Below are 71,068 nucleotides of genomic sequence, written 5' to 3'. Positions count from 1 at the left end.
ACTACAATCTGCCTAAATCTAAAATTATAAAACAAGAACAGACTCTGTCTAGAGAAACCACCTAAATAGCTAAGATAGGAAGACTTAGCTTAGGAAGGAGCCATCCGGAGACTCCGAGCACTGACGGAAAGAAGCTCCGTGAGCTCGAACTGCACGACGGGCTGGTCTCGGCGCAGCAGCAGTAGTGAACGGCGAATGGGTGTCAAGACGGCGACGATGGCTATGTGACGGGGGTAACGCCGGCTCGTCGTCGTTCCAGAGCTGACGGCTGGCGGTGGAGCTACACCGCTGCGATGCAGCAGAGAGAGAGAATGGGGAAGGAGGAGCGGATTTCCGGCGGCATGAGGAAGACGCCGACCGGAGCAATGACCGACGGGTGGCAAGGGAGAGGCGCCGCTGCTCTTCCTTTTGATCTCCCCTTTCAACTAGGGATTTGAAATGGAATTTGGGGATTTTTGTGAATTGGGAATTTGTGAAGAGAAAGAGGAGATGACCGATGGAAGCGAGAAGGAGTATATGTTTTGGGCCTAATCAATTAATTGTTTTTGGGCCTCTTAAATTAACAGTTTGGGTCAAAGAATTAAATAAATGAGTGGGCTATCATTTATCTTAACCCTTGGGCCACGTGAAGATTTAACTAAGTAAGAATCTAGCCCAAAATGAATTGATCAATTAATTAGGAATAAGCAATGGTTCGCTAAGTAATTTCTTAGACGATAAATTAATTTCCGGATTTATCGAACTTCATGAATAATGAATATATGGAGATTAAGGTGTTTTTGAGTAGCGAGAAATTTACCAAACCTTCCGAAGGATTAAATCTCCCGATTAAGTTAATGTTCATAGATCCTAGAGCTTTCTCTAGAGGAATTAAGAAAAAGGATAAAATGAGCACGCACTTAGGATGCATTCATGTTTAAGCTTAATTGACTTCTTAAAGTCTAATTAAAGTATTACTCTATTTTCTAAAGGGACGTCTTCGCACGTCGTTTAAGACCAAGTCAAGGAATTTTTCCGAACAAGACTTAAGCTATCGAGGTGGGCATTCTTTCAAAACATGAATTTAGTATGAAAATGTGAATCTTTACTCAAGTATGTTTGTCATGCCATGTTTTGTTTTATGATTACCTATCTGCTTGGCTCTGCCAAATTATGTTTAAATCGAATTCGGGTCCCAGTAGGGCCGAAAACCCTACTCGGACTATGTACACATGAGGGGACTGTGAGCTAACATAGGAGTTGGCCGGTCCAGTGACCGTCGTGGAATGTGGCCACATTCCCGGTTCACACAAAGTTCAGATATGGTATTTGAGTTATGTGATTGTGCAACCAAATTTTTATTAAAGGAAAGGATTTAGTGCCTAAGGCCTTTTAATAAAAAAACCCGTGATCACTCAACTGTAGCTTGACAAATAAAATAAAACTGTTTTTGGCAATGTGTCCACTGAGTATATCAAATACTCAACTCTGCATGTTTATTTTCAAATGTGCAGGTTGAACGTGGACGAGGAGGCGAAGGTGTTGGGAATGATCATTAAATATGTAGTTAGGTAGCCCAAAGTAGTATGTCTTCATACATACTACTTTGTCTTGAACTCTTCCGCTATAGTAGAACTATGTGCTAGGAATGTACTAATTCAGTCTTGACAATCTGACTTTCTTTTGACTATGTACCCATTCGCCTTTGAAACTACTTCCTCAAGTTGAATTGTTTCTTGTATGCTTAATTTATGATTGATGAGCTTATATTAGTCGCGGAATAGCTACGCTCACTAGCACTAGGGAGTTATGGTCGTGACAGTTTCTCATTAAAAGCGGAAAACACAGTGAATTCTTCAAATATACTCTCTCCGTCACCGATTAAGAGTCACACTTTTTCATTTCGGTTCGTCCCCAATTCAGAGTCATACTTCATTTTTACCATAAATAGTAAGTAGGTCACACATTCCACTAACTCAATTCACTCACCTTTTATTATAAAACCAATATAAAAAAATGGATCACACGTTCCACTAACTTTTTCAATCAATTATTTTTTACATTTCTTAAAACTCGTGTCCGGTCAAAGTGTGACTCTTAATCGGGGACGGAGGGAGTAACTAAGTGGTGAAGGGGCAATGCTTACCCAAAAAATATAGTATGACAGTTTGGTAAAGCCAGTATTAGCTGATAATATAGTCTTTTTAATTTCATATTTTTCACTATCAACTACAGCTGGCTGTTTCCGAATTCAAAATTCTAGTGCCTTGCTTTATTTAGAAATAACGATGATTAATGATTGTTTAATTGTTTTGCATTTATTTTTGAGATTGTAAAATTGTGATGACTTAATGTCCCAATTATTATTCAAAAGGGAAGTGTGTGATTAATTAAGTTTATATTTTGTCGTCGTGCCTCGTCTTAGTTGAAAGGAAAGTGTGTTATTAATTAAGTTGTTTTTGTCGTTGTGCCTACTCTTAGTTGAAAGGAAAGTGTGTTATTAATTGTTTTTTGTCGCCGTGCATATTCTTAGTTAAGATGGAAGTGTGTTACTAATTAAATTGTCTTTTGCCGTCGTACTTGCTCTTAATTGAATGTGAATCACATGGCATTGCATGGTAACTTAGCATATGCAAAAATAATAAGGGCTCGTTTTATAAGTAACGTGGGATATTGTCAAGATAGGGCCCGATGTAGATTCATGTCCTAGTTATGGAACAAAATGATTTTGCTTCCATGTGTTTTGATAAGCTAGTTAAATAATTCTATATCAGCCACTTATGTTTGATAGAAATTTTTTTTATCAAGATAATAATATAAATTTTCATATTTATCCTTCTAACTCATCCCCAACTGACTTTCACATTGTTGACGCCCACAGATTAAAGTCGGCCGTCTCGTTATAGAGCTTCTTGGCAATGGCGGTCTTGTCTGACCATCTCATTCCCCAAACTGATATAATTCAATCCTCCGTGTCTTTCCCTAGGTAATGAACAAGCTGCTCACCTCATCCTCCCTGCCAAGGAACCAATCTCCCATCTCCAAATTGGGGAAAGTCCACGTGGAAACCTCTTTCTAGCCGAGCTTTCCCCTCTCCATTTCGATTGATGATTATGCTTCTTTGTATGTTGTTTCCTCTCCAGATTCAATGTAATTTGTAAAATCTCGAAGCCTAATGGTGGAGTGAGCTGCAATCTGTCAAAATGCAGGAATATTTGCAAACGAACTGTGTTAGGCCTCTTCTCCTTTAAGAGACTGATTAGCTGCGTATCTTTCAATGGCGGATTCGGATCTGTAGATGAGATCTCTGATCTTTGAGATCCAATTGGATATTATTCTGCTTTTATGTCGACTTTTGTCAGCATTTTGGAGGAAACACTTCATCTCTTTGAGCTGCCTCTCGAGCTCCTTGACTTAATTGACCGCACCAGCTAAAGAAATTTCATAGTTGTTGGTTTGATTTCTTTGGAGAAGAGTTTGGGATGAAAGAAGGTTAACACACATGGGTAGAAGGATTGACAAGGGTATGAATGGTATAATTTTCTATTTCTAGGAACACAATACAGGTCGGGATTACAATCCCACAAAAATTGTAAGATACAAATCCATATATTTCCAGCCTATTTCAGCGGGTCTAGATAGGCCATATCAAAAAACAAGGGCCGGTGTGATGGGCTAAATAGGTTATCAAACACATGGAAATATGGAGATACATATCTATTTCTAGGCATTACTAATATATCAAACGGGCCATAAATGTGTAGACAATATAGGGATAGCATAAAATTAATTTAATTGATTGTACCAAATATACCCTTATCACATACGTATATTTCGATTATATAAGTTAAGTTCTGATAGGTGACGTGGGAAGAGATCCTCTGCTGTGGTACAAATCACAGCACTTAAGCACCAAGTGCTGTGCATAAAACGCCGAAGATAACAAATGAAACGCAACACTAATTCATTTTGTTCAAACACCACTACCTCCCTGGGCCCCACCTCACCGATCCATTCTCTCACACACAATATATAAGTAGTGGAGTAACGTATTTATAAAGCTGATTCCAACATATTTAGTCATTAATTAAAAAAAATTGCATTATTAATATTTGTAGCAAAATTTTAGTCATCAGTAATTAACAATGAATTTGCAATATAAATATTTATAGCAGAGAGTGAAATATTATATTTGAATATATTATATAAAATTGATTTAATGTTTTTGTCATAGATTACTAAAAATGAATTAGTGGTATTAATCATAGTTATAGTCTTATAGGAATGGGTGTAATCGTGAAAAAAAACTAAATATTATTGAATGTAATTGTGATAGAACTAAACACTATTGTAATATGTAAAATTATTTAATCATAAAGGAATCATTAGTATAAAGAAATTTTCTTCACCGGGAAAATCGATATTTGATATACATATTTAGTCCCAATAAAAATCAGCTTTATTGAAATCAACTTAAAAATATTATACTAGAAATATTGATAATGAAAATTATTTTTAATAATTAATCACATAAATATTAGATTAGCTTTATATATTACTACTAATATATTTTGTGGGAGAGAATGGATCGGTGAGGTGGGGCCCAGGGAGGTAGCGGTGTTTGAACAAAATGAATCAGTGCTGCGTTTCATTTGTTATCTTCGGCGTTTTATGCACAGCACTTGGTGCTGTGATTTGTATCACAGCAGAGGATCTGCTCCCTAGGTGACGTACGGATGTAGCCAATCATGTGCATCAATTACATAGATCCGATGATTAGAATTGGTGGGATGTTTCTAATTCTCTCGGATCAAAATCGGTCCTACACTAACTGTTCTGTCTGTATTTAACGGTCAACGCATCATCTTCTCCGTCAAAAGCCGGGTGGCTGAGAATGCAGCTGAGCAGCTGCGTCCCTCTCAGCGCATTCGTCAACGGCATATGCCCCTCCGGCGGCCCCTCCTCCATCTCCCACATAACCTCCGTCGGAAAGCTCCTGTAATTGTACTGCTCCACCTCCGAGCTCTCCAGCTTCTTCATCCACCCCACCTTGATGAAGAACGCCGTGCAATCCCCATTCAATTTCTTCCAGATCCTCCGCTGCACGCTGTAACCATACTTTCCGTCGATGTGCTGCCGCTGCAGCGCGTCGATTTCCCGGAGCGCCTCGGCGGGGATGAATTGGACCTTTGAGAAGAAAACATAGCCGCGAGAGCGACGATGAGGCGGCGCGTCTCCTCGTCGGCCTGCCGGAGGTCTTTTCTGGCGAGGTGCGGTTGAGTATTTTGACAGAGAAGATGATGGGTCAAAATCGGGTTTAATACCGTTGACCGTTAAATACAGACGAAACAGTTAGTGTAGGGCTGATTGTGATCCGAGTTGAAATGTTCAGGATGCAAAAATTCAAAAGATAAAGTCTATGACCAAAATCATAAAATGGGCATATGTTCAGGACCAATTTTGGCTGTTACTCTATTACAATGAGATAAGTTGGTGGAATGTGGAGTCTAGTTACTCGGTTACTCCCTCCGTCCCACAAAAGATGTCACACTTTCCATTTTAGTTTGTCCCACAAAAGATGTAACAGCTCGCCCTCCTAGGGTACAATAAATGCGGCGACTGCTACCAAAACTGACTTAAAAGAGTTTAACATAGGCTAGGGTTCCATTTAAAGAGGCTTGACCTAAGTATAAAACGGACTATCAGAGTCGAAAGTCAAAGGTTTAATCATGAGAAATAAATGAAGGACAAGTACTATAAAGTATGATCAAAACTGAAGGGTTCAATAAATCCCAATGATATCACAAGATGTCTCAAGATTCTAAAACGAAAGGAACAAGTGCAAAATATCCAAATAATACTAAAGTGTTTCAAAGAAAATTCAGCGGAAACGACCAAGAGAAAGTGCAGCTATGTATGGAGACACAACTACGCTTGAATTTCAAAACACCCATCTTAATTAGTTAATATGCTCAACACCCACCACCGCTCGTCGTCGTTCAACCTGCACATAAGGAAAACACATGCAGGGCTGAGTATTTTGAAATACTCAGTGAACTCGTTGCCAAAACATTTTATAAGTTATGTCACCCTTACCATAGTGAACTCGAGGTTTTACACTTTTCAAGATAAATATTCAACGAGTATCACAAAAATATTTCCATAGATTGGCCAATCAAACAACTCCCCAATTTCCTCATCACTTTCCACAATCTCATCATTTCCATACTGCGACGAAAGTGTGGCCACACTTTTCGCCCACGAGACCGGCCGACTAGCAAGGACGGCTCCCGATCCCACCGTGTACACAGCCTGGTAGGGTTTGCGGCCCGTACTCAGACCCGAATTCGTTTAAACATATCCATAGCCACTGTAGCCTAATGGAGCGTACTCACAAACTAGGCATCAGGCACACAATATCATCACAAAACAAACATAGGCATGGCATAACAGTTAAACCACCCTTATCTCTCCACTTTCATAAATTTGCAACATAAAAGAGTTTAGGAATAAAGCCCACCTCGACTGCTTAGATTTCAAGATTGTTCTTTCCTTTGTTATCCTGCTTCGCAACCGAGGTTTCACCTTTTAATCACATAGGCATATATCACAAATCAGATTCAACACAAACTCCTAACTCATGCATGTCTCAACGCTTTTCCCTTTTCCCATCGATTTATCTTAACATCATCAATCAAGGCCATGTTCATCACATAAGTTCCATTCGCATCTCAACTCTAGATCTAACATCAACATATGTCACACAAGAGTATTTTGCCAACATACACACAACACACACACGCACACACACTCGCCACACCCACACGCACACACGCCACACACATGCATACATATTTCCATATCCCCTTTATCCCACTTTCACTCAACAAGATACATGAGGGTTCAAGAATACCGATTAATCGGTTAGAAAGAAGAGGAATGTAGTAGAAAGAAGAAGATTAATATGAGAATACCTATTTGAGAATAACGAACGGTAGAAACGAAGTAAAGACTTGGTTCTTCAAAAATCTTGAGGCTCAAACTCTAATTCTTCTCAAAGGATGAAGGATTATTGGAGTAAAGTAGAAGAAAATTGAGAGAGAGTGGAGAGAGGGAGGGGGCGAAAATTGTGATGGCTAGGGTTAGGGGTTTCTCTTATTTATAGTGCTCAATAAGATCTTTAGGTAAATAATATAGAATATTTGGTAAGATTTGATTCTCCATAATTAATTAAAAACAAATATTGTGGAGTAGGGAGGAAGAAAAAGATCTAGGGTTCAAGCATGAGGATTTTCGAAATATATGGCTTTTAATTAGCCAAGATTTTGTTTTGTATATTTTACGGAGTAGAATAAAATATCACGGAGCAAAATAAAAATAAAAATCCTCCCCATTGGGAAAAGAAATAGGCGTGTATTTGCTCCTTTAAATAAGGAATGAATCTTTAATATTAACTAAAATAAGATATGACAAGATCTCCTTGAGGTATGGAAAGACTTGGTAGAATATTTAAATTCTAGTTATGGAAGGAAATCAATAAGGGATCAATTAAAAATAAAATAATTTTTCCTTCCCAAATATAGGTGATTTTCGAAAATCACCTTAAAATAATAGGGTTCGATTTTTCTTATTAGGAAATAGAGAATAATTGGGTTTTGGATTTAATTTGGATAAATATCCCAAGAATTAAATTAAATCCGGAAAAATGGGATTTTCTCCACTAAGGCTATGATTTTCGAAAATTCCAAGGAAAAGGTTATGGAATAGTATCCTAAAAATCTCACTCACCCTTAAACAATTAAATCATCACATAATTTCACCTTTAATTCAAATATTCGCATGCCACGTCATATAATCAACAAGTTTGACTTTTCAAACTTCCAACGCAACCCTAAACCCGACTCGGTCATAACTTCGTTCCTCAATTAATTCACGTCTCCTAAGTCATAAATTAGGAAATTAAATTTTCGGCTCTAAAATTAGGGTTCGAAAAAGTGGGGTGTTACAAAAGATGTCACATTTCCCTTTTTGGAAAAAGTTCTCTCTCACATGAATATAAAAATTATATTTTCTCTCTCCATTTAACAAATAAAATAAAACCTCCTAAAATCCTGTGCCGTCCCACAAGTGTGACATCTTTTGTGGGACGGAGGGAGTACTATTTGTGGTTAAATTGAAATAGGACTCTTATTGTGGGACGAAGGGAGTAATCATTTGCAAGCTGAATCTTTACTACAAACTAAATCTCGTCCATAAAATATAGGGAATGGACGTATAAGATGAGCTAATTATTGGTAATTGGCAATGTCGACAAACCCTATGAAAATGTCAACCGGGGGCACGTTGGGATACATATTTTACACGCTAATGCCAACATATTGTATATACACATGAATGTCAACAAACCCTACGAAAATATTAGTTGCATGTATATATACTGGTTGACATTATCATATGATTTGTTGACATTATATATTACAGGCGAATGTCAACAAATCCTATGAAAATGTCTACCGAGAGTATATATGTCGGGTTTGACATTTTCATAGGGTTTGTTTGTCACACCTCATCCTTTATGACGTATACGTTTATAACAAACAAATACAACTTAAAGTAAAGTAATTATATAACTAAAATAAGTCCACCAAAATACTGAAATTACCAAAACTAATATTTATCAGATACATATTTTAAAATATTTTGGTGTGTAATGGGACCCTCTCATCAGTGTATATGCTATACATTTTTCTATATGCAAATTGATGAGGATAAAAAGATTGTCAAAATGCGTTAACCGCCGACCCTAATAATACATAAAGTTTGTATAACTCATGCCCATCAAAACATCATTGATATTTTATTCTGGAAAATATTATTGGCTTATATGATGCACAAATCAGCATATATAAATTTCACCATTTATTTCATAGTATCACACAAATATCAAACATATTCTTTAAGGAATACATATAACCAGGACCGATAAACATCACTCCATATACATATACCTCTCTATTCAATTTATTATTCTATGACAAATCAAGTCTGATATCTGCCCAAAATTTTCAATATGCCAATATGATTTGACATAAAGATCCCATTTTGTTTGATCCGAAGGTTGCAACGTGTGATTTGTCAATCCAATAATTAAATCTCCAATGTTGAGAACTTATAGAGCACCCACAGTTTCCATTCTTAAACCATTCATTCGCTACCTTATTTATGGATTTCACATTACTTTACGTTATTTCTTAATCAAGAAATAACACTCAAAATCACTATTCCTTCACTTAATTATTATGTGTCTCACTTTTTATTTCTTTTCATTTTTTTTATTTGAACCAATTTAATTAAAATTAAACATGATTATAAAATCCTAAAAATGATATTTTATTGAAAATCGAAAAATACATAAATGAACTCGTCAAAGTCGAAGATATATGAAGTTAACCTATTGGCGAGTTGTCGGAATGCAGACATACACTTCTTCAATGTCGTAAGACTCGGTCGACCGAAAGCTTCTGGTCATTGTTGGAAGTATTCATCAATGAATCTTTCGGTGCATACAGAAACGGTGTCAGAAGGTGTCATCTCCCTACCGTGATCGCTCAACAATATTATCTTCAATGAATTTTTCAGCGGCTTCCTTCCCGATCACGATGGATGTATCGCCGAGTTCATGGTGCAGGAGGAGGGATCAGAGTATGGAACTCTCTAAAACGCTCCGCATACTCAATCGAATTATATAACTCGTTATCGGATGAATTGTTACCATCAGAACCATACTTGAATTGAAAGAAAAAAATAAGTATTTTGGATGAGTGAACGATAGAGTTTTTGAGTATGAAAATATTTGTGGATTAAATGAGATATTTATAGATGAGTTCAAACTCCGGAGCTTGAACTCAATAAGGCAAAAAGAAAATGTTATTTTATTCAGGAATTACAAATTAACCATTTTATTAATGCATTATAATCTTTCAAGTTTAACTCTGACCCGTCAAATTTTTTGAAACTCAATGTTGATTAACATAACTTACTAACCGTTACTATGATCAACTTAATTTGTTTACATATTAGTTAATTATTTCTTCTCTAAAAATCCTAAATCTCTCTCTCACCATAGCTAGGTTTCTCAAACCCCAAGCACATTCTCCGCCACGCCTTTCCTCGTGTCGCGCCCTTCTGTAGCCCTTCATCTCCTCTTGTGTCTCGTCGCGCCCTTCTGTACCCCTCCAATATGATAACACATACGCACAAGGGAACAAAATCAAATTTATTTTTTTAACAAGAATCGAAGTTACAGCTGCCTGTTTCTCTAATAGATCCTTAAAGATATACTTCTAATCTTATACCAAAATTATATTAGACTAATTTATTCAATAATACTATATCAGTTTGCGTGAATAATTTGTAAAAGGAATAAATTAATTACTAAAGGGATTTTTTTCAAGCAATTGGTAGTTGGTTGCCAACATCAATAGAAAAGATTGAATCCATTTGTTAGACAATGATTAATTACTCCATAATACTCATTAATTATTCATTACCAAATTAGAACCGGGCTGATAAACAACAACAACAACGAACTCAGAATTGAGAACCTTACTTCTACTTTCGACATAAACCTAATTGAAACAAACGGAAACTAAATGTTGATGTTGAGCAAAACATGCTGGTGTGGCCTCCTTCTCACTTGTTGGCATTTGAGGGGCTGCTGGTGGCCGCGGCAGAGGAGGAGGTGGTGGAGGTGGAGGTGGGCCTATTGAGATCATGAGGGATGGGGATTCCGGCTGCAGCGGCGGCGGCGAGTTGGCGGTTGAGTTCGTTGAGAAGAGCCTGATTCTCTTGGCTGTAAAACTCAGCCATCTTCTTCAACTTCTCATTTTGTTGCATGATTAGGAAGTTCTCCCTCGCCAATTTCGAGTTCAAGTCTTTCATTTTCTGTTCAAAGTCAGTGCACAACTAATTTTAATTAAAGAAAGAGACAAACATTCCTGAAAAAGTTTGATAACAATAAAAAAATAAAGAGCCAAATAATGTTAATTAAATATGTATAGAGAGGGCCTAAACCCTCTTGTTATAGCTATTCTAAAAAGACCACCTTTTGGAATTAAGGAGGGGAAGAGTGAAGAAGTTTTGTGTAAGTGTGTGAGAAATGAGTCACATCGGCTCCATATTTATAGTGTGAAAAAGTTGGAAGAAAGGAAAAATCTTGTCTTCTCACGTAGAAAGAGAGGGAGTGACAGAAAGGATGCACCTATAGAAAGAGGGTCTGCCACGATAATATTGTGAGTGTTTGCGTGGGTAAAGAGAGAGAATATTATTGTTGTTATTATAATGATTATTACCCTAAGAGTTGGAAATTAGGTGAAAATGTTATATATATTAAAATTTATATATGACCAAAGATTTCTCATTCAAATCAGAAAACACACACTGAATCCTCAAATATAACTTTGTGATGCAAGGTGGCAATGCTTACCCAAAAAATTAATGACGGTTTAGTAAATCCAGTATTAGCTTATAATATAGAGTCTTTTGAATTACATAGCTGTTTTCAAATTCAAAATTCTAGTACCTAGCTTTATTTAGAAATAACGATGATTAATGATTGCTTCGTAATTATTTTTGTAGTTGTGTAATTGTGACTTGAAAGTCCCAATGATTATTTTAAATGATTTAATTAGTGCCGAAAGAGCATCCAAAATTAGCTATAATAATTTACTCCATGTGTATATATGGAATAATTATTTTTGGTTTTATTAAAAAGTTTGAGTACTTATAATGATTCATTCTTAATGTGGCTAAGGGTGTATAGGATATTCCTAATTAAGTAGTACTCTAATTGGTATTGATGGAAAGAGAATCATGAAATGATGACAAAAACATCTCACTAGACATTAGGTGTGCGCTTACTATCTGCATTTAGCACCACCTCAATAAATATTTTGTGTCTGAAGGATATTTGACTAGTAAATATTTTCATGGTAATAAGATTTTCGTATAAAAATGAAAATGTTTACGAAACTCGTGAAGCTCATAAAAATAAATCTTATACTATAATTATGAACTAATTGGTTATCACGAAAATTTATTAACAATTAAATCTTTTAATCAAATTATGCTTAAATTATAAGTATAATCAACATGATTACTAATTTCATGATTAAACCAAATTATGAAAACTGAAATCAAGAAAAACAATTGAAGAAAAAATAAAAGTGGCACGAAACATGTTACAGAATATTGTTATTACTCACGTTAAATGTATTTGTAAATAAAACACCATATCAAATTTCATGACCAACGAATGAGAAATGTTAATACAAAGTACTATTTTTTCATCTATTATCTATCTTTTATGACCATGTGTTAAACTTTCAAAACGAGATTTTTATTGTTTGAAAATTTACTAATTAGACAGATATGAGAGTACATTATTTTTCTATTCATGTAAAATTTATTAATAAAATAAAATACTACTCTAGTTAAATTTTCGGTACTATACACGCCTAATAAGCTAAACACGAGATTGAATTGTTGTTAATATCTACATGAGATTCATTAATTAATAAAATGAACATGAGATTAAATTATCGCACTTATATATTCTCCATATATTTTTTTGTATTAAACTTGGGTGAGTTGTGGATATTGTGACTTATGTCTTGCGAAAAATATTACTACGGAGTAAGTACTATTTAATTGGACAACATCCCAAACACTCCTTCAACTTTATTGAAGATCGGTTAATTAAATGGTAGAATCAATTAAATAAATATCCGCAAACAAACAGAAAGTCAGACGTAAAGCGTGACAACATTCAAATAATTGTAAATTCATGCACTATTTTTTATTTCTTTTTTTGCTTCACGTGCATTTTCATTAAGCTTTTTGAAATTTAGGCAGTTAAAGCTCGTGTCTGGCACCTAATGATTAAGGATTTCGTGTTTGCTTAACTGTCTTTGGCACGACTATAGTGTGAAGCAAAATACTTTATCATTGAGTGGTGATTCGGCTAATTAGTTACCAAACATTTCCAAATTTAAATAAATTTTGTTAATATATTACTTGCTTTATCTCACTATAATTGAGATATTTTATTTTAAATATGAATTTTAAAAGATAGTGTTTAATGTGTTACATGAAAAAAGAAAAAATAATAAAGTTAGAAATAATAAAATAAGAATAATTAAAAGATTTGTTTTCATAAAGAAAATGAACTATAGGCCACACCAAAAAACAATACGACACGGAGGTAGTACGTGTTTTTAAGTAAATCAGAAATACAATGTATCCCCAAGCACACACTCGAGCAATTCAAACTCTTGTCTATAAATAGTGTGTTTATGGTTCAAATTTTATCGCTTCTACTCCCGCAATACAGGAAAAAGAAAATATTACTCCATTCGTCCAAAAAAAAATAGTCTTATCTGTGGACAATACGAATTTTAATGAGAAATCAATAAAGTGAGAGAGCATGATAAAAAGTAGGTAAAATAAGAGAGATATTGATATACACCAAACTAGAGAACTCAACAAAAGACTAGATTGTTATGAGAGAGAGTTCATTTAGTCTATATACCTCATACCAATTATTCTCACAACCGATGTGGAAAATTGAGTCTGTAACATTCGACCCTCCTTTATGGGTCAGCGTCCTCGTTGGTCATGGTTGGTTCTTTGATAGGTCATCACTCTGAGTTCTCGTCGTTGCCTTCCACTCCGAGCTGTTTGGGCTCTTAATGAAAGCACTAATTATACAGACTAGACCAAACATGAGAACTCAGCGCAAAGGACTAGTCTGTTAGGAGAGAGAGTCCACTATGTCTATATACCTCATACTAGTTGTTCTTACAATCGATGTGACACATTGAGTCCGTAACAGACATAGAGAAAAAATAAATAAAATATGGAAGATTGAGGAAAAAGTAGGTAAAATTTGAGAGAAAAAAATTTCATTTTTAGAAATTATACAATCTTTTGTGCACGTCCCAAAATGGTAAAATGAAACTATTTTTCATGGACGGGGAGAATATTTTATTTTTGAATACAAATTAACCATTTTATTAGTGGATTATAGTCTTTCAAGTTAAAACTCTGACCCGTCAAAAATTTGAAAGTCGATGTTGATTAATTTAACTTACTACCCCAGTTACTATCATCAACATTATTGGTATGCTTGTTACTACCTCCGTCCCCCAAAATTTGCTACACTTTGACCCGACACGGGTTTTAAGAAATATAATAGAAAGTGAGTTGAAAAAGTTGGTGGGACGTGGGTCCTACTTTTAAAGTATTAATTTTATAATAAAATGTGAGTAAGAATGAGTTAGTGGAATATGGGGTCCACCACCAAAAATGGTAAAAGTGAAGTGTATCAAATTTTCAGGGACGGAGCAAAATAGTAAACTATATCAAATTTTCAGGGATAGAGGTAGTAGTTGATTATTTCTTCTCTATAAAACCTAATTCTCTCACCATAGCTAGGTTTCTAAACACCGTAGCACGTTCTCCGCCACACAGCCCCGCCGCGTCGCGCCCTTCTGTCGCCTCTTGCGTGTCGTCGCGCCTATCTGTAGCCCTCCGATATGATAATACATACACACAAGGAAACAAAATCAATTTTTTTAACAAGAATTAAGTTACTGCTGCTTGCCTGATTATCTAACAACTAGATTCCTATATCAATACTTTTAATCTTATTCCATGTAATAAGTAGATTAATAAATTGGCATACTAATTAATCAGTTTATACCAAAGGTATATTAATCTATTTTATTCAACAATACCATATCAGTTTGCACGAATAATTTGCAAAAAATTACTCCGTAAATAAAGTAAATTACTAATTAAGTGGATTTATTTCAAGCAAGTGGGAGTTGATAGCCAACAACAATAGGAAAGATCGAGTCCATTTGAGAGACAATATATAATTATTAGTAATAAAACTAAATATTCATTTCCAATAATAATCCAATTGACAAACAACAACAACGACAGCAACAACATAACGAAACAACTTAGAGTTGAGACCCTATTATTCACTTTCGACAGAAATCTAATTGAGACAAAAGGAAACTAAATGTTGATGATGAGCAAAACATATAGGTGTGGCCTTCTTCTCAGTTGTTGGATTTGTTGTTGGACTTTGAGGAGCTGGTGGTGGAGATGGAGGTGGTGGGCCTATTGATGAGATCATGAGGGATGGGGATTCCGGCTGCAGCAGCGACAGCGAGGAGGTGGTTGAGCTCCTTGGAAAGAGCCTGATTCTCTTGGCTGTAAAACTCAGTCATCTTCTTCAACCTCTCATTTTGTTGCATGATTTGCAAGTTCTCCTTCTCCAATTTCGAGTTCAAGTCTTTCATTTTCTGTTCAAAGTGAGTGCACAACTAATGTTAATTAAAGAAAGAGAGAAACATTCCTGAAAAAAGTATGATAAGAATTTTTTAAAAAAAAGAGCCTAAGTAAAGTTAATTAAAGATAGAAAGGGCCTAAACCCTCTTGCTAATTATAGCTTTTCTAAAAAGATCACCTTTTGGAATTAAGGAGGGGAAGAGTGAAGAGCCTTTTTCTATTGAAAGGAAATTTTGTGTAATTGTGTGAGAAATGAGTCACATTGGCTCCATATATATAGTGTAAAATCTTCTCTTCTCACATAGAAAGAGATGGAGTGACATAAAGGATACACCCAAAAATAGAGAATGAGAGAGAGTGCCACGATAAGAATGCAAGGATGGGAAGTGAGTGTTTGCGTGGGGAAAGAGAGAGAATAATATTGTTGTTACCGTTTTTTTATTATTATAATGACTACTCTAAGAGTTGAAATTAGGTAATAGTATTATACACATTACTCCCTCCATCCATGAAATATTGTCCAAGTTTGACTCGGTACGGATTTTAAGAAATGTGAAGAAAAATGAGTTAAAAAAATTAGTGGAATGAGTGTTCCACTTTTATATATTAATTTTATAATAGAATGTGAGTATAAAGAGTTGGTGAAAAGTATTTATCAAAAATAGTAAAAAAGCAAAGTGAACAACTTTTTATGGACGGACTAAAAAGATAAATTTGGACAAAATTTCACGGATGGAGGGAGTGTATTATACATTTACATATGACCAAAGATTTCTCATTTATATTAGAAAAAACACAGTGAATCCTCAAATATAATTAAGTGGTACAAGGGGGCAATGCTTACCCAAAAAATTAATGACGGTTTGGTAAAGCTAGTATTAACTTATAATATTGAGTTTTTAATTCCATATTTTTTAGTATCAGCTATAGCTGGTGGTTTCCAAATTCAAAATTCTTGTACCTAGATTTATTTAGAAATGAATATTATTAATGATTATTTCGCATTTATTTTTGAGGTTGTATAATTATGATGACTTGAACGTCCCGACTACTATTTGAAAGGGAAGTGTGTATACTAATTAAGCTGTATTTTGTCGTCGTGCCTACTCTTAGTTGAAAGGATAGAGTGTTACTAATTAAGTTGTTTTTGTCGTCGTGCCTCTGCTTAGTTAAAAGGGAAGTGTGGTACTAATTAAGTTGTGTTTTGTCGCCGTATCTACTCTTAGTTAAAATGGAAGTGTATTACTAAATAAGTTGTATTATGTCGTCATACCTGCTCTTAAATAAGCATGACTGGTTTTACAGTTGGGTATGATACCATGTGATTCGCATTCGATTCCACGGGAACCCCTCAATACCAATGTCAACAAACCCTACGAAAATGTCAACCAAGGGCATATTGGGGAAATATATATTACACACGAATACCAACAAACCCTATGAAAGTCCGGGGCATATATACACGTGAATGCAACAAACCCTATAAAAATGTCAATCGTGCATGTACATATATACCTTGGTTGACATTATCATAGGATTTGTTGACATTATATATTACACGCTAATGTCAACAAATCCTATTAAAATATCAACCGTGTCTATATATATATCCGGGTTGATAACAAGTGAATGTCAATAAACCCTATTAAAATCTCCCCCGAGTGTATATATGTCGGGGTTGACATTTTCATAGATTTGTTGGCCTTATATATTACACGAGAATGCCAACAAATCCTATTAAAATGTCAATCGTGTGTATATATATGCCCCAGTTGAGATTTTCAAAGGTTTGTGATATTCACGTGTATATATGCCCCAATATACTCTCGGTTGACATACTCATAGGGTTTATTGACATTTGCAAGTAGCAATAATCAGCTCATCTTGCGGTGTGCCGCACTTTTACGGTATGCCTTAACACCGTTATGCAAAAAAAAAAATCTATTTTATACATAAAATATTTAAAAGTAGGATTTTTTGAGATTTTTTCTTGTTAATTCTATTTTATATATAAATATAAAAGTAGGAGTAATTTTTATATAACATTTCAACATATACCGATTTTTCGGTATACACCAAGGATTCGGTATACCGCGGTATAGGAAAATTGATACATATACCATATCGAAAGATTTCAGTACGTATAATACCGTACTAAACTGCGGTATATCAAAAATTTGGTATTTTTCATACTTTTTTGAGTACGATAAGTGCAGTATTTCGGTACTTTCCTGCACCACTATCCAAAAGTTACTCTTTTCTGCCCGGTGACATGTTTTAAATTTGATGAAATTACTAAATTTGACAAACTTTTAAACAACCGTTTGGGTGAAATATGAGAAATAGGATTATGCATCTGAAATTTGTACTCTATAACTTTCACGAAAGGGATTCTTTAACCAAAAAATACTTAGATAATCTTTTACCATTTATACTAAATTCAAATCCATTTTTGAGTATATGTCACATTAGAGCATCCACAATGGGGGCGGACGATAGTCCGCCTGATGCATCGGGCGGACTATCGTCCGCCACTGTAGCCATAAGGACGATGGCTAATCCATCGTCCGCGCCCTATAGATTGTCTGCGGACGATCAGCGTTCTACCATCCATCGTCCGCCCCACTTCCGGCGATGCGGACGATAGCACGCATTTTCCTTTTTTTTTTTTATTCTTCAAAATCTATAAATATACACCATTTTTACTTCCATTCACACTCTATTCCATCTCATTCTCTATTCTCTATTCTCTATCTCACTCTTCCATACACCACAATGGATCCCGGTGATTACCCAAGTCCGAATAGTCCGATGTTCGGCAGTAGTGCACGGTGGCCGGGTATAGATTCTGATGAATACCGACCCTTCGACTCCAACACCCAGTACGATCCCGATTTTAGCACGGATTCATGCGGGCTGTCAGACATGGAGCCCTCTCCCACCCGCTCACTCGCCCTACCCCGCCGCGCCGCCACTGCTGTCGCCGCCCCCTCCGCCGCTGCCGGCACCTCGGGCTCCGCCACAAAGAAGAAGCAGACCAGGCAAAGGGCCCAGAAGTTGCCCCTTGCGGAGAAGAATGAAGAGTTCGCCCCAGGGAGGACGAACTACAACCTGGATGAAACCGAAGTATTGACGCTGGGTTGGATTGATATTTCAATCGACCCGGTATATGCCAACAACCAGAGGCAATTCTCGTACTGGGAGCGCATCGCTGATAAATACAACGAGGCCAAGCCGCCGGCTGCCTACAAGCGCCATAGGGAGCAGCTCCGCAAGCACTGGAATCAGGTGAAGAAGCAGGTCAATTTGTTATCGGGCGGAGTACGAGAAGTGCCAGAGGGAGCAGGGCAACGGCGAGAGTATAGCAGATGTGCGCGATAAAGCGATTGCGCCGTACACTTCATTGTGCGGAGATTTCAAGCATTACAACTCCATGCTCCTCCTAAAGGACAGGCAGAAGTTCCAAGGAGGGATTCTGCCCCTATCGGCTGAGGCAAAGAGGGCGAAGAACACTGCCGCCGGTGATTATACGAGCAACGACAGCGGCTCACAGCCGATGGACCTCAACCGACCGAAGTTCGAGGATGAGACTTCCGGCACGCTGGTTTCCTCCTGGCGTCCCATTGGCATCAAGGCTGCCAAGAACAAGGGCAATGCGAAGGCGACATCCTCACAGGCCGCGACCCTGGCCCCTACCCCGACCCCAGCCTCGGCCCCGACTTCGGCTGTGGGACTTGCCTACGCGGAGTTGGTGGCGGCCGCCAACAAGAGGACGTTGTTGGTCATGCACAACGCCCTCAGGCAGACGGATGACCCGACTCAAGTCGAATACCTCAAGGAGATGATCGAGCATCTCTGTCGCAAGTTGGGAATGCTTTAGACTAGCCTCTTTATTATCTGTAGTGCAGTTTTTTTTTAATTTCCACTTTGTAACTTTTTTTATTATTAAGTAAATGTATGATTTCCCTATAATTGTGGTGCTTTTTTTTTATTTTGCTTGATATATTTGCAAACATAAATTAAATACGAAATAGAAGTATAAAAACTATAGGGCAGACTTTAGAGTGCCCCACTGCATGTGAAATGGTAGGAGGATAAAATGCTGACGTGGCGGAGCATAGGGCGGACTATAGGGCGCCCCATTGTGGATGCTCTTATAAATTAATTTTATTCCAATCATTTACATTAAATCTAAATTTCACACTATTTTCGAGCATCTGTAACACAAAATTATTGTAATAGCTACAATACACAAATATGTTGTTCCATGTAAAATACAAAAGTGTACTTGTGTTTAAGTATGATTGTAAAAGTTACACAAAAATTAATGAGATTTGGTAGTACTATATAGCTAGAGATGGCCTTACAACTAAAATTTTTCTGTGCATCCTTTTGGTGCTTTTAGCTTAATATAACATAGTACTACTTATTGTATGCCCAAAATAAAAATCTTAATACTATCTGTTTCGATCTTCAATTGCTATTACATACTCGGCCTAACATATAGTATTACCAATCTTCAACATATACATCTAAATAACAGAGTATTACCAATCTTCAACATATACATATAAATAACCGAGTATTTCCTATTATTAATTCCACCGTAGCTACACATGTAATGTTACTCCAAAAATTTAATCTCCAATGTTGACTACTTAAAGAGCATCCACGGTCCGATTTCTTAAATCATTCATTAGCTAATTATTTATGAATTTCACCCTACTTTTTAGTTTTTACCTTATTTTTTAACCAAGAAATAAGACTCAAAATCCATTTATTTCTTCACTTAATTATACATGGGTATCACTTTTTATTTCTTTTTCATTTTTTTATTTTGAACCAATTTAATTCAAATTAAACGTGTTATTAAAATCCTAAAAATGACATTTTATTGAAAATTGAAACTATATAAATGAACTCATCGAAGATATATGAAGTTAACCTAGTAGTGGCAAGTTGTCAGAGTGCAGACATGTATTTTTTTCAATGTGGTAAAACTCGGGCGATCGAGAACTTCTGGTCATTATTGGAAGTATTCGTCACAGACTGCCAATGTATTGGCGATGCGCCAAAATAACTCTAGGTGCTTCCGAAAACAGCATCGTAAGGTATCCTCTCCCCACCGCGGTCGCTCGTCAATATTATCTTCGACGAACCTTTCAGTGGCTTCCTCCCAATCGCGATGAATGTATCGTCGAGTTCTTGGTCCAAGAGGAGGGAAAACGTTGGCATGGTAATCTATAAAATGATCCATCGAAATCATGCTTAAATTGAAAGGAAATAAAAAAGGTACTAGTATTTTGGATGAGTGAAAAATAAAGCTTTTGAGTGTGAAAGTATTTGTTAATTGGATGGGATATTTATAGATGAGTATTTAATTAGTTGTAGTTAGAAATTAAGTATTGAGTTAGTGTAGGGATCAGACCAGTCTAGATTCACTAATTACCAAGACCTCTTTGTTCTTGTACAAGAGAGCTCAGCCAAACTCTCACCCACGCGGCTGATATACACTATTACAAGAGTGTAAGTGTACAAGTGATACAAGAATCAGAACCCTAACTATTACAGATCTCTCAACCGAAACCCTAGCTGGTTCATCCACTTAGCGAGTATCCTGCACACTCAAGAAACAGATCAGTAACTTCACACAAGATCCTCTCGGATCAGAAAACAAGAAGCTAACACAAGGGAAACAGAATAGATCACAGAAAATGGCTCAGAGCCCGCCACATAGCCCAGATCTATTCAACTAGAACCAAATCCAAGGTAGCACCAATGAATTGATTGGAGTCTACCCTCGCACCGTCAATACCTTCACCACACTACCCTTTCACACCGGATTAGGTCACTGAAACCCCTTAGATCAGAAATCCTAGTTCTCACACCACAAGCAACCGAAACAGTTGCCTTCCAAACCACTCAACACTTGAATATTCACACAAGAATGGTGAACAACCTCAAGGAATCAACCGGAGAAGCAATCGGAGATGTAGAGAGAAGTCAGAGAGTAGAGAGAGAGAGAAGTATCGAATGAATGAACAAAACAACCGGCTCACACATCACATAAACACACACATCTCACAAACCCTTAATCCAACGGTCTTCTTGTGAAGGAGACACGTGGCAGAAATCCAGTGGCCCCTCTTAAGTTATTGGGCTTCTGGGCTAAGTCCAGTAAGGATAACAGTCCAGACACAAAATAAATCAAGCCCAATGAATAATAGTCCACATTAATTCAACATACTCCACCTTGGACTCTTATTCTAGGAAACCAATCATGGGCTAAAGGCTAAGGAATTTTTCATCATTGCCCACAAGGTTAATTCCTGACACCAGAGAGCATAAAACTCATTAGTCAAAGAAATAACCAAAGCATTGCCTAACAAGATCACAAGAAGATCACCAATGGCTAATCAACTGGTCTTGTAGGTCTTTCATGCCCAGTGATCTCATAGAACCAAGGCTCACAGAGTCAACTAGGACTTACCCCCAGGACATGCACATGCTAGCCACAATCAAAATGCAAAATCCTAATGCAAGTGAGCAGTTTATCAACAGGTAAGCATTTAGTTCCCATATCAGCAGGGTTTTTGTCAGTGTGCACCTTTTGAAGAAAAATTTCACCTTTTTCAACAATATCTCTAATGTAATGAAATCTCACATCAATATGTTTTGTCCTATCATGAAAAATAGGGTTTTTACATAACTGAATAGCAGATTGCGAATCAGAAAACACAGTAGGAGAATCATTCACAAACTTAAGTTCAGAGAGAACTCCCTTTAACCAAACAACTTCTTTCATTGCCTCAGTGATAGCAATATATTCTGACTCAGTAGTAGACAAGGCCACTATATGCTGCAGCTGTGACTTCCAACTAACACATGACCTGCACACAGTGAACACATAGGAGGTAGTGGACTTCCTCTTATCCTTGTCATTAGCATAGTTGGAATCCACAAAGCCAGTTAGTAAAACACCATCATCACATTTAGAGTAACACAGCCCATACTTGGCTGTGTGCTTAAGATATCTCAGAAGCCACTTCAAAGCCTCCCAATGAACAGAACCAGGGTTTGCCATATATCTACTAAGGCAAGACACAGCATAGGCAATGTCAGGCCTGGTGCTAACCATCAAGTACATCACTGATCGAATAGCATTAGCATAAGGGACTTTCTTCATGGCATCAATATCAAATTGAGACTTAGGGCACAAATCTTTACTCAACATAAAATGAGCAGCAAGGGGAACAGAGGCAGGTTTAGCACCAAACATGTTAAATTTCTTCAACACTTTATACACATAAGGTTCCTGATGTAGAACAAGAGAACAAGTTTTCCTATCTCTCTCAATGCATATGCCAAGAATTTTCTGATAATCCCCTATATCTTTCATGTCAAAATTATCACTCAAAGAAGATTGCACATCCTTAATAGTTTTTAAACAAGGTCCCATGATTAGCATATCATCCACATATAGCAAAAGAAACACAGGAACATAATCAAGGTCTTTCATATACAAGCATGCATCAAAGGTACTTCTCACAAAACCTAACTTATGCATACAACTATTGAACTTGATGTTCCATTGCCTGGGAGATTGCTTCAAACCATACAAGGCCTTTTTTAACAAACAAACATGATTAGGAAACTTGGGATCAACAAAGGCTTCAGGCTGTTTCATGTAAATAGGTTTGTCTAAGTCACCATGCAAGAAGGCTGTCTTAACATCCATCTGTTTTAATTCCCAATTAAAATGAGCACATAAGGCAAGCATTAATCTCACAGTGGTAAATTTAACAACAGGGGCAAAAATCTTTGTGTAATCTACCCCCTCTTGTTGGGTAAAGTCTTTTGCCACTAGCCTAGCCTTGTACCTAAGGCCCTCCACCTCATTTTTCAATATATACAGCCACTTGCAATCTACCACATAAGCACCAGGAGGCAAAGGGACAAGAATCCAAGTATGATTAACAGACAGAGAATGCATTTCCTCTTTCATGGCTTTATGTCATTGTTCCCAGAATTTAGATTTAACAGCTTGTTTAACAGATTGGGGTTCTTCCCCATCAGATTCATACACATTGAAAACCAGATTAACAAGGGCAACAAGGCCCACATAGCCATCATATCTAACAGGCTTATTCACATTAGTTCTCCTAGATCTATCTCTAGCAAGCACATAATTTTGCAAGTCAGGCACATCAATGACATTCTGAATACCAGCAGGGCTATTAATCACATTCTGAACAGGAGCAGGGGAAACATTTCTAATGGGAGTAGCATGCCCATTAACACCAGTAACATTCACATTTTGGGGAGACAACTCATCAATCACATTCAGGTTTCCCTCATTGGGTGTGTCATCAGGAGTGTAAACAGGGTAATTGTTCCAAAAAGATTGTTCCACCTCACTTGGAGTATCACTAGGATGCTCCACACCAGTGAGAGATTCTGTGGACTCCACCTCCATAAGAGGCTCATGGTCCACAGTAGCTGGAGTTGGGTTATAAGGTAATTTCAAGCAAGGGAACTCAAGCTCATTAAACACAACATCCCTGCTAATTACTACTTTAAAGCCAGGTTGATCTCTTAACCAGATCCTATATCCTTTAACACCCTCAGGATACCCTAGAAAAACACCATTTCTGGATCTAGGTTCAAGTTTATCAGTTTTTGTATGCACAAAAGCAGAACACACAAACACTCTTAGATGAGAAATATTAAAAGTTTTTTCAGAAAAAACATATTCAGGACACTGCCCCACAAGAGGAACAGAGGGAGACCTATTAATCAGATAAGTAGCAGTCAACAAACATTCACCCCAAAATTTCTTGGATAAACCACATTTAGCAAGCATGCATCTCATTTTTTCAAGCAAAGTTCTGTTCATTCTTTCAGCAACTCCATTTTGCTGAGGAGTATAAGGAACTGTTTTATGTCTCTTAATACCAAAAGCATAACATAATTCATCAACATGCTTATTGCAGAACTCCAAACCATTATCTGTTCTGATAGCCTTAAGTTTCTTTCCAGTCTGAGTTTCAATCAAAGTTTTCCAAGAAACAATTTTAGTAAAAACCTCATCTTTGTGTCTCATAAGAAAACACCACACTTTTCTTGAAAAATCATCAATTATAGACAAGAAATACACAGCACCAGAATGAGTAGACACAGAAGCAGGTCCCCACACATCCATATGCACATATTCAAGAATATCCTTACTAACTTTAGCAGGAGCAGGAGTAGGGAAAGAAACTTTGTGCTGCCCAGAAGCCCAATCACTTAAGAGGGGCCGTTGGATTTCTGCCTCGTGTCTCCTTCACCCGGATTGCGTCTCCTGACCGTTGGATTAAGGGTTTGTGAGATGTGTGTGTTTATGTGATGTGTGAGCCGGTTGTTTTGTTCATTCATTCGATACTTCTCTCTCTCTCTACTCTCTGACTTCTCTCTACATCTCCGATTGCTTCTCCGGTTGATTCCTTGAGGTTGTTCACCATTCTTGTGTGAATATTCAAGTGTTAGTGGTTTAGAAGGCAACTGCTTCGGTTGCTTGTGGTGTGAGAACTAGGGTTTCTGATCTAAGGGGTTTCAGTGACCTAATTCGGTGTGAAAGGGTGGTGTGGTGAAGGTATTGACTGTGCGAGGGTAGACTCCAGTCAATTCATTGGTGCTCCCTTGGATTTGGTTCTAGTTGAATAGATCTGGGCTATGTGGCGGGCTCTGAGCCATTTTCTGTGATCTATTCTGTTTCCCTTGTGTTAGCTTCTTGTTTTCTGATCCGAGAGGATATTGTGTGAAGTTACTGATCTGTTTCTTGAGTGTGCAGGATACTCGCTAAGTGGATGAACCAGCTAGGGTTTCGGTTGAGAGATCTGTAATAGTTAGGGTTCTGATTCTTGTATCACTTGTACACTTACACTCTTGTAATAGTGTATATCAGCCGCGTGGGTGAGAGTTTGGCTGAGCTCTCTTGTACAAGAACAAAGAGGTCTTTGTAATTAGTGAATCTGGACTGGCCTGATCGGGGTTCGGTGGTTATGCTTGCAAGTTCTCCGATGTGACGAGCTCGACCAAGACCTGTGGTGACCTGGTGACTTGTAACATGGGGTAGACATGTGGTCTGTGGTCTGGTGGTCTTGGTTTGAGGGGAGGATTGAAAGGGAGCAAACCATATCCCACATCGGAGAATGAACAAGACTTGCAAGTGTATAAATGAGCTACCCCTACTCCATTAGTATGAGGCCTTTTGGGGAGTACCCCAAGAGCAAAACCGTGAGGGCTTTGCCCAAAGCGGACAATATCATACTAATGTGGAGTTCGGGTGTGCGCCACCGAGACCTAATAGTTAGCAATATAACACTCCCCAGAGGTCAAACTCCTATATATAAGTAGCTTGTTTAAGGTTCAAATTTCGTTGATTCAATTCCCTCAATAAAAGTAAAAAGAAAATGTTATTTTCTTTAAAAACTCAATCTTGAATAACATAAATTGCTTCCCCAGTTACTATCATCAACATAGCTAGGTTTCTCAAACCCCTAGCACATTCTCTGCCACGCCTTTCCTCGCGTCGCGCCCTTCTGTATCTCTCCGTCACCTCTTTTGTGTAGTCACGCCTTTCGGTAGCCCTCCAGTATGATAACACATACGCACAAGGGAACAAAATCACATTCATTTTTTTTAACAAGTATATATTGAAGTTACAGCTGCTTCTGCTTGTTCACTAAATACTCCTAATCTTACCAAACATAAAATTGGCATAATCATTTTATGCCAAAAGTATATCAGACCAATTTATTCAATAATACTATATCAGTTTGCGTGAATAATTTGTAAAAAGAATAAATTAATTACTAAAGGGATTTTTTTCAAGCAATTGTTAGTTGGTTACCAGCATCAATATATAGGAAAGATCGAATCCATTTGAGAGACAATAATAATTTAGTCAATATTCAATACCAAACAGCAGCAGCAGCAACAACAGCAGCAAAAGAGAAAAGACTGATAAACAACAACAAACGAACTTAGAATTGGGACCCTTACATCTACTTTCAAAGAAACCTAATTGAGACAAACGGATACTAAATGTTGATGATGAGCAAAACATGCTGGTGTGGCCTTCTTCTCACTTGTTGGATTTTTTGTTGGCCTTTGAAGAGCTGGTATTGGCGGCGGCGGAGGTGGAGGTGGTGGGCCTATTCATGAGATCATGAGGGATGGGGATTCCGGCGGCAGCAGCGACGGCGAGTTGGTGGTTGAGAAGAACCTGATTCTCTTGGCTGAAAAACTCAGCCAACATCTTCAACTTCTCATTTTCCTGCATGATTAGGAAGTTCTCCATCTCCAATTTCGAGTTCAAGTCTTTCATTTTCTGTTCAAAGTGAGTGCACATTTAATGTTAATTAAAGAAAGAGAGAAACATTCTTGAAAAAGTTTGATAAGAATTAAAGAATAAAAAAGAGCAAAATAACGTTAATTAAAGATACAAAGGGCCTAAACCCTCTTGGTAATTATAGATCACCTTTTGGAATTAAGGAGGGGAAGAGTGATCAAGAGCCTTTTTCTATTGAAAGGAAGGTTTGTGTAAGTGTGTGAGAAATGAGTCACATCGGCTCCATATATATAGTGCAAAAAAGTTGGTAGAGGGGAAAAATCTTCTCTTCTCACGTAGAAAGAGAGGGAGTGACCGAGAGGATACACCTATTACCTATAGAAAGAGGGCGTGCCACGTTAATTATACATGAGTGTATGCGTGGGTAAAGAGAGAGAATATTATTGATGTTACCATTTTTCTATTATTATGATGATTACCCTAAGAGTTGGAAATTAGGTGAAAGTGTTATAAATATTAAAAATTTATATATGACCAAAAATTTCTCATTTAAATCAGAAATCACACAGTGAATCTTCAAATATAACTTGGTGATGCAAGGTGGCAATGCTTACCCAAAAATTAATGACAGTTTTGTAAAACCAGTATTAGCTATCAGTTTCAGCTGGCTATTTCCAAATTTGAAAATCTGGTGCCTATCTTTATTTAGAAATAACAATGATTAATGATTGTTTCGCAAATATTTTTGTAGTTGTGTAATTGTGGTGACTTAAAAGTCCACGTGATTATTTTAAAGGGAAGTATGTTAGTACTAATTGTATTGTGTTTTGCGGTTGTGTTTATTCTTAACTGAAAGGGAAATGTGTTACTGGTTAAATTGTATTTTGTCGTCGTGCCTACTCTTAATAGAAAGGGAAGTGCGTTACTAACTAAGCTGTATTTTGTCGCCGTGTCTATTCGTACTTTAAAGGGAGTGTGTTGCTAATTAAATTGTATTTTGTCGCCGTTCCTAGTACTCTTAATAGAAAGGGAAGTGTGTTGCTGATTAAATTGTGTTTTGTCGTCTTGCTTACTCTTAATTCATAGGGAAATTTGTTACTAATTAAGTTGTGTTTTGATGTCGTGCCTACTCTATTGAATATGAATTTTCATTGGAGATTTTTTGTGAATTTATAATATAATCTTATGTTGTATTAATATATTTCCATTAAAAATGCTATATTTTTCATTTATATCTATTCAAAAAGTATATTTCCAAGTGAAAGAAGTAAATTAACAGTATCTCTAATTATTTACACTAAATTCAAATTCATCAGTGTAAATATTAAATTAAATAATGATTTTACTATAACCATTTACACTAAACTCAAACTTACCTATTTTTACTCACAAAAATTGAAAAAAAAAAAAAGATTTGGGTTTTGTTTTAATGTAAATCTAAAAATAACTATATACTCCATCTGCTATGTCCACAAAAAATAGTCTAATTTTGTATTTTGAAATGTCCACAAACAAATAGTATAATTTTGTCATTTTGAGATGTCCACAAAAAATAGTCTCATTTCTTAAAATAGAAAGTTTCTCTCTCATATTTTACCTACTTTTTCTCATCTCTCCTATATTTTAAACATTTATTCTTCACATCTCTCTTACTTTATATATTTTTTTTCTTTTTTACTCTTACCTTACCAATTTCTCATTAAAACACCACAAATGAAATTATTTTTTTATTGACAGTGGGAGTACTACATTTTACTACTCAAAAGCTAGAAATGAAATTGATTGTGAAGTATCATTGGATCTAATTGTTTATTTCATTTTGGATTTTATTGTATCATTAGAGATGGTTTAAATATACATTCTTAAGAGGAGTACTAGTGAATTCCAAAATTAGAAGGTAAACTGCAAAAGATATACAACTCATTCTTTAATAGAAAGGGTATTTAAGATGGTTTTTTAATTTTGAAGATATATATTTTTCTCTTCTATACATAAAAGTCAATGGTTTAAATATACATTCTTAGGAGGAGTACTAGTGAATTCCAAAATTAGAAGGTAAACTGCAAAAGATATACAACTCATTCTTTAATAGAAAGGGTATTTAAGAAGGTTTTTTAATTTTGAAGATATATATTTTTCTCTTCTATACATAAAAGTTAAATGTGATAGTAATCTTTTAATATATGTTTTCAATTTATCTTCTTTTTTTTAAATTTACTAGTTTTAAGAATGTATATTTACCTTTTAAAAAAAATGAAATATATTTTTTCCAAATACACCTATTTCCGTTATAGATACTCTAATAATAAATATTCGAATTACACGTCTACTCTTATAAATTGGCGAAACATCCCAACTAAGGGCATACAAATTACTATGAGTGGATGCCCTACGAAATTACTACATATATATACATATGTAACACCCCACTTTTTCGAACCCTAATCTTGCATTAAATGTTTTTAATGCTATGAAGTATGTGGATTAAATGATGAGTGATTTATTGCATGATTTTTTGTGACCTAATTGCGATATGGAGTTGAGTTTGAGTTGAATAGTCAAACTTGTTGATTATATGACGTGGCTATTGAATAGTCAATATTGTGGAAAATATGGCGTGGCCGTTGAAAGGTCAATGTGTTGTGAAGATGGAGTGGAATTAAAAATGGTGGATTTTGTGACGTAATTATGTGAATATTTTGATGCGGGGCGAAATAATATTGTGGTGAATTATTCCTAAGTGATGAGTGAGATTAAATAGGAGCATCATTGTTTAATTGAAATTTTCGACCACTTCTATTTATTGGAGATGAATTCTATTTTTCTTGGATTTAATTATTGCTTGGGATAATTATCCAAATTAAATCCAAAGTCCGATTATTCCTTATTTTCTCCATAGAATTTTCGACCCCTATGCTTATTCCAAGGAGATTTTCGAAAATCTCCTATTTATGGGAGAATGAATTATTTTATTGTATTATTTGATCCCTTATTTATTCTCTTCCATGAATAAATATAAATATTCTAGCATATCTTATCATATCTAAGGAGATCTTGTCATATCCTATTTCAATTAGGAAATTAATTAAATTCCTTATGGGAGAGGAATAAAAATCGCCACTTTTCCTATTTAATTGGGGAGAATATTATTTTTATTCTGCTCCGTAATATATTATTCTACTCCGTGAAAAATACTCAAATTAAATCATAGGCTAATTAAATAGCCTAAGATTTCGAAATCCCCTTATTTCTCCCATAAATCACGCCACCTTTCCCACCAAATCTTCTTAAATCTTTAATTTATTTAATTAAAGATATTATTTCTTGAACACTATAAATAAGAGACAAAACCCTAACCCTAAATCAAAAAAAAAAAAACGTCTCTCTCTCTCCCTCACACCGTTTTCCACTCTCCCACTCTCTCTCAATTTTTCTTCTACTTTTCTCCAATATTTCTTCATCTTTTGAGAAGAATTGAAGTTGAAACTCAAGAATCTTTGAAGAATCATGGCTATTACTTTGTTTCTACCGTTCGTTCTATCAAGAAAAGGTATTTTTATATTAATCTTTCTTCGTCTAACCGATTAATCGGTGTTCTTGAACCCTCATGCATATAGATTGAGCGAAAGGGGAAACAATTGATGAATATGGGATGCATGTGTGTGTGGATCGTGTGTGTGTGTGTGTGTTCGTGCCTCGGTGTGCGTGCATGTGTGTTGTGTGTGTGCGTGTGATGTGTGTTGTAAAACACTCATGCGTGACATGTTTTGACGTCAGATCGGGAGTTGTGGTGCGAATAGAAAGTGATATGATAATCATGCCTTGATTTTTGAGTGATAGTATAAAACGAATCGAGGGGAAAAAAGGGAAACGTTGGGAACATGCATGAATTTGAGTAGATGATTGAGACTTACTTGTGTTACGCATAAATTAAAGGTGATAACTCGCGCTCTCGGTGTGATAGCAAGAGGAAGAACGTACTTGAGATTTAAGGAGTCGAGGTGAGCTTTATTCACTAAACTCTTTTATTACCAAAATAATGATTATGGTGTTATAAGGGTGGTTTAAAACGTTATGTCATGTCTATGATTGTTTTGATGATATTGTGTGCTTGATGCCTAGTTTGTGAGTCCGCTCCATTAGGCTATAGGGCTATATAAACGAATTCGGGTCTGAGTAGGGCCGCAAACCCTATCAGGCTAGTGTACACTGTTGGGATCGGGAACCGTCCTTGCTAGTCGGCCGGTCTCGTGGGCGAATAGTGTGGCCACACTTTCGTCGCACTATGGAATTGTTGATTGTTGAGAAAATGGAAGGAATTATTTGACTGGCCAGTCTATGAAATTATTTTTGTGATACTCGATGATATTCTTTTATAACTGTAAACTCGAGTTCACTATGGTAAAGATGACATATCTATTAAAATGTTTTGGCATGAGTTCACTGAGTATATAAAGTACTCAGCCCTGCATGTGTGTTCCCTATGTGCAGGTTGAGCGACGACGAGCGGTTGGCGGTGTTGAGCAAATAAATTGAATGATAATATGATCGTCTTGAAACATTGAGTTGGGTTGTGTCTTCATACATGACTTCACTTTTCTCTTGGTTGCTTCCGCTGAAACATGAAACTTAGTATCGTTTGTTTGAGTTTGAACTTATTCCTTTTGGTTTAGAATATTGAGACATAATGCGTTTTTGAATTATACTAAACCCTAGTCTTTTGAGCATAATTTACGATATCTATTCATCATTGATTTTCTTGATTAAGCCGTTGACTTATTGCTTTAATAGTTCATTAAATACCTTAGTCAAATCCCTTTAAATGAAACCCTAGCCTATGTTTTTGTTGCTTTTAAGTCCGCCTAGGTAGCGATCGTCGTATTTATTATACCCTAGAATGGCGGGTTGTTACAATATATATCTCCAGTTATACATATACAATAGAAACTAGTAGTATAAAAATTTAGGTACAATTTTTATTTTTTTTAAATAAATAGTACTCCCTCCGTCCTTAAAAAGTATAAATTATTTCCTTTTTAATCCGTCCCTGAAAAGTATGAACATTCTACTTTGGAAAACTCTTCTCTCTCTAATGAAGTGAGACTCATTTCTCACTAACAATACTTTAAAAATTTGTTCTATCTATCTCTCTTTTACTTTACCAGTTATGCAACTCGTGTCAAACCAATTATTCATACTTTTCACGATTTAGGCAAACAAGACAAGCAACCACCTTCCACAATTGAGACCAAGTAGCTGAGTGTTATGGATGAGGAGTCCAGTGATTCAAATTTTCTATTTCAAATAGTAATATTTATCTTCTGTTTCTATATTGACTATGTTTGATTAAGATTTTGTCCACAAATAGCGTAAAGTATCTTATACTAGTAAGATTTGTAGGAGCCATCACAATGTTGGCCGTAGATTTCTAATGCAGCGGAATGGTCCTAATCATTTAAGAGATTTATACTATATATGGTATGTATAATGGATGCATGTTAATGGCGATGAAGCGCAGTTCATGATGAAGCGGATGCATGGTTAATGGCGATGAAGCACAGTTCATGATGAAGCGCAGCCCATTTGGTAAGATGCTTCCCCTTTAACCAAAATAAGTCTGGTGTTCAAGTCATATATTTCTATCCAATGACATGTTTTTAAACTGCTAAAATTATTAAATTGGACAAACTTTTAGATAACAAAGTTTGGGTGAAAATTATGGGAAATAGGATTATCAGATTATGCATCTGAATTTCTATGGGACGGTGGGAATAGTAGTAGTAAGATTTGCAGGAGCCATCACAATGTTGGCAGTAGATTTCTAATGCAGCGGAATGGTCCTAATCATTTAAGAGATTTATACTATATATGGTATGTATAATGGATGTATGGTTAATGGCTATAAAGGGCAGCTCATTTGATAAGATGCTTCCCTCTGACCAAAATAAGTCTTCAAGTCATATTTCTATCCAATGACATGTTTTTAACCTGCTAAAATTATTAAATTGGACAAACTTTTAGGCAACAAAGTTTGGGTGAAAATTTTGGGTAGGATTATCAGATTATGCATCCGAATTTCTATTTAATTTTGAAGAAAAGCGACTCCCTGGCCAGAATATATATTATGTCTAATAAAAAAAATGAATAAATTTAGTTAACAGATATTTACATCTAAGATTTTTCTATGCATCCTTAGGGGCTTTTAGCTTAATATACGTACTTCAACTTATATTAAGCCCAAAATAAAAATCTTAACACTATCTGTTTGGATCTTCAATTGCCATCATAAAAATCTTAACACTGTCTGTTTGCATCATCTCGCGATACGCTTACTTGTTATTTAATTAGAGATTACGACTTTATATTTATTCTAAATAGATGTAGCATATAACGTAATAAGCATACTCATAACAAGTTTAGGCACGAAAATGATATTTCACTAATGAGAAACACGAGCTTGCCTCTCATTTTTCATGTAAATCAAAGTCAGGCTCAAAAAGGACCAGCTACAACATAAATACGAATACAAAGGAATATACATGGAGACACGCATCAGAGTCGGAATATTCATTCTTAATTCATTATAAGCGCCAAACCAGATGCGTAATCTCCTCGTAGATCTGATGGGAAAACTCAATCTAGAATCACATACACTGAGGTTTAGTTGACGATGGATTATTTATTACTCAGACAATCTTGAGATAGCCACCGGAGGATACAAGTTAAGTTAGCGCACCTGCTGTTTCCATTTGTTTTTCGACTTAGTTTCTGCTTCTTCGAGAGTTTGCAAGCCCCATGTTGTTGCAACGGACAGAAAAGCAAGGTGTTGTTGTAAGCCAGAATCACCAACACCTTAACTACAAAGCTAGACTTCAACAATACTAATTTCAGTATCAGCAACATCAACAGGTTCTGGTTCATCTGTTACTAATGCGTACACCACTGCTGTTCTCGAAGGTGCATAGACTAAGAATGAACGGGGTCGGTCATCATGCCACCCTTCCTGTTAAGATTATTAGTAATAAAAAATGATATTAGTATGATAGAAAGGGTATCAAACCTAATATTGATAGCACAAAGAGAATAAATTATACTTCCACTCGTTGAAGAGTTCGAACACCAGTGACAACTTAAGGCATTAACTTACAAATGTAAAATACTCTGCACTGTGGCTGATTCTGTTGAAGCCTCCAAATAGTGAATGATCTGAGTCCAAGACAACCTGAAATATATAGCCATGCTTTTAAAATTGGTTCGTCAAGGGCTAAACAACAACTGGATCAACAAATCAATAAGAACAAAAAACAATAGTATTACAACACAAAATCAATTGTTTTCACAATGTACCTTGTATTTTCCTGGCTTCAAGCAGCCAACCCGGTAGTCTGAATAACTATTACTCCAATGGAAATTAAAGACGAAGACTAAGTCACCCTTCTCAAATACAATTATTCTGTCTCCTTCATCTTTCTTGGATATGTATTGATGCTCTGATGTCATGAACTGCAGAAAACAATTTTTGGCTGTTTATATCCTATTTTACCTAAGAAAATAAACTCAAATGCATTTAAAACTGGAGTCTTGATTGAGAACAGTTCTCTTGAAGGTTTTAGTTGAGAGGAGCAAGCTCAAGAAAATAATCACAGGCTCTTACCAGACACAGGTAGTATGTTTTCTGGTTTTTAAAGAAATATTTTTGCATGTCCAACTACAAGCTAAACCGGATATGACTATTATCAATACATCATATATGAAACAATAGGAGCAATTACAACATGCATGTTGATTTTCCAAATCTATATATGCAGAATGCTATGCTAACACACTTGAATCCATAAAAGAATTATGTGTAAATACCTAAAAGCATCCATTATCATATAACAAAAGTAAAATTATCCACTAATTGTTTTGAAGTAAAAATCAGCCAATAATTTATGCACAATCACAAAATTACTCTTGAGCTATAGCGACCCTTATCGCCATATACAACCAATAATGCATTGGTTGTGAATCAGTGATTTTGTTCAGTTCTATAGTTTCACAATTAAGAATACACTATATTGTGATTGCTATAATTCACTACCCTAAACACTCTTTAAGTGTGAAGAACTACATTTTTTTTACTTCAACGCACACTTATAGCCTTCTTAGTTGTGAAGAAATCAAATAAAGTGTGGCTAAATAGGAGTAGTAAAATAGTAAATGTGGATACTTCGACTTTTTTTATATTAGTGGCCAGATTTTACTTTTGTTACCTGATAATGGCTTTTTTCGTCTTCAGTTTCACTAAAAAATTATTTAAAAAATTATTGTTTGTATAATATCTATAGTTACCAGAAAGGGGCAAAAGATACCCTTAGTTTAAATAATGCAAGGAAACTCAGAGCAAGAAATACATACGTCGTATCTTTCTTCAAGATGTTGCATCGCTCGATCAAATTCTTGCAATCCATTATATCTCAAATAGTCTGCATCACCCTGCATATACATCAATGTTCATTAAAGAAAAGATGCAACTGCTGCAGGGATCTCTAATGATGATGTAACACAGCAGTGCTCCACAAAATATCTTTGCACAAAGTAACTCAATCAAAGTTGATTATTCAACATAGGATGCTATCGTATTATACTAACTTCATTGTGGAAAGTATACCAAAATAGAAGGTAAAATACCTTGCAAAGAATCAAGAGTTACTTTTTTGAGTCCTTAGGCCATGTTTCCTGTTTAGTATTCCTATTTGAAATCAATTTTATAGCCAATATAGAAGGCAAAATACCTTGCAAAGAACCAAGATTTACTTTTTTGAGTCCTTAGGGCCATGTTTCTTGTTAGTATTCCTATTTTAATTCAATATCAATCGTATAAGTATTTGGCTGTCATAGTCCAACAGTTGAGAAACCAAGAGAGCACAAGTTGCTCAAGCAAATCTAACAACTTGAAAACGTAACTAAACTCATTAAAACTTACCAGATCAAATCTACGCCTGCATTTGTCATAACTGAACCCATTTCCTGGGATTACTGTGCCATCAGGAAGATGTTGATCGGCTCTGGGAAAGTCTATCCACTCTGATTCGCATTAAAAGGACAATCAGAGAGTACTTATGATTCATTTAGCGCAGCAAATTTTTCATGTGCACCTACCAGGATGTCCAAATTCATTTCCCATAAAATTTAAGTATCCTTCCCCACCTAATCCCATTGTTATAAGCCTGATCATCTTGTGCAATGCTATTCCACGATCAATTACAGGTGTGGATGGTCTATCCAAAGCCATGAAATCATACATATCCTGAGACAGATCCAGAAGACAAGAATAAGTTTATATTAGTATATCATACTGGCACACAATATCATCATCAAGATATTCAGTATATTTGTTATGGCGTCAATATGTATTTTTAACTTCTCCTGAGAAGTATGGAAGTGGTTGCAACTATAGAAATGGCAACTAGTCAGTTCAATTGATCTTCATTTTTGGAACCCTGGCTAATGAAGATATAGAAGATATTTTATCATTGGTTCAAATAACCATATTCTCATAATTTTCCTTATTTTTGTTGAAGCCGTAATTAGTTCATTCATGATATATGCGTAAATATTTATATAATCAGAGTTTCTAGAGAAAGCAAAATATATCTCCTCTTTAAGACAATAAGTTGGAACTATTGAACAAACGCGGATTAAAATGTGCAATGCGAGTATAATTTTTCTAAATAGATAACGAGTGCAACTATATTAAACTCCTACATGCTTTCAAGAATAGAAGTAGCAATTACATATTGGTAACTTAAAACATATTCTGACCTTATCCATCAACCAAAATGCAATAGTTTTATCTCCAACAAGAGCTTGGTCATGACTTTCTGCATAGGCGACACATTTTTCATTCCACCTTCTGTTCGTAAGTGTGTGTATAATATCTCCCATTTTCCAATCTTCATCCCTTTTCCTGAATCAAAAGAGTAAGGGAAGAGTGACACTGGATAGTAAAAGCATTATGTGGTCCCAACATAAAATATAAAATTAATGTAAATTGCGGAGAGTTAAAAGTTAATATTTTCCAACTTAGTATTTGAAGATTAAGATGTCCAGTTCATAAAATTGAGGTTATATAGTGGCAAAATAGATTGCACTCGACGCGTGTAGATAATAGCTAGTATTTTTCTAATTAGTTGCTGTCTGTATAAACTTAGTGGAAAATTGAAAATAAGTAAAAGAGAAATCCACTGATAGCATCAAATCACCCAATATTATAGTCATATCACCAAGAAACATTGCCTTAAAGGAAGGAATGAGATTTATCGTTTTATAGTCAGTACATAGGTATTAGAGTGTCAAGGGCACATACTTGAGAGTCTCAATCCATTTATCGGCAATAGCCATGTGCAGACGATAGTCAAATCCAATACCTCCATCTTCAAGAGGAATACAAAAGGCTGGCATTCCACTGACCTGAAATAAGAGAATATACGATTAAGGACAGTCACGTGTAGACATCAAAATAGATACTGTCTTTTCAGAATAATGAAGATTGTTATTGTGACAAAGCATTGGCATATGAAGGAAATCATCAACTGTTTCATAAGTTCAGAAAAATTTATGCAACTTTAGAATAACAAAGGATTTTAGCAAAGATTTACCGCTTGCAAGTTGCAGGCATAAGACTTTTTTAGTGATTCTTTTGTTAACCAGGGATATGAACAAGAAAAAACTGAAAAGTGATAATGAAAAATATTTGAACTGATTGCTTAAGATATCAGAAAAAGTATGTGTGCAACTACTTTTTAGAGAAAAAATACTCCTGTAGGTTGGATCTTCACTCCCTTATAATCTTTACCACTTAAAGATCTTATTTCAACAAATCCAGCTTCTTCCGTCTAACCCAACCCAAAAACATCCAAACAATCAGACAGAACAAAATAAACGAGGCATGACGTCATGACATACTTTGTTTTATGTTAAATCTACAAACTTACATCTTCACCTATTGTCAAAGCTTCAGGAAAGAGCCCGTGAATCATATCATTGACAAGCATCAAATAGACAACTGCATCAACATCTGTTGCGAACCCAAAGTACTCGTTGTAGTTCCCAGTAAATGCCACCTTTCATCAAAGAATACATTAGTCTGAACTCTGGATATTACTGATTAACATTAAGAGCAGGGCGTAAACCAAATTATGCTCAAAGGCTTCTAGAAACAGTATTCTATTGCGGGAATGGCAAACTCAATGCATGCTTAAGGTTAGTCTTATATTCATGCTGAGTTACATCATCTTAAGCTAGCTCACAATCTGTTATGGTTTATCGGTACAGAACTTGTGAGTGAACAGTCTAGATTATATCATCTACCTGGGACCAGATGAAATAGCATAAATGGAAAATGTTAAAAATAGATGCTGATGTTGAATATCCATTTAGTACATGACACAATTGTTATTTGATGACAAATAAGAGAATCTTTCCGGTCAAACATCCAAGAAAAAGGATGCTTGGAAGAGAAAGTATGGGAACCTCACAGACCAAAAATGATAGATTAAAGAAAGCCCTTGAAACAGAGTACCCTGTTTAATGAAATATGTATGAGAATATTTCAAAGAAAAGGTAAAGAATAAGAAAACAGGCCTGAACCGACTGGTATTGTCACAAATGAATTTTATATTATTTTTCTTTTCCTCACATGTTTTTTGTTTAACAATTGGTATAAATTAGAAGAGCAAAGTCCAACTTGTGGATACTAAGGCTGGGGTGCAGAAAAGTTGCCCCAAAACATAAGGAGCATTCGTGAGTAAAAGACAAACCTGTTGCAGTTGAAAAAAGATTCAAGGAGCAATTCTTGACTAGTTGACAGATCATCAAAAAAACTGGTTGAATCTAAAAGAAAAAGAAACAAATGTCTGTACCACGACTTTAATAATTTAGTACAAATCGTGACAGGAGTTCTGGGCAAGCTAGAAAGGTAAGGATTGGAATTTAGAGATTATCCGGAGAAAGCTTTGGTGGATGCTGGATAGAGAAAGTAAACAAATTAGTTTGGTAGGCTTGCAACAGGTGTGAAAGAAGTCGTGAAAACAATATTTGAAAATGCAGAAGAAAGTTTGATCAACATAATTTCAAATCTTACACAAATTCGAGAATCAAAACGAAGTTCGTGAATATTTCAGTTAGGTTGACAATAATTGGCACCCCGTTCTCCTTTTTCTTCACACAACTAACAGATTGTACTACCACTTTTGTGTTCCTTCAAGAAACAAATATTGTACTGGCCACTGGTGGAATAGAATTTTTCTAGGTGAGCATTATATTTGATATGTCATAGATTACTAATTGCATGATTAACCACATTCATCAATAAATGAACAGATGCGTTAACAAAAAGATAATACCCCTAAACCATGGTGGGTATACATCATGGATGTCACCCCATCAAATCTGAAGCCATCAAACTTATACTCATCTAGCCACCATCTTGCATTCGAGAGAAGAAACCTCAAGACCTACGATTGAGGATGCATTAGGCAAACAGAATAACAGTAGCAGAATCTGTTGTATAATTGATATCTAGACAGTACATACTTCCCACTGGCCATAGTTAAAAAGACGAGAATCCCACATCCAATGATAACCCCGCGATCCAGAGTGAAAGTAACAGGCATCAGTGCCATCAAACATGTTCAATCCATCCAAAGTATTATTTGATGCATGACTGCAGGCATTAACTTTCAGTCAATTGACAAATGAATGGCAAAAGCTCTTTGATTCACACAGAAACAGCAACAAGAGATGCAACAGAAATACAGAAACACCACCCCCTCCAGTGAAAACCAAATCAAAATAATTTTTCCAAGACAAACAGAACATAGAGATCAAATACTATATAGTAACTCTTTGGTAAAGACAGAGAGCTCTCTCTTCGATAAAGCAGCAAGATGGATTATCAGAATAGCTATCCATTAAGATGCTTGCATAAACAACTAATGCAGCAGAACTTCCAGTCAGGTCTCCAAATTCTTCAATAAAAATAATTTGAGTTCTCAAATCACCACCTAAACTGATAATCATTTGGATCTCCCAGGAAAAATTCAGGGGTTCTGATAAAATGTCATAATAAAGTAAGACTGTGTTATAGAAAAGAAGCGAGGGAGGCTGGCAGGTATAGTAAGAACAAAAAATCGATGGAAAACAGCCTGTAATGAATTGAAATAAATAATAGTAGTAATAAACAATTCTCTTATGAGGTCAATCAGTCTAATGAGGCCCTAAGGTAAATTACAGTCCTTAAACTAAATTCAATATTCAACATTGCTCTCAAACTTATGGGGACTTATTTATAGGACTCTCAGAATACAAAGGAAATAAGATAACATTTGAAGATAGACTTCTTCACTTTTAAATTTAAAGATGATCTTCTACACTTCTAATCATTAAACTTCTAGCTTTTTAATTCTTGATGCATATCGTACCGACTAATACTCCAGATAGCAGACTGGAATATCCAAAACTGAAATGAGATCCCCCAATAACATCACATCCCCGTGGAGAACATGATGCTAAACAGCTATATGTAATTTAGAGACAGCATTCATATACTTCAATGATTGTTTTTTTTGGAATAATATACCTGTGCACAATATCCATCAGAACAAGCAAGCCCAATTCATGAGCTCTATCTATCAAAGACTTAAGCTCATCTGGAGTCCCAAAGCGACTGCTTGGTGCAAAGAAGTTCGTCACATGGTAGCTGAGACAAGAATGAGATAAAAAAAATATATCAGCAGCCAAAGTGCAGAAAAAGTAGAAGATGAGGATACGGTATAGCTCTATATAAGGAAAAAATTCATGACTAGAGTGAGGCATATTACCCGAAACTTGCATAATACGAATGCTCCTGAATTGCCATTATCTGAACAGCATTATACCCCAATTTCTTGATGCGAGGGAGAACTTCGTCTCTGAAGTTTACGTACGTATTGATAACAGGATCCTGCATCCAACATCAACAATAAAACAGGTAAGTTCTGCATTTGAACATGAAACAGTATAATATAGGAAATCTAAAGATTCTAATTAACTTTACTAGTCCATGGCAAAGGTTATATGTCCCAACTTCTTGAGTTGGCACAACTAATTCAAAGAGAAAAACACATCGTAATTCTTCCAAAAGTTTATGGATTGTCTGATGCGCTTTAAGAGCCAGATCTATGGCAAATAATTTTTAATATACAACTTTTGTTAACCATTTCAAGCCCATTTCAAAAGGATCTTTCATCTAATACTCCTATGCTTCTGCATCTCATGAATTTTCTTTTAGTTGTTGAGGAGGAAATGGATAAGATACTGAAGTTGGCTCAGTTATTCATAATAAAAAGAAAAGGCACCAGATAAGTTACCTAGTTGAATTTACTTATAAAATCTTTAGAGAATAGAAGCATACCTTACTACTCATTCCAACATGAGACTCATATATCCGCAGTGATTTTGGTTTCATTGGACGAGGATGTTCAAATACATGTTTTTCCTGCGAAAAAAGTATACTTAGTGCATCATTAGCTGAGGCCTGAGAACAAACGAAATCTAAAAGAAAACTACATCAGGTAAATGACTACTCATCCCAAATCCCTGACAGACAAGAAAAAGGGAAAGGATCCGGCTGTAGCACATTGATTCATAGCCGATAGCAGTCTGAGGACGGAACGCATGAAATTGGATTTATTCTCTTCTGACTTGGAGAGCAAAACTTTTAGTGCAACACTTAAATTTATTCTTGCATGATCACTGTATCTAATATCTCTTACTATTAATATATATACAGTAGACATTGTGAAATGGCTAGAAACAGCAATCTACTCAGATTTAGATTATGATAGTGTCCACTTCAGAAAACTGAGTCACTTATTTTCCCCTTGTTTTCTAGTTCTCCAGTCATCCAAAAGGTGGATCAACTACCGAAGAGGCAATAAATATTACAAGAATAACAGAGAAAAATCATGAATACCTCTTCTGGAGGATCATAATATATTCCATTAAATGGAATTTCCCCCGGAGCCTGAACAGAGAACTTGATCCAAGCTGGAATAGAATCTTTCATGCCAGATGGAGTATCCATACGGATCTACATTTGAATATTATATTATAGATATGATGATTAACATCTTGTCAATAGTACCACAAAAAAGTAATAATCACAAGTGATTGAGATTAAGATTTTGTGATTGTAATAGTGTTCAAGTACAGTCAGAGATCTAAGTGAGAAATACTATCATGAACTCATATAAATGGATATTACCTTCACACGGGAACCATGCGGAATAGCAGGAGAACCATCAGCATTGTTTGGCAAGAAGATCTCCCAAACACCAAATTCATTCTGTAATGAACTCTTTCAGATTAATCATGTGGCAAATATTCATGAAGTTGATCATCATGCAACACGCAAATGAGAGAACAGTCTTAACAATGCAAAGCACATGCAACCAAGATTTGGTAGTGGTCTAACAATGCTAAGGGTAGAAACTAGCAATAGAGAGGAAAGAAAGACAAAAGAAAATGAAAAGCAGCTTTGTACTCAAATTGTGAGTGCTCAAGCATATGAAAAATATCTTTGTCCAATAATATGAATCCCTGAATATCAAGAGAATGTTGAATAACAAACAGGGGAAGAAAAGCTTACGCAAGTCATGACATCAGCATTAGGATTCCAATTGTTGAAATCTCCAATAAGTACAGCCGACTGCACGGTAAGAATTGTCAATTCATAGCAGCAATAAAATAAAAGAGATATAAAGGAAGTTGGCAGATATTGAAAGAGCCAATAAATGAAAGAATCAAGTATATTTCACATGTGATCAGTTTAGGCAGATAGAGACCCAAAAACACTTACAACGCCAAAAAGGCTAGGGCAAGAAGCAAATTATGAGGGGTTTCATCAGGTATTATCAGCTTGTTTGTTAAATTGTACTCCCTTCATCCACTAAGAGTGTGCAACATTGGGGGTGACACGAGTTTTAATAAAATGTCATGTAGATATTTGGCTAGAAGAGAAAATGTCCCAACAAGGGATATATATTGGATAAAGATTGTGGGCCATGGGTAGAAAATAAGAAGTATTGTGAAGGTAAATTATAATGAGATGTGTTCAAAAAAGGAAAGTTGCACACTCTTTGTGGACGTCTAATAAGGCAACTGTTGCACACGCTCATGGTGGATGGAGTAACAGAGAAGAGAAGAGGAGAAAAGAGGACTCATTGAACTGAAAGAAAGTATATATATCAACTTATGCAAAATAATGAGCAGCACTAACCTTGGCACCAGGTGCCCATTCGCGGTAAGTAATACCTGTCTCACTGTCAAAAAGATTTACTAGAAATTAGGATAGGACTATCATAAAACTCAGGTTTCTTTAATCAAGTAAAATATGCATTTCTTTACACACAAAGATAACTATATTATAGTAGTGATAGGTGAACTGGATGATAAAAAAGTTATAGCTTCTCAAAATTCAATATAAAAGCATTAACACTTCAAACATGATTTATAATTCTTGTTGAGTTTTCATATTTTCTTCCCACTAACAGATTACTAAGGACTAAGTTTCTGCTCTGAGAAATCACAGTAGTCAGCTTTTTACGAACCTCTATAGTCTATTCTGATATGGCTGTCAGTACTCAATATTTAATATCCCATGGGTACATGATGCATTTCCTTCTCCAGAAAACATGTGGAATGGTTTCCCAAGAAATTTTCTCCAGTGGTGTCTTGTCATGATGGAGAAATTATTGGATTGTCATAGTCAGCGGCACAGCATCATTAGTAGTTATATGAAGATGCCTATATGAAATATGGATATGTAAGCCTTCTCCAGATTGAGTATGAATGGTGGATGAAGAACTCCTCTTAACTTCCTATACTACAAACACTACCCAAGTGCGTGCATTTTACACATCAACTTTCCACTAAAATTAGTATCTTCAACTATATGGATGTTCCCTTACAAGACGTAGTGAAAACACATGGAATGAACTTTCATAATTTCTTATTCCATATGTGCAAACAGATTCTAAAACCATGATTGTCTCTGGATGGCTGTCAACATATCAAGAGAACAAAATAAAAATGCCCAGCATACAAACCTGCGAACAAAACCAAATTTCTCATAACCACGAGAAAAGGCCTCCAATCCACCTTCATTCTTGTCAATTGCTGCACGCAGTTTTCTATACTGGTCATACCTGGAAAGACATGATGTTTAGTGAAATAATCAAATTGGTCAACTTACAACTTGCAGCTTCACTAGAAACTACAAAAAAATAACTTTCAGAAATATCAAATAATATATTTATGATCCTAATTTGTAATAGGAGAGAGGATATAATGTTAAAGTTAGAAGATATTATTTCACTACAAAACTTTAAGAATGTAAAATATAATCTGTATACCACTTTAACTTTCTAGCAAACTGATTTTTCCAACAACGTTATCTATACTAACTTACCGATAATCAAGATGCTGGCGGTGACTGCTCAACATTGGATCTATTTCATATATCCTCTGACCAGTACCAGGAGGAGGAATGATCTTCCCTCTTATCCTCATAGATTCACTGCTTGTTGTTTCATACGTTGAATCTGATGTCCCTTCAGCTTTTGCTACAACATGTGCATCTGGTAGTTGTGCAGAAGCGGGATCTTCCCCTGTGATAACTTCACTGGAACTGAGCTCGATTATATTTTCTTGATCGTCAACTTTCAGTTCATGTTTTGTTTCTGAACTTTCTATTTCGCCGGATATCTGGAAACAAAAATCACATGGAAACATAAAATCAATGAATGGAGAAGATTTTGCAGTTTCAAAAAATTCTTACTGCACACCTGTTACAAAGTCACAACAGTTTCAATCTATAAGAAAGTTTTAGATCATAGATAATGGATACTGAAGACTATAAGACAGTTCCCAAGATTAGTGCTAATAGCCATAACTCAGAAGATCAAACAAGTACCCAAAATGCAACTGCAAACTTGGCTCGGTTTATAAGTCAACAATAATATTTTCTACCTAAGTCCTTGTGTTAGTACTAGTTTTCTGCTCTCTCACATTGTCTCTCTTCTGATTTAGTCATGTAAGTGGTCTGGTGGTGTGAATGATTTCCTACTCAGTCCGAGGTTATGTTTCAAGTAAGGTTTTCTAGCAGACATGCCTTGGGATTATTTGAAACTGTCTCGTGGACCTCCACTTCCTCGGTTGGAGACAAGGGGTCATCATTCTCAGTGCCTGGAACTAAAACCTTCTCTGATGTAGTTGCCATTGATGACTGGGAACCAGACTCGTATGACTTCCCAGCAAAAATCTTCCCTATATAAAAAGCACATAAATCAGCGGGAATACAGATTGTTGAAACCCTAGTTTTGATAAGTAGAGCTAAAACAGAAAGGGAAGATAAAATATTTAAAGAAGCAATTAACTTCATCATGGCCCAATATGACCTATTAGTGCAGATATCATCCTCTAATTCTCTTCTACTATATTGTTTGTTTAAACGTTTTCTATTACACATTTAATTAACTTATTTGCTGCAGTTCTTTCAGCTGATTAACTAAGCCACAACAAGGGGGCTAAAACAGTCGGTAACTCCTAATCCATCTAAGAATGAAAAGAAACCATCAACTCTTATGCTTCCCTGCAAATTATTCAGAATTTCATACACACTAGAGTTCACCAAAAAAAACAGAGCAATAGACGCGAAACCACATCCAACAAAATTTAAGATCCAACACGAAATGAAAACAAGTAGGAAGATAATGATCCCCAAAACACCGATTGCAGATTCATAAAGTTCACAAAAAGCACAAAATGTTCATCCATACAATCACCACTCACCAGGCCTGGTGGTGGTCCCAAACAAAAGGAATTGTATATTTTTCTAATAGTTCAGCAACGGAACAATAGAATAAACTAACACCAGCACCACCTCTTACACACAAAGAGGGGAATGAATCCACACTCACGAGAATTGGATTTATTCTTAACAATCAGCGAGACGCGAGGTGTCCTATCGGCGGCGCGCGAGCTCCAGCCATTGCTCCCGAGGTTGTAGGCCGATGGCACCCCGGGCAAGCGCACGCCAGAGAGCGTGTAAACCATTTTCCGATTATTTTTTTAAACACAAAATTAAACGGAAATGTATAGTCTAGTGCAGATCTGCAGCGAACTCGAGAAACGCCATGAAATCCGTGTGGAGCGAGAAGCAAGTTAAGTAGGGAGTATTATTCTTATTATTAATAATGGGCGAGGCGGTACGTGTGATGTGAGGATGACTGCATGGCGAGATTGGGTGTGTGGGGCCTATGCAGCATCGTCTATTCGAGTGATAATTTCATAAATATCTGTTGATGTTTGTTTGAGCCTTGAGAAGGGAAATATCGTGGGCCAATCGATCACATGGACTTCTCTGTGTGAATCAGGATTTTTTATATTTATCGCCTTCTTATTTACCAGATTAATACTATTCTTCGAGATATTTCTGCATTTGTTTCAGCATATTCTCTCTTTTTGTTCGATTTATGACTTTTCATTCCATATCCTCATTAATTATCTTGCTCATCCAATTTCATGTTTTAAAATTAAATACTCCCGTTACAAATACTGAATTTCCTTTTTCATCTGAACTAAAATAGTTTATACATTAATTTGTGGAAACATTTTCGGCTGTTTTTTTTTCTCCACTATTCACTATAATTTTTCAACTGACTTTTTTTCTTTTATTCTTATTTTATTTTAAAATTACATATTAAAATTCGTGTCATTCCCAAATGAGCTAATTTTATCAAGATTGAGGGAATAGTTTATAATACTTGCCTTTCAAATAATTTCTCTGTTTTATAAAAATAGTTAATCTTTCTATTTTTGTTGTCCTATAAAAGTAATTTATTTATAATTTGATAATTTTATCTTTCGAATAAAATGAGCATTATCCTTCCCTTACTAATTTTTTACTAATTATATTTTAACTGTTTTTTTAATCTTTTCTAATTTATTAATTGTACATTCGAACTTGTGTTATCTCAAAAATTTTACGAATAATTTTTTTGAAAGCTTAGACTCTGATTTCTCAAATCAACCATTAGAAAGTTTGATTCACTTTTTCTTCAAAAGTTTTAACGTAGAGAACAAATAAATGATTGGACACTTATCTTCTATCCATTCGTCCCATAAAAATAAGAATATTTTTCGTGTTACAGGATGTCCAATAAAAAGAATCTCTTTTATTTTTAGTAATTTTTTCTCTCTAATAAGGTAGGCATCATTCTCCTCTAACAATTATACTCCGTATAATTTATTTTTTCCTTTTATCTCTTCTTACTTTACCAATTGTGCATTAATTCTCGTATTTTTTATGCAACGAATGGAGTATCTTTTAAAAATTAAATCAAAATTAAAATAGCTTAAATGGAAATCTATACATATAAAAAGATGGTTTTGAAAAAAAAATAACTTAAATATCATTGGAATTGTTCTAAAATCATGTTATAACTTTTCTTTCAATTTTTAATACATGATGAGAAAAAAAAAAATAGTTATTCCCATTTTAATTATAAAACGTTGCATCTAATGTTGGGTATATCCTATTAAGGGTCATATTGTACTGCTTATACTCTAATCCAAAATCAAGACCAAATTTTTACCCTTAGATTTTAAAATAAGTGGATGAGATTAAATCTTACAAATCTCAATAAATAATAGACAAAATATCAACAAAAGGGTGTCATCATTATGTCATCATATGATAATTTTCGTGAATGTATTTTATATCAACATAGTGTATTAACAATATGACATAAGAATATCAACACTAGTACAAGAAAATATCAACACATATTTATTGAGATTTTTATATGGTTTTATTGAGATTTTTTTATGTATTTGTTGATAAAAATATGGTTATCAACACTTACGAAAACTAAAATAAAAAATATCAAATTTCATCATCCGAACGTCGTCGGAACATATGCAATTGAGATCTCGTTGGAATCTTTATAAAATTATCTTTAATTTGATATATTTTTTGTGAAAAAATAATTTAAATCGAGAGAGTTGCGTAAATTTAAAGTTTTGAAGATGATTTTAATGAGAGGGAATTGACATTAATACCTTCTAATTTTATTTATTAATTTTCTTAATTAAACATATTATCCATGTGGCATTATTTCAACCATTAAATTTTCTAATCTAATGGCTAAAATTTAGTCTTAGTTTGTGATTACTAATTAGTTAACAATTGATCACTCCCCTCCTACCCTACGAATATATATAAAGTTGATTTATTATAAATATATATTGCATTTGATAGCTTACAAGAATATCATTATAACTAAAAAAATATTTATTGATTAAAATTGTGTTTATTAGTGAACCCGCCTTTTGCTGTTACGTCAAATCGAACGTAATAAAAGGGTATAAATTTTATTTTGGGTTGTTCCAAGGTAGTTGAGTCGTAGTAGTATAGTATTCCCTCCGTCCCGCTTTAGCAGTCCCATTGACTTTTCTGCACTCGTTTTGTAAAAATGATAATAAATAGTTAAAGTGGAGAAATAATAAAATAAAAAAGAGAATAATGTAGATAAGACTCTTCTCTATATTATTCTCTTTTTTATTTTATTATTTATCTACTTTAACTATTTATTATCATTTTTACAAAATGAGTGCAGAAAAGTCAATGGGACTGCTAAAGCGGGACGGAGGGAGTAGTATTTTTCTGGAGTTGTCCTAAGATAGTTGAATTATTTTCTTTTTTGGCAAAAACTCTATTTTTTCTCATACTACTTACTTTCTTCTTCTCTATTATTTTATTCACTCTTTTACTTTATTCCCTCTTCTACTTTACTCTCTCGACTTTAACCTTTAACACATCAATTTTTTAATTTACGTGCAAAAGAAATGTTCTTGGGACGTAAGAAGTATTACTTAATTAAGTTAATAACAGACTTTAATCAATAAATGGATCTTTATATCTTAAGCGTCAAGATATAATTAAATTAAAGTGGTACCTGGATTACGCATAGTTTCGGATTTGGATGACCAGTCAATACTCCCGAATATTTGGTTTGGTACAGATTTTAATGTACAATTGGTAAAGTAAGAGAGATAGATAAAAGATAGTGTAAGGAGTGTTGGTAAATATAGTGGGCTCCATAACATTAGCAGTGTAGTGTAATTGTATAAGTTGTGAATAAAATGATGTGTAAGGGGAATGTGTTGTTTCCAAATTAAAAGTTTATATATACAAGGCAGCCTACTAAGGAAATAGTTCATACTTTTCAGGAACGAGTTGGAGTATTGTTTTATACTATAGTGGTTGATAATATTCTTTTTCAGCTAAAATTAAATTGGGGTTAATTTAATTAGTTAAAGCCAAATAGGAGTGACTAGGGGTGGGAATACGGGTATCCGTGGATACTCGACCCAAAAAAATCGGGTATCCAAACCCAAAAATCATCTAAAATGTCCACCCGATACCTGACCCGATATATTTTCGGGTAATCCAATACCCACCCCGGATATCCAAACCCGATGAATCGGGTACCCAAATACCCGACTCTTTACATGTGTTAATAACTAATAAAAAAAAATTCAGATTATAATTATATTTATATAACTACAGAAAATATTTAAATACACTAATATCTTTAATGTTGCATTTATTTTGTAGTATAAAACTATATAAAAAAAAATAGATCACTTTTATTTTAAAATACACGATTATATTTATGAGGATTGGTTATGTAAGTAAAAGAGTAAAAGTTACACATTTAACTAAAATATAGAAGTAGTGACCTAGAGTAAGAGAGATTGACTTATTTATACTATAAGTTTAGAGAAAGTTATAATTAGTAAATAAATTAATTTGGCTCTTGAAGCCTGAAATGACTAAACCTAATTTATAAAATACTTAAAATAATAAATTGGGTATTTAGGTAATTCCCGATACACATTCGGGTTACCCAATACCCGAATTATCTTAAATTTCAATTCCCAACCCCATACCCAATCCCATAAAAGTGGATATTGGATACCCAATACCCGGCCGGTATCGGGTCGGGTACGGGTAAACCCAATACCCGATATCTATATTTCCACCCGTAGGAGTGACTAGCCCAACATAACTTTATGAATAGGTTAATAGATGAGAGACAAAGGATAAACCTCCATCTCTCAAAATTTGCATACCTCCCTCTCTTGAATAGGATAAAAAATTGCACTTCTATTTTGTGTAGGGATTCAGTCTCTTCTCTCTCCAAAACTTATATATTTTGATAAGTTTAACTCACTCTAAGATCAAAACAAAAGTTGGGATACAACTAGAAGATACCTGGTTGAGTACTGAAGATCATCACATAGAGAATACGCAAGCGATCGTCGATTCTTTGAAAAATCATCAAGGTATCGAGTTCTCTCCGTAGAATTCATGTTTAAAGGTTCAATTCAACCTGAAGCATAATTTAATTCAAGTTCTTTGCATGTAATATGTCAATTTGTGCGAATAGAGTCCAAATAATCACCTAAATAGATCCTGTGTTTAATTTGTTTGAATTGTAAATTCTTCTGCTGCAAACCCCAATAAAAATAAAGTAGGAAAGAAAATAAAGTAGAAAGATAAAAGAGATAAAGGAAGAAGGAAGATATTTTTTTTGCTAACAACCGGAAATGAAGTAAGACAATCCAAAATGGAATATGGAGGAAATAGCTTAGGACGGAGGGAATATTTTAAAAGAAATACGATAAGGTGTGCATCACGAGTGTGAGATACTAATTATTTATAAAGTGAATGATTTTATATGAGTGAACAATATTTTTGGTACTACGTGGTGTCATTTTTAACATTTGAGTATCGCGTTTAATATCAATCCAAATTTTAGGTACTCCTAAGTAGTTCACTCTTGTTATGTTAAAGGGAAATATATTGTTTGGTAAGTGAATTGCTCTAGTAGAATAGTAGTTAATGCACAAAGTCAGAAAAACTTTGTTAGGTGGAGCCAAATTATGCACGGTATATGGAGTATGTTGCTGGCAAATTTGGAAAAGACGATATGGCTTCATGTTTAAGAGGATAGATAGGATTAATCCGTGAGAGCATGACTCGGATTGTTAGTTTAGCAAAGACGGTAGAAGAGGCTAAAATGACAAACGATACAACCTCTGGAGTAGCTCGACTACCCACTTTTGTCAGTTGGCGACCCTCTTTGCCGAACATCCGTAAGCTCAATATTGACGCATCGCTAAAGGGAAGATCATGACATGCTTTTGGTGGTGGTCACATCTATGATACTATAGGAACTTGGAGGTATGGTTTTGTTGCTAATATTGAAGTGTGTTCTATTTTGACTGCCGAAATTTGGTGCTTGTTTTATGGGCTACAGTTGGCAAAGAATATGGGTATTCGAAAGCTGGAGGTAAAGTGTGATAAATTTAATTGGTGTGTCCATAATTGAGGGGAACTTTGAAGTGACCCCAATTGCAGATCTATAGTACGGAGTGTAGAGATTGTTACATGAGTTTGACTCAGTGGTACTCCGTCATGTGCACATGGAAGGAAATTTCGCTGCTAACTTTCTGTCACATTACGCATGCAACTTTATAAAGTTGTCCATGTTTTAAAGTCCCCTCTCTTGAGTTTTAGTATTTGGTTTGTGTATGATAAACTAGGTTACGTTCATTAATTTATAATCGGGCTCTGTCCACTTCATTTTTTTACCAAAGAAAAAGTGAAAAAAAAAATTGTTCGATTAAAATCGAAGCGACTTTTGTATTACTATCTATTTTTACCTATAGAAAAAAAGAAATTCATTAGTACACCCAATATCGAAATTAGCAATTAATACTCCCTCCGTCCCGGATAATTCGTCTCAGTTTTCCATATCGGTCCGTCACATAATTTATCCTATTTTACTTTTTACTATTTTTGGTAGTTAGACAGACCCTATATTCCACTAACTCATTCTTACTCAAATTTTATTATAAAACTAATATATAAAAGTAGGACCCACATTTCACTAACTTTTTCAACTTATTTTTCATTACATTTTAAAAACCCGTATCCGATTAAAGTGGGATGAATTATCCAGGAGAGAGGGAGTACTTAATAGCAAGTTACACACTCAATATGGAGATCAGCTCATACGTGATGCAATTTAACGCCTAAAAAAAGAATCTATCAGTAAATTGTATACCCCCAATATTGAAATTAGGAATTGATCACTAAATTGTATACACCCAATATTAAAATTAGCTGATACGTTATGCTATTAACGGGCCGAACGAACTGAAAGATGGGCCACGTGCTTGCTTCGAGTCCAAACCTCTTCCCCATCGTTGAAACAAGCGTACGGCAAATCCCGGTAAACACACCATCTCTACATCAGTTTCATCATCTTCAAATTCCTAGGGCTGATTCTACAGCTCGACTTCTGCTTCCACAGCTTAGGATTCTTTTTCCCAAAGCTCAGCTCACCTGCTCTCGGCTTCAATTCCCGCACTTTTCCGGCCAGGTTTTTACTACTACATCATTCGATTGTTTCAAGTTTTTCATCTGCTGTATTTGATCTGCTAATTCCGATTTATACTTTCTTCGACATATTGCTTTGATTCTGCTGATCGCTACATGCATCCATATTTACAAAATTGGACTTTCTGATTTGCAAAATAATGTTGATTAATCAATTTACGAGCTGTTGTATGAATAACTATTGGAAAACTAGGAATTAGGTATTGTGAAATTTAAGAATTTAGGTTTAACCAGCAATGCATATGCTTAGCCATTTGAATTCCTTTTTACTTGTTGATATTGGTTTATGGAAAACAAAAGTTGAGTGGAGTTTTTATTGGATTGAAGAATTGGAGTGCGAGAAGCTAGAAGTTAAGTATGGCTGCGGCTGAAGAGAATAGTGCGCTGTTCCCAATTTTTGTGTTGACGATGATTGCACTGCCTCTAGTGCCTTATACGTTTGTCAATTTATACCTCACATTCAGAAAAAAGAGCCAGAATATTAATTGCCGTTGTTCAGTTTGCTTCCGCTCTGGGAAGTATCGGAAATCCATATTTAGACGTGTAAGCATCTAACCTGACTGTGAACCTCCTCCCAATGCTCAAGTTGACATTACTAGTGTTAGCTGATCCGTGTTTCTTTCCGTGGTATCCTTTAATCCATCTGGTGGCTGTCACATGTCAGATTTCAAACTTTTCGACTTATAGCAACCTGACGGTGTTGTTGCTCTGGGTGGTGGTTGTGCTTTTGAGTTTCTACATCAAACATATTAACACTGAGGTACATTCTGTTTCTTACACCCCCCCCCCCCCCCCTCAAAGTAGTGGAGTAGTAATTATTAGTAATACATATCTGAGTCTGGACTGGAAGATCTGTTAGGGATGTTGAGCATATTTCTCAAATATGCATCAAGAAGTGGTTTAACCATGTATCGGAATACAGTCCAGCTTGTTAACGACATTTTGTGTTTTTCCATTTAATTTCCTTTAATTTTATCTGCTCAGAATATAATGTTGAACTTCCTTATACAGATCCAAATATTTGAGCCATTCAGCATACTTGGATTAGAACCGGGAGTGTCAGAACCAGAAATAAAGAAGGCCTATAGGAAACTTTCCATTTTATACCATCCTGATAAAAATCCAGACCCAGGTTGAAGGTGTTTAATGCCTGCAATTTACTATTACTGTTTAATAGTATAACCGAGATTGAAACTGGCAGTGTTCTTGTTCCAGTTGCTTACTGGATTTTAAACCTTCTTGTGCAGAGGCTAACAAGTACTTTATCGATTATATATCCAAGGCTTATCAGGCTCTAACTGATCCTATATCACGGGAGAACTTTGAGAAGTATGGGCACCCTGATGGCAGGCAGGTAATTGTATATATGGAGATCTTATATTAGTCATCATCATTTTTTCTGACAGTTTTGCATGAGAAATTAGCTCTGTGGTTTTTCCCCTCTGTAGGGCATACAAATGGGAATTGCTCTTCCCCAGTTTCTTTTGAACATTGATGGAGCATCTGGTGGAATTTTGCTACTTGGAATTGTTGGAGTCTGTATCATTCTGCCCCTGACAATAGCGGTCATATACTTGTCAAGGTCATCAAAATATACAGGGAATTATGTCATGCATCACACAATGTATGCTTATTACCATTTTATGAAGCCTTCATTAGCTCCAAGGTATGGAACCATTTGATGTAATCGGTACTCTACCTTTGACCCGACATGCTTAAATCATTACCATGACATCTTTAAACTTGGTTGAATCTATATGACATATGAACTTAAAAGTGTACCATTATTTGGAGTGATAAGGAATTTTGAATTGATTTTTGCTAGTTTGGACTCTTTGGAGTGATAAGCATGTAATACAATGTAGGAGAATAGCATATTTTGCTATTTAAATTTTTGTAATGATTTGGTTTCAAATTAGCGTGTAACTAATCTTTTATTTGTACAGCAAGGTGATGGAAGTTTTCATTAGGGCTGCCGAATACATGGAGATCCCCGTTCGTCGAACTGATGAAGAATCGCTGCAGAAGTTATTTGTGTTGGTCAGGAGTGAGCTAAATCTGGACCTTAGAAATATCCGACAAGAACAAGCTAAATTTTGGAAACAGCATCCGGCTTTAGTGAAGGTAATTAATTATCTGTTGAGTTTTGGAAGTTAAATGCATTGATATGTATATGTTTCCCTTCTAAAAGTATATGTTTTTTGTTCACAGTCTGAGTTATTAATTCAAGCACACCTGACTCGTGAAACCGCAGAATTATCTCCATATTTGCAGCAAGATTTTAAGAAAATGCTTGCCCTTGCACCTCGTCTTCTAGAAGAACTAATTAAGGTATTAGCAGCATATCATTCAGCATTTCAGCTTTTGTGTATCCCTTTTCTTTTTGTTCATTTATGTGTATTTCATGAGAGGAATACATTATAAATGATTTATGATTTTACATTACTACTTTTTAGGGAGAACTATCCAGATGGATTCCTGAAAGATAACCACAATTATTAATCATTTTGCTACTCTGTTTAAGTCATATGTGGTTGGAAATAAGGGAGATTTCCACCCTTTTTTCTTTATTATTATAAAATTAGCATATCATGCTTGAAGCAGTTTCTCGATACAAATCTTTGTTCCACCTTTATCTAGAGAATTATGGAATAAGTGCCCTTACGTCCCTTTATGGTTTTGCACTGATGCTTGTCAACTTCCTTGGTTATTATTGTGGGGCAACTTTGTAATCATATTGTACACGTTTCTATGGGTATAGTTGATTATATAGAAATTATATTCCTATGCAGATGGCAATCATACCACGTACCCAACAAGGACATGGATGGCTGAGACCTGCTATTGGAGTGGTTGAGCTATCCCAGAGTATGATCCAGGTACATCTAGAGTTCCAAAGTAGTACAATGTGAACTTACTGCTCTAACTTCTTTGCTGTTAAAATCAGTTGCTTCTTTGACCATCAATAACCTTGTGGTCATATCTCGGGTTATTTCCTCCTGTTAGCTCATGCCAATTAAAGATATATCTTCTTTTTATCATACAATAAATAGGCTGTCTTTACAAATATTATTTCGCTGTTGCCTCTCATTTTAAGAATAAATAAATTCTAGTTGTTCTTGTAGATATTAAACGAAGCCACATCGATCAGAAAGAAACTGGAATTCTTTCCGTTAAGATTCTTTAGGCTTGTATCATGAATATAAAACTCTACAAATTCATAAACAAGGGAAACCTTTGACTGGAAACTGCTTTTGATCAACAACCTAATCATGTAGGTAGAATTCCATAGAGACAATAAGTTAATTAACTATGCTCAACCTTTCTGGAGAAACAAAGAGATGCCTTTTCTCTTGAGTATTTCTGAACCACCTTGGATCCTTTTATTTTTTGTTAATTATTTTCTTGTTTCCTTGAAAGATCTATGATTCATTGAAACTAAAGTGTAAGTGTTCCTGTTCTTATGCAGGCTGTCCCCCTGAGTGCAAGAAAAGCAACCGGCGGTTCAAGTGAAGGTTATGGTCCATTTCTCCAGCTGCCGCATTTTACTGAATCAGTGGTAAAAAAGATTGCCAGAAAGGTCTCTCTCTCTGTGTGTGTGTGTGTGTGTGTGTGTCTTATTCGTCTTCTTTTATGTACATGTGTGCCCCTATGTCAAAGTACTCAAGTGTGCATGTTGGTTTTGCAACTACATATTTGAAGTTGCTGTAACCTTGTTTCTGTGGCCATAACCTATTTGTGGAAAGTACCGCGGTTTCATTATTTTCCTGTTATTTCACCGAATCTCTTATTGCCCCCCATAAAACATTTTTGTTGGCAGTGTTGGAAAATCTCACCTTATAGTCTGTTATGGGTATTGACTTCCTGACTCCTTGTCTCTGTTTAGAAAGTTCGATCGTTCCAAGATTTTCGTGAAATGAAACAACAAGAGCGCGCAGAGCTGTTGACTCAGTTTGCTGGCTTTTCTGATGCTGAAGCCCAAGATGTGGAGATCGTTCTTGAGATGATGCCTTCCATTTTAATTGATTTAACATGTGAGACAGAAGGTGAGGAGGGAATACAAGAGGGTGACATTGTGACCATGCAAGCTTGGATTACTCTTCGGCGATGGAATGACTCGATCCGTGCCTTACCACATGCTCCCTACTTCCCCTATGAAAAAGAGGAGAATTTTTGGCTGCTGCTTGCAGACGCATCTTCAAACGATGTCTGGATGTCGCAAAAGGTTAATTTCATGGATGAGGCCACTGCAATAATTGCTGCGTCTAAAGCAATTCAAGAATTAAAGGAGGGGTCTGGTGCCAGTGCAAAGGAGATTAAGATAGCTGTAAAAGAAGCAATTAATAGAGTGAAATCAGGTTCAAGGCTAGTGATGGGCAAGTTCCAGGCCCCCTCCGAAGGAAATTACAACCTGACCTCGTACTGCTTGTGTGATGCATGGATAGGTTGTGATGCAAAGTCCAATGTGAAGCTCAAGGTGTTGAAACGAACTCGTGCTGGCACGAGGAACATTGTCTCTACAGATGAAGTGCCATCGTTAGAGGATGGAGCCGAAGATGAAGACGAGGAAGGCGATGATGAGTATGATGATGATTACGAGAGTGAGTACAGCGAAGATGACGAGGATGTCAGGGGTAAAGATGCTCAAGGAGCTGTGGCAGATGGCTCGGTACATGATGATGCAAAGGGTTCGAGTTCTGATGGTGGCTCAGAAAGTGATGAAAATTGAGCTTTTTACCTTTTTTTTACTGTTGATTTTTTCCTTTAGTTACTCAAGTGTCACATTACAAATGACTAGATAACAAAGCTATTTGTTCCATTTTTCAATGTTGTTACATTTGTTTTCGCCATTTTTAGAGAGGGAAAATAGGAGTTAAATGTAGTTCTGGACTCGTGAGAGAATTTGTTGCTTCGGATGAAATGCTGGATATTTGCTCCTTACGACATCTAGCACACATTATATTCATTCAACTGGGTTGGGCTTCGGTCAACAAATGATTTACCGATTGAAATTATGAATACTGGCTGCCACATTAATATAGATGAGCCATGAGTGTATATATGAGACTACACAAAGCTCTTCAAAACAAATGATAAAACTAATTAAGACATTTTGGAGCTTATTGGCGAGCTTAAATCCCATCAAGAATCTGGTCAATCAACAAAAAAAAACATGACATTCTCAGAGTTTTCTGACAAAGCTGATGGAAAATTAGAGAGACTATTTCACCAATTGTTCAGTGTCGAGCACGAGGGTCTTTGATGGGAGCACAAGAGCAGCCACTGGGTTACTCACCATACCACCTCCTTGATCAATTATTAACCGCAACTCTTCAATATGGACCTTTCCATGATGACCACTCACCACAATAGTTGGAGTTTCACTCAATTCCTACAAGAAACCAAACCAAGATCAAGAAATATACCATGGAATGTCACACGGTTTTTGTTCAAACAGAAGTTGATAATTAAGCGAATCACCTCTGGGATGTCCCAGACATTCTTTCTCCCACTAAGAGCTTCGACTTTAGGGATCCTTGTATCCTTGGCTTTCAGATAATCTAGCTGCTCTTTGACCCCTTTACCTTTCTCCAAACCAGCATGCACAGCTATCAGTTTACAGTTCTGCAATCCTTTTTCTGTCTCTATACTTACATTTTCCTTGCACATTCAATAGGCCAAGTTAGTGGTTTGATTTGATTCTTTTTTGCACAACATTATTTCTTGCAGAGGAACTGATCTATAGGCTTACTCACCTCTTCGTGAATCCAAACCAAATCAGCAAGAAACTTCTTGTGCTCGTCCGGAACTACCTTCATCAACTCTGTGGCATGTGCAACACATCATAGTATGAAACTACGACGTCTTAAACTGAAATTTCTATCCAATTCAAGAGTATTTCGAAGTAAATCCATCTACACCAGTCTTATCTATACAGGATCACTTGGATTTGTTCGAGGAACCTAAAGGGCATAGGCAAGAAACTCACAGAGAGCACACTAGATGGACTTAATATCCGGCAGCTCCAGCAGATGTAGTCATAATCTGAAGGGATATTGGTCTTGAAAACCATAAACTTTGAAAGAATTTTGATACTTTGTATTATTAAACCTCAATTCAAGAATTAAGAGTTCGAAAAGACGTTGTTTCATGTACTAAACCATATAGATTACACGGCTATCCACACAGGATCAACATCTACCGAAAAAGCTCTGTTTGGGTAGGGTTGGGAAAACTGCACACTTATAAAAAAAAGTGATTTTAAAGACCAATTTCAAAGATAGTACAAATACCAGAATGCGGCGGTTTTTAAAGACCAATATCACTAATCTGAATAAGCAACAAACCATTGCCCAAGGCCAAAATCAAACAAAGCTTAGCTACAACACAATAGTATTCCGAATCATCAAATCCAAATAAAAAAAGTAGAACCCTACAATTGAATTAAACTGCCAAAACAGAGCTATCTTTATTAACAAATCAAAACCAATTTTTTTTAGGCCAATGCTTCCACATTCCAAAAGGAGTCAAAAGATATCACAAAACAAACTTCCACTTCCACATAGATGCTCAGGAATCGGAATATTGTTCACAAAAGTTAAAAGCATAATTAAACACACATACAAAATTAGAGAAGAGTTGAAAATGATGAATGATACCTGCAGATCCATGGGGAACACCATAGGATTCGAAAGTAGGGGCAGCATCGTAAATGGAGCCCTGATAATCAGTGTTTTTGGCGCGATTGAAGCCAATCATCCTACCCGCCCACCTCCTTCCCTGCAGATGCATATTCTCGTAGCCATGGCCTTTATACCACCTCTCTCTCTCCTCATTCATCGCGTATTCCGTCCACGTGGCGGAGAAATCGGAGGCGTCGACTGGAGCGGGGAGAAGCCCCAAGAAGGCGGAGAATGCGAAGTCATGGTTGCCGCAGAGGAAGACATGGCGCTGATTGGGGTAATTGGAGGGGAGAGAAATGAGGAAATCAAGGACTTCCTTGGTGTTGGGGCCTCTGTCGCAGTAATCGCCCAGGAAGATAATTAGAGCAGATTGGAAAGCAGGGGAGCCTACTGCTTGCTCGAGGTTAGACCACAAGCTCTGGAGCTTGGTTATGAAGCCATGGATGTCGCCCACGCAACATACGCTTCTCGGTGTGCCTCTAGTATCCATTCAACTACTATAAACAAACAAACTCTGTGTATTGTCGTCGTTTATCATCACACATTTCGTTCCGAGTTCAGGCATTCGTTTTTTTTATCTAATAGTATCTTTTTAATGAAATGGGTCTGATTTTTTTTGAGGGATCAAAACATTTTACATTTTAATTATTTTTACATAAATATAGACACTTATTAATTGAAAAAAACCATCGTGTTCGTGTCAATTAAATCACATTTTTATGGTATGCGATGTGTATATATATAAGAAATGGAAATCGTAGTGATTTAAATTACAAAATTTAGTTAAAGTTTCATTTATTCAATAAAGTTTGAATATAATATAGTATTAAATTATGGAGTTTCGGTATTTTGGTATATTTTCCTGCCTCTAAATTGAATATGTAGAACGCCATATGAGCAATGATATGTTCAAATTAGGATTTTCAATTTTTAACTAAATAATAAGGGATCACTCCATACAAAACTAAAACTTAAAATGGAGTACATAATTAGCTTCAATAGTACTTTAAAATCAATCTCATTTTAAATTCAAGTAAAAAACAAATAGCTTTAAGTTTACACTAAAATAATCCCAATTTCTTTTTCTAATTTTGTGAGTAAAAAAAGATAGTGAATAGAGAATATTGTTTTAACTTTTAACTTTTGGTTGGAGTAAAACCACTATTTGATGTGATATTTACATTGAAATGGGTTTCAGTTTAGCACAAAGATGTATCCATTTCAAATTTCCCACTCATTCACCACATAATACTTCCCAATAACCAGTTACGATAATATGTAATCCAGATAGAACTAGAAAAACATGAGCAGTTTATAAAGAATAGTCATCACCTTTTCACTTGTGGATACTAATGATTCGTTAGCCATTACCGTCAGGTTACATGGCCTAAAATCAATCTATTAAAACTCAGAAATGGTAAACCTTCCACTACCAAATCCGCACGACAAGAAGCAGATGAAGACAATCAGACAGGATGAGGACGATAAGACAGGATAGTGCGCCAAAAACACAACCATCTCGAGTCCATGAACCATACAATTACATCATCAGGCGGTAAAGGAGTTTAGATCCTGCTTGCAGCTACCTTCTCAAAGCTCCATAGTTTCTTGTCACCTACAATTCAAGTTTTAGGATCAATATCTGTCTGTTTATGTGGTTGTTAATTACATCCCCTAATGCTTATAAGTCTGATCTATAACTGCTCGAGCTCATTTCATGCACGATCATGAGATGAGAAGCTTCGGCTAAGCTAGGCTAAGAGATGAAATGACAAACCGTGTGGAAAGGAGACTATGCAGCCATGACTGATACTACTATCAATTTTAAGGCTACCAGGGGATTTACAGCATACAAAAGGGGAAATTGGTTTATCCAGAACTGCATCATTACCCGAGGTTGAGATTTATTCAATTTCTTCCCCATGTCATCATCGTCATCGTCTTCATCATCTCTACTTGATAGCAATCTATGAAATGAGGATGAAGAGTTATCTGTTGTTCTTCCCCTTTTTGAGGTGGAAGCTTTACCCCTACCTCTACCCCTTCCCCTTGGAGCAGCTCTTTTTCTGCCCTTCCCTTGCAAAGTTTCATCCTCATCCTTACAGAGGAAACACATACAGAAATCAGTGTTACGGATTGAAGCTCAAAAGATTACTGAGCATAAAGCGCTTAACTCAATACCGAATCATCAGCAATATCATTAACATCAACTCTTGCAGTTTCATCATTTGAATCTGAATCAACTTCATCCTCTTCATCAGCCAAACTCTGAACTGGAACAGCTGCGGCAACTGATGCAGATCTGCAGCACAATAACATCAAATAGGAGATTTTCTCCAAGCTCAATAGAGGAAGATGAAATAGTGCTGATAAGTTATCACCACATCTCTATTATGTATACCTTATCCAAGTAAACATGTGCTGTTTTTCTACTAAAGATTCATGCCCTCACATAAACTTTTATAATAAAATTCAGTGAAAATCATTCAGCTTGGATTAAAATTGACAAACATGCCAGGTATTGCATTCACCAACATATGTGTATAATATATTATGAAACCAAGCAATGCTAAGAGTATTATAATTTTTTCCACCATCCGCAGAGAACACAGTAAGGCAGTAACTATGCAATAGCCCAATCTAGTTGAGAGATATACCATGTAGCCATTCTTTCGAGAAATTTTATGTGTACATAGAGTTTCTGAACTCCATATTTACAATTTTTAAAGAGCTGGGGACCACACAGCAGGTAAACCAAGTGCAGAAAAAGGGAGTCAGAGAGTTCATGGAGAAAGTATAAGATTTTCTATCATACTTAGATTTCCATCTAATTTATTGCAACTGTAACACACTATACAAGCTTCAGCTGAGCATTCCTCACGGAGAGTCGGAGGACAACAAGAATATAAGGTGAGGCAAACGAAAGGAGCGTATATGCTTGAGTAAGGGAATCTGTTATTGCAGCATATCCGAAAGCAGCAAGGGACACATTGAAAAAATCTTACCTTTGTGAATGACGGAAACCCAAGCTCGTGTCTAGCGTGGTCTGCTTTAGTATGCTGGAACCCCTGCCCCTCCCTCTTCCCCTTCCCCTTCCTCTTCCAGTCTGCTTACTAGCTTCAGTAATATCTTGGGAAGACTTCAAAGACTGTGATGGCTCTTTCCTGCCCTTTCTGGTAGACTTTGAGCCTGTTAGTGGAGTAGCATCTTCATCATCACTGAAGGAAGTAGTATCAGCAACTCCTTGAGTACTTCTACTTCTGACATTCTGTGGGAAATGTGATAACAAACAAACCATTGAAATACATCATATAGCTAGCTTAGCTAGAACATCTTCTGTTTGTATTTAGCTAGCTAAAATATACCAAGGGTTGGCCACTAAACATGAGCTGTTGGGAGTCTCTTGGCTTCAAAGATCTTTCTTTGACACGTTCCTGAAAAGATACACATTTATATTTTTATAATGTCATCTTTTTAGTTGATAAAAGGTCTCCCATAAAGGGTGATAGCACAATTTAAACAGGGGTACAGGGGTATGGCTCTGCACATCTCAAATTCAGTCAATTTGGTGAAAAACATAGACTATATTCTGGTCAAAGCCTCTTTTTACAAAATAGTAAAATGCATAGATGAAAACTCAAGTAGCATTCATAACCATGGTCATTTGCAAAACCATGCCAAGTTCGCAATTTTCTATGGTAACCTCACTATCAAGGATAAGTATACAGAATAACAAAAGTAACAAGAATATCAGGTACGTAATATCTAAGCAGCTAAATGATTAATTATTTAATGAAGCACGAGTAACAGATGAAAAGGAAAGAATACGGAGGGAAAAGATTTATTGCCTCTAAGCACTCCCCAACTTTCACAATGATGTCTTCCTCTTCAAATTTTTGAACATCTGGATTAAGAGATATTTTATTCTGTTGTAGAAAATAAGTCAAGTTAGCAAGATACAGCAAGGATATTAAAGCACCATCAGTGCAACTGCCTGATTGATACCCAGGAATGATATCACTACAAATCACTTACACGAGTTTCTTCTAGGTTGTATTTCAGACAAGAATAGAAAGCCATCTTATCATCCTTATTGATGAAACTGTGTAATGCATCATCCAAATCATTGACGGGAAGTATCTCCATCTTCTGAAAAATCATATTGTCCATGAGGTCTTAGACTAGAGAAATACATACAATATTAAATCATTATCAAAACTTTATTCTTAATGTCATAATTTGGTAAAGAAACTGTTTTTTCAAACTAACACAGATTTAAGTTGGGGTAGACACTGAGGCATCTTTTGATAGAATCAGGAAAGTCAATTTGAAAATACTATATGTTTGGAAACTTGGTTGCATAAAATTTGTAGTGCCCTTGATCCACTCTGGGACTTATGGCTTTTCGTTTGTTACAGGTAAAACACCAAAATTGATATTCACAAAATAGATTGATAGTGTCTTGTATTGTACTGTAGATTGTAGAATAACCAATTTCAATTTTCACCAATATCGTGATGATTCCAATGAACTAAAAATGTGCAATGAATGGTGGTGAAATATACCAGATTACTTTCAGCAACCAAAGCTTCAATGTTTTGCTGATTCAATTCCTCTGGCCGAAGTCGTTCGGAGTCATCAATTTTACCTAGTGCAAAATAAAATTTGTCCCAATCAGCAGTGACACTCAAGAATGAAAGAAGATGTTTAACTCTGGATGGAGCTGTTCAGAGTCATCAATATATATTCACTACATAATAAAATAGTAAGGTCATCACTAACACACTTACAAGATACATAAAATAAAATCTGGAACTGTGCTGAACATCAATACAGTCTAGAGGAAAGAAATGAAAGGAGGTGCCAAAGAGGGTGTTGATAAAGAAGTACTCAACAGTTATAATATGGCATCAGTAAAAGATAGCAGTACTGGTATATTTAGATCATGACAAAATGACAATCATCAAAGTATAGTGTAATTACACATATGACAAAGTATGGTGTAATTACACATATGACAAAGTATAGACATGTTGGCATATTTAACTTTAGGAAACCAGAGACATATGAGCCATGGAACTTACCGTCACCTTGAGCTTTCTTAGAAGCTTTAGAAAATATAAGAATATCCTGTGGATTTGCAACCTATATTGTAGAAACTGTGAGAACCATCAGCAATTAAAACTTCCTGTTGTTTTTAATTGGGTTGAAAGGAAAAGGAATTGCGTACCTTCCCTACATACTTTTGCCCGAATTTTTGTGGATTTATTGTCATAAACCCTGAATAATCAACCTATTTATTTCAAAAGCAAATAGAGTTGAGCATAAAGTAAAATTTACCAGAGTAATAATAAGAAATTAACAAATTAAAGAAAAAAGTGAAAAAAACAATATAGATACAAGAATTACCTTTATTCGAACTAAGGGTAGCTTGAGCTCTTGTTTCTTGACAGCCTTCTGGTTTGCCCTTTCTATCAAATTTCTAACCTACAAAAACAGAGCCAAAGAATGAGAAAATATGCACTGCAGTTGAATTAGCAAAATTCATAATTAATGAGCATGTTCTAATGTGCAGACTTTGCTTATAGCATACAAAGAGGAGCACAAAAGGATGCAGCATTCTTACCACTTTGTCCAAATGTTCAAGAATTGAATTCTGATCGTTAGAGTCTATGTCAGGTTCATCCTTTAGCACCACCTTCACATCATAAACTATAAGAAATGTAGTTGAAGTTTCTCTGGTTATTCCACATAGAAGGACAATTATACCTCTGTGTATTCAAATGGCCTCACTGAAGTCAGAGGTATATTTGTCGACCGATACTGATTCCCCTACATTGCATTTGGTAGTACATATATAAATTATTTAGGTATTATGGAAACTGAAAGAATAAAAGAAGTATAAATTAATAAAAACAAAAGGGATGATAGGTGCAAAGCAAAATTCAGTCAATTATAACCTTGATATCTAAAAGCAGCACATGTTTTGGCTTTGATTCACCATCAATCAAAGATGTTGCAACAGATGAACCAGGTTGTGTAATGTGAAAACCCATTCCTGGTACTTCCTGTCAACCAAACAATCATCAATCAGAAACTATGATCAAATAGCGAACCAGTACCACAGCCATTTGAAACCTTAGGGTCAACAAGGCATTCGTGCTCATGCCCCCAAACAACAAAGTCCAAAAATCGAGGCAAGAAATGTTCATTTATTGCATTTTTTGGATTTGTCTTCACTCTGAAAAAAAAGTGAAGATTACGTTAATAAGTGCAATCAATACAACCTTAACTTGAAAGAGCTCATAGGTATTCAATTATTATTTGTCTTTCTGGTTATCATGTACATTCAACTCAAATATTATCTCACTGTTGGTTGTTAGTTATTACCTATTTTGATGAAGTGTTAGTATACTGAACCATTCTGAAACTTGACAGCCTGGTCTCATCCACTGCACTGCATGTGGCGTCTATTTCTCACAAAACAAGAGTAATAAGAAACAGGCCTATTTGATTGCATAAAATTATAAATAACCCAGATCAGACAACCATGTACCTGAAACATTCGATTCAAGCGTTCGTCTCTGATATTTCCAAGACCATAAAGAGCTACAGATGTTGATCCCTATAATACATTATCGGCACATGTCATTTACTGAACCAAAGAAGTAAAAGACTATTATTCCTGCTCCAACCGGATCAATTTTTACGTTATGATCACACCTTCTTTATAAGAATAGGGTAGAGAGTGATCTGTCCAACACCAGACCCTTCAAGCACTAATTTTCCAAAATAGTTGACAAGATTACATGCTGAAAGAATATCAACAGCAGAAAGATTGTCCTGCAACAACAGTTAACAAGAAACCCCATAAAACAACTCAAAATTCATACTGATTTTGCAAACCAAGCCTTACACAAAGTAGGGAAAAGCATGATAGAGTGAGCCAGGGACCACATTTAACATAACAGAACAGCCTAATTCCAGTATCCAGGTCTACAGTGAACTATATGGTTAGGTAATAGAATGTTGGGGTCAATTACTCATCTTATTAGCTTTTCAAACTGTAAAACGAAACTCTCCTCAGGTGCACAAAGAGAAGGTTTTGAATCGTATTATGTTTTTCGAATTGAAAAGGTCAGCAGTTAATGCAGTCATTTTAGAGAGAAACAAGCACTACGTTTACCATAAAATTCATACCACTCCAGCAGGATCATCATGATTTCCATGAATGCTGAAAACTGGCAACCCAACATTGAAGTGTGGATCTTCATAGTTCACATGACCAAAGCTACATAAGGAAAACATAGACAGGTTGAAGTCATCAGTTTGAGCCTTATTATCCCTTAACCCATTATGAGTTTTTCTATTTGGATTCGCCCCTCGCCGTGATTCATTGAGTTAGTAAAATCTACAATACATCTCAGAAAGTTTGAATAGCTGGGTTTAAAGGATGTGTAGGGAGAAACCAAGTATTGATGATGATTAAGACAGGAGAGATATCCAGAGAAAGAGAATACCAGTTGGCAAAGTTCACTGTCTGGTCACTGACAACTTGGAACTGCACTGGCTTATCGCTAAGGCAGTGACGACGGAGAATTTCAATGGCTTTGACTAAGGTTGACCTTGAAGGCTTATTCTCATGAAATAGATCACCACCTAGAAGTATGAAATCAACCTGACAATGAACAAAAATAGTGAAGACATGGTGTGAACAACTCACAAGAGAAAGAATCAAAGAAAGCAAGATTACATTTAAGAACCAAAATCAGGGATCATGCAACATAAAATATTCAACAGTCATAAAATCACTTCCAACAATGATTTCTTGTCATCCCGGTAAATTGATATATACTTGTACCGTTGTACGGTGTTGTTCAGTTGCCATGACTATAATCCATCTAGGATTAACTTGTGAAATTAATTTAGTTGGAGAGGGTGGCTATGACTAATTATCTCATGATTATCCATCTAGGATTAAGTTGTGAGATTCAATCTCATTAACCAAACATAATACAAATTTAATCATGAGATATAATCTTGCAAACCGAACAGCCCCTAAGTGTGCTACACTAATCCATTGACTGTGCGACATGTGATAGCTATGGCCACCATTTAAGTTTATGATGCCAATGGACTAGAGTACAGAAGCAGAATCATATTTTTCATATTAAGCAAAAATCGGAATTAAAAAGAACTACTATATCATATACCTGATTTTGTGCAGCAATTGAGCAAATCTCATCAAATGCCTGAAACGAATCATGCCGGCGAATTTCATCCTTCTCCATGTAACCAAGATGGCAATCCGTAGCCACTAACACGCGAAGCATATCACTGTCATCTTCCCTGAAGATTTCGATTCAAACAAATACAATAAATTTTCTCGCATCTCTTCCAAACTGCGAATGCCAATAAAAACTACATTTCGTTTTAATAACTATGCAAATGTAAATTAAAAATCGCAATGAGAATACATATCTGGCAGTTCGCTTTTTATTTACCTTGGAGACTCAGCCATTTGGTACTTGTGAAGGTCCACCGATTATGCTGCAATACATATAAAGAGAAGATCACGAAAACTTGGTATGCTGTTTTTGATACAAATATAAGTAGCAAGTGATTCCTGAATAAAATTATTAAAACCCTAGTTCGTCGTACTACACACAACGAGAGTTAAATGATTAAATAGCTACACACACTTAGTGACGACGTGTAAGATTATTCAATACAGTGAATTTGATGGGAGAATTGAAGTGGCGGAGGAGGCGAAGCCAACGGCGGAGCTGCGAGTCGAGGGGCGAGTCAAGTGTTTAGTGGAGTGTTTAATCGTAGTGGCGCCTAAATTTTAAAGGATTTAATCTTTGCAGATACACTACTTTCAATTATTTTTTAAAACATTTTTTAATTTAATATGGATGCAATGCTATTCTGTCCGCGAATAAGAGTCAAGTTTTTCCATTTTGATCTGTCCATTAATAGGAGTCTCGATTCATCATTACTATAAATGATAAAGAGACCTCATATTCCACTAACTCGTTTCACTCACACATAATTTAAAACTAATATATATAAGTGAGACATATATATTCCACTAACCTTCTTTTATCCATTTTTTCAAAAAATTCATGCCAAAATAAAAATGAGACTACTAGTTTATTTAATTTATAATTATTGATCATTGTATTTGTATAGTACTCTACATCCTATATTTGTAAATTGTTATCCATATTTTATTCAACGCGATTTTAAGAAATGTAAAAAAAAATGAGTAAAGAAGTATGGATTACACATATATATACATATTGAGTATTCACTCCATTTCTTCATAGTTGAGGCGAAATTTTTCGACATATAGTTTTAGAAAGAAATGTGTTAAATAAATAGATAAAAAAGTAAAAGAGAAGAAAAGGTAGAGAGAGTAAAGTATAAAGTGAATAAAATAGAGAGAATAAAGTAAGAGAGAATAAAGTAAGAAATAGAGAAAAAGTTACCATATATGGAAATGCCTCAACGACGAAGAAACTTCCTAAAATGAAAAAATGACTCAGCTATGAAGAAACGGAGGGAGTAGTTTTATAGGATATGATCAATTGCTAACTCATCCAATAATTGCTAACTATAACTAATTTACGACCATATGATTTTAGAGATCTAAAATGGTCTATAAATTCTCATGTGTAATTTTATTTTTTATTTTTTAATATTAAAAAGATAATAACAACCATAAATATAGGGTTTAAGAACACAATATCAATATAGTGCATTAGATATATCCAGGGATGGATCCATAAATTTTATATACCTGGGGCAAAAATATAGATAAAGGCATTTTTAGGATTTGAGCAGGGGCATATATAAGGGTATTTCAAAAATTTTTTTACAAATAATGCTCAAAATAGCACAAATGAATTTTTTTGAGGAGGGGCATTTGCCCCTTGTGGAACCAATGTACATCCGTCCCTGGATATATCAACACAAAGACATGACAATATCAACACGATTTCATATTGACATTGTACAAGCAATGTATTGTCATATTATGTACTCCATGATGTATAGATATAAAGCTATTTTACGAAATTTATTAATATTTACAAAAAATTTATCAAATTTTGACATTGAAATATATGCATGTAGGATCTCGTTGGAGTCCTTATAAAATTATATTTGATTTGATATATGCCGTGCAAAAAAATAATTTAAATCGAGATAGTTATATGTATTTAAAGTTTTGAGATATTTTTCAAAAGTTAGTTATAACTAATTTATTGTGAATTGATATTAATACCTTAATTTACATTTTTTGTGCATGATATTGATATTCGGGACTTAATGATCTTGGCCTTTGATTTGAAGATCTGATGCATATCATATAGTTGTAGTTATCAATTTATGGGTGATTTAGCAATATAACACACCCCTTAGTTTTATAATAGAATGCGAGTATAATGAGTTAATTTGACTCCATTTACCAAAAATGGAAAAAAAAGCAATAGACAACATTTTGCGGACGGAATAAAATAGCACAAGTGGACAACAACATTTCACGGACGGAGAGAGTAGTATTTATCTATCTCCAACGCCTATTTGATCATTTTTGGTTGCATGGTTTATTTATTTCCAAAACTATCGCGTAAGATTACAGTGTATGTATGCATGTTTCCTTAACACTTTAGATAAGTCTTTCTTGGGTCTTTACAGAAAGACGAGGTCTCGATGATTATTATTTCTTGACATAACATTGAACATACGATATTGATTATGCATTTATGCACTACTTCGATTTATCATATGGTGCAGGTTTTTTGTAATTCAAGAATCCTAAAATCTTGAGTAGTGGTGATCAATGTCATAGTGGTGCTAGTATTGATATTACAATGAATCGTGTGCTGTAATATTCCAGTTTGATAATATCCTCAAAAGGTTTTTGGAAAAAAACTTTATTCAGAAACTAAGTTTGTTGGAATATATTCTACAAATAATAAATAAAGGTTTCGAACCAGACAACTCTTGAAAAAAAGATAATAATTAATTAAAACTAAATAGCAGATTTAAATTAATTAATACTCCATTAAACAGAAAAACCCGGATTACTCGTTATTTGGAATTGGACGGACAATCAATATATTTTACTTTAATGGATGATAATAATATTTTGTTGGGCTTGTATTAATTTGGGACTCAATTAAATTAGTAAAAGAACAACATGTTTGGCTCAAGTCCAACATTCATGAATCTTTATCCTGCTCATAATAACTCTAAATAAAAGAGATTAAACAAAAGACATACGAAAATAATAATGCTTCATAATTTTAGTCCCTTGTATCACACCCCAACTCTTATGACTTATACACTTACTATAAATAAGAAATAATCACACGTCAAGTACAAAAACACACATATTACATAATTTAAAAAAACCAACATTTATCGAGTACATATTTCAAAACATTCTAAATAGTAGTGGGACCCTCTCGACATTCTTTATACTATATATTTATCTATATGCAAAAAAATGATGAGGAGGAGAAGGTTGCCAAAAATGCGTAAGCCGCCGAACTTGATAACACGTGCATTTCCTAGGACCTACGACCCACGTCAACGAATAATTTCACTGATGTCTTATTCCTGAAAAATATTAGTGGTTTATATGAGCCACAACTCAGTATATATAAATCTTAACTTTAATTCCACGATCCAAAAATCAAACATATTATTTAACCAATATATGTAGCAATAACCAACAAATATTAAAAACAAATTCATATACATATGCACATGCCACTTTGTTCAGTTTATTATTCTGTGACAAATCAAGCCTGGTATCTGCTCGGGATTCCACTGTATATATGACCCGTAGGTCCCATTGCCTTTGTACATATATATATATATGACCCGAAGGTCCATTGTCATTGTATATATGACCCGTAGGTCCCATTGCCATTGTATACATATATATGACCCGGAGGTCTATTGCCATTGTATATATGACCTGTAGGTCCATTGTCATTGTATATGACCCGTAGGTCCATTAATTGCCATTGATATCAGATCCAGGGCATGACTGTCACAGATCCTCTTTAATCCAATGATTCAAATAATTCCAAAACCATACGTCAAACATATCCATTGCACCAATTACATATCCAT

At 35.5% G+C, this 71,068-nt stretch overlaps 4 protein-coding genes, 4 long non-coding RNA genes and 1 pseudogene across 13 annotated transcripts in view; 2 read left to right on the top strand and 7 right to left on the bottom strand.

Moving 5' to 3' along the window:
* The window catches only part of LOC148933489 (uncharacterized), a 2,015-nt gene extending 1,534 nt beyond the window's left edge, over positions 1 to 481 (bottom strand). The window contains exon 1 of the long non-coding RNA XR_016130188.1: positions 1 to 481. This exon is cut by the window's left edge and continues 1,049 nt beyond it. This is a non-coding gene — a long non-coding RNA (uncharacterized LOC148933489).
* Positions 482 to 623: 142 nt separating this feature from the next.
* On the top strand, positions 624 to 1,751 carry LOC148933488 (uncharacterized). The gene is made up of 2 exons (XR_016135604.1): positions 624 to 1,038; positions 1,494 to 1,751. It is a non-coding gene; the product is annotated as an uncharacterized LOC148933488 (long non-coding RNA).
* Positions 1,752 to 4,806: 3,055 nt separating this feature from the next.
* On the bottom strand, positions 4,807 to 10,178 carry LOC148933487 (tetrapyrrole-binding protein, chloroplastic pseudogene; annotated as a pseudogene).
* A 315-nt stretch (positions 10,179 to 10,493) lies between these two features.
* Positions 10,494 to 11,210, bottom strand: LOC148933486 (uncharacterized). The gene is made up of 2 exons (XR_016136690.1): positions 11,084 to 11,210; positions 10,494 to 10,923 (listed from the first exon to the last, which is right to left on the bottom strand). It is a non-coding gene; the product is annotated as an uncharacterized LOC148933486 (long non-coding RNA).
* A 3,708-nt stretch (positions 11,211 to 14,918) lies between these two features.
* On the bottom strand, positions 14,919 to 15,577 carry LOC148933485 (uncharacterized). The gene is made up of 2 exons (XR_016135543.1): positions 15,518 to 15,577; positions 14,919 to 15,353 (listed from the first exon to the last, which is right to left on the bottom strand). It is a non-coding gene; the product is annotated as an uncharacterized LOC148933485 (long non-coding RNA).
* Positions 15,578 to 33,089: 17,512 nt separating this feature from the next.
* On the bottom strand, positions 33,090 to 45,938 carry LOC125219766 (1,4-alpha-glucan-branching enzyme 2-2, chloroplastic/amyloplastic-like). Of its 2 annotated transcripts, XR_007176207.2 has the most exons (23): positions 45,679 to 45,938; positions 44,871 to 45,025; positions 44,169 to 44,464; positions 43,807 to 43,905; positions 42,978 to 43,020; positions 42,348 to 42,407; positions 41,964 to 42,044; positions 41,673 to 41,789; positions 41,112 to 41,195; positions 40,540 to 40,661; positions 40,299 to 40,418; positions 39,254 to 39,383; positions 39,064 to 39,174; positions 37,654 to 37,782; positions 37,026 to 37,129; positions 36,482 to 36,626; positions 35,819 to 35,966; positions 35,643 to 35,743; positions 35,075 to 35,152; positions 34,022 to 34,177; positions 33,822 to 33,896; positions 33,411 to 33,677; positions 33,090 to 33,312 (listed from the first exon to the last, which is right to left on the bottom strand). XR_007176207.2 is itself a non-coding variant. In XM_048121822.2 (22 exons), the coding sequence occupies exons 1-22, from the start codon at positions 45,812 to 45,814 to the stop codon at positions 33,540 to 33,542; spliced, it is 2,628 nt and encodes an 875-aa protein (XP_047977779.2). In that variant the 5' UTR covers positions 45,815 to 45,938; the 3' UTR covers positions 33,090 to 33,539. The 2 variants fall into 2 exon arrangements, 1 of the variants encoding a protein (XP_047977779.2); XM_048121822.2 differs by having other exon boundaries at positions 33,090 to 33,677.
* A 5,989-nt stretch (positions 45,939 to 51,927) lies between these two features.
* LOC125219755 (dnaJ protein ERDJ2-like) lies at positions 51,928 to 57,059 on the top strand. Of its 3 annotated transcripts, XM_048121805.2 has the most exons (12): positions 51,928 to 52,065; positions 52,147 to 52,215; positions 52,560 to 52,775; positions 52,897 to 52,992; positions 53,244 to 53,364; positions 53,480 to 53,586; positions 53,681 to 53,898; positions 54,179 to 54,356; positions 54,444 to 54,563; positions 55,025 to 55,111; positions 55,702 to 55,812; positions 56,119 to 57,059. In XM_048121805.2, the coding sequence occupies exons 3-12, from the start codon at positions 52,590 to 52,592 to the stop codon at positions 56,959 to 56,961; spliced, it is 2,067 nt and encodes a 688-aa protein (XP_047977762.1). In that variant the 5' UTR covers positions 51,928 to 52,065; positions 52,147 to 52,215; positions 52,560 to 52,589; the 3' UTR covers positions 56,962 to 57,059. The 3 variants fall into 3 exon arrangements, with proteins under 3 accessions (XP_047977762.1, XP_088918602.1, XP_047977763.1); XM_089062476.1 differs by lacking the exon at positions 51,928 to 52,065 and having other exon boundaries at positions 52,072 to 52,215; positions 55,702 to 55,791; XM_048121806.2 differs by lacking the exon at positions 51,928 to 52,065 and having other exon boundaries at positions 52,072 to 52,215.
* Positions 57,060 to 57,238: 179 nt separating this feature from the next.
* On the bottom strand, positions 57,239 to 59,482 carry LOC125219757 (tyrosine-protein phosphatase RLPH2-like). The gene is made up of 4 exons (XM_048121812.2): positions 58,892 to 59,482; positions 57,989 to 58,056; positions 57,714 to 57,893; positions 57,239 to 57,624 (listed from the first exon to the last, which is right to left on the bottom strand). Exons 1-4 carry the CDS (start codon positions 59,403 to 59,405, stop codon positions 57,454 to 57,456), a joined length of 933 nt encoding a protein of 310 aa, XP_047977769.1. The 5' UTR covers positions 59,406 to 59,482; the 3' UTR covers positions 57,239 to 57,453.
* Positions 59,483 to 60,209: 727 nt separating this feature from the next.
* MRE11 (DNA repair and meiosis protein (Mre11)) lies at positions 60,210 to 67,789 on the bottom strand. Of its 3 annotated transcripts, none has more exons than XM_048082039.2 (23): positions 67,648 to 67,789; positions 67,420 to 67,465; positions 67,129 to 67,264; positions 66,436 to 66,593; positions 66,116 to 66,206; positions 65,639 to 65,758; positions 65,472 to 65,540; positions 65,306 to 65,385; positions 65,054 to 65,156; positions 64,876 to 64,983; positions 64,685 to 64,747; positions 64,542 to 64,613; positions 64,325 to 64,402; positions 64,146 to 64,208; positions 64,000 to 64,060; positions 63,481 to 63,563; positions 62,951 to 63,064; positions 62,764 to 62,841; positions 62,281 to 62,349; positions 61,921 to 62,183; positions 61,097 to 61,217; positions 60,807 to 61,013; positions 60,210 to 60,530 (listed from the first exon to the last, which is right to left on the bottom strand). In XM_048082039.2, the coding sequence occupies exons 2-23, from the start codon at positions 67,434 to 67,436 to the stop codon at positions 60,498 to 60,500; spliced, it is 2,187 nt and encodes a 728-aa protein (XP_047937996.1). In that variant the 5' UTR covers positions 67,437 to 67,465; positions 67,648 to 67,789; the 3' UTR covers positions 60,210 to 60,497. The 3 variants fall into 3 exon arrangements, with proteins under 3 accessions (XP_047937996.1, XP_047937997.1, XP_047937998.1); XM_048082040.2 differs by having other exon boundaries at positions 67,616 to 67,750; XM_048082041.2 differs by lacking the exons at positions 66,436 to 66,593; positions 67,129 to 67,264; positions 67,420 to 67,465; positions 67,648 to 67,789 and having other exon boundaries at positions 66,102 to 66,206.
* Between the last annotated feature and the right edge of the window lie 3,279 nt (positions 67,790 to 71,068).

This window comes from Salvia hispanica, chromosome 1, assembly GCF_029641045.1.
Source record: "Salvia hispanica isolate PSC_SH4W2 chromosome 1, Shi_PSC_v1, whole genome shotgun sequence".
Classification (NCBI taxonomy): Eukaryota; Viridiplantae; Streptophyta; class Magnoliopsida; order Lamiales; family Lamiaceae; genus Salvia; species Salvia hispanica.
Note: the sequence above shows the minus strand (reverse complement) of the source record. Positions and strands in the feature narration are given on the sequence as shown.

What these genes read in the sequence shown, in the direction of transcription:
- LOC125219766 (XM_048121822.2), bottom strand. Translation starts at nt 45,814, where the DNA reads ATGGTTTACACGCTCTCTGGCGTGCGCTTGCCCGGGGTGCCATCGGCC. An exon ending in TTAACTATGGCCAGTGGGAA is followed by an intron (nt 39,175 to 39,253) that starts GTATGTACTGTC and finishes CCTCAATCGTAG; the next exon opens with GTCTTGAGGTTTCTTCTCTC. An exon ending in CATTTTGGTTGATGGATAAG is followed by an intron (nt 35,967 to 36,481) that starts GTCAGAATATGT and finishes GATCTGTCTCAG; the next exon opens with GATATGTATGATTTCATGGC.
- LOC125219757 (XM_048121812.2), bottom strand. Translation starts at nt 59,405, where the DNA reads ATGGATACTAGAGGCACACCGAGAAGCGTATGTTGCGTGGGCGACATC. An exon ending in TGTTCCCCATGGATCTGCAG is followed by an intron (nt 58,057 to 58,891) that starts GTATCATTCATC and finishes CACATGCCACAG; the next exon opens with AGTTGATGAAGGTAGTTCCG. An exon ending in TGGTTTGGATTCACGAAGAG is followed by an intron (nt 57,894 to 57,988) that starts GTGAGTAAGCCT and finishes TGAATGTGCAAG; the next exon opens with GAAAATGTAAGTATAGAGAC.
- LOC125219755 (XM_048121805.2), top strand. Translation starts at nt 52,590, where the DNA reads ATGGCTGCGGCTGAAGAGAATAGTGCGCTGTTCCCAATTTTTGTGTTG. An exon ending in TTCTAGAAGAACTAATTAAG is followed by an intron (nt 54,564 to 55,024) that starts GTATTAGCAGCA and finishes ATTCCTATGCAG; the next exon opens with ATGGCAATCATACCACGTAC. An exon ending in TATCCCAGAGTATGATCCAG is followed by an intron (nt 55,112 to 55,701) that starts GTACATCTAGAG and finishes GTTCTTATGCAG; the next exon opens with GCTGTCCCCCTGAGTGCAAG.
- MRE11 (XM_048082039.2), bottom strand. An exon ending in AAGTTGGGGAGTGCTTAGAG is followed by an intron (nt 62,350 to 62,763) that starts GCAATAAATCTT and finishes GTATCTTTTCAG; the next exon opens with GAACGTGTCAAAGAAAGATC. An exon ending in TGTTTAGTGGCCAACCCTTG is followed by an intron (nt 62,184 to 62,280) that starts GTATATTTTAGC and finishes CATTTCCCACAG; the next exon opens with AATGTCAGAAGTAGAAGTAC.